The 72,089-nt window shown below is 38.4% G+C and overlaps 1 protein-coding gene across 1 annotated transcript; it reads right to left on the bottom strand.

Annotated features, from left to right (window-relative positions):
* Positions 1-41,229: 41,229 nt before the first annotated feature.
* Positions 41,230-44,208, bottom strand: LOC149202801 (uncharacterized protein At4g28440-like). Its single transcript, XM_089403258.1, has 2 exons — positions 43,629-44,208; positions 41,230-41,755 (listed from the first exon to the last, which is right to left on the bottom strand). Exons 1-2 carry the CDS (start codon positions 43,849-43,851, stop codon positions 41,568-41,570), a joined length of 411 nt encoding a protein of 136 aa, XP_089259384.1. The 5' UTR covers positions 43,852-44,208; the 3' UTR covers positions 41,230-41,567.
* Positions 44,209-72,089: the final 27,881 nt, after the last annotated feature.

The raw sequence follows: 72,089 nt of genomic DNA, 5'->3' as shown, positions 1-72,089 counted from the left end.
TTTGGCATTCCTATCAGGACTCTGTCAATGGTTGGGAGAAATTTCCAGGATGGGAGAGACTTTGGTCGGATCTTGTGCAAGAGGAGATCAGGCGGAATACCAGGGACGAATCTTCATCAAAGGCATCTGATGAAGAAAATTGTTCTTTGGCTGCCAAAGCAAAGAAGGGGAAGGAGAAGGTTTCTCTTTCTGAATCCAGTTCTTCCAATGATGGGAAGAAGGTTGAAAAATCGAAAGTGAGATGCTTTCGTTGTCATGAGTTGGGTCATTATGCTACTAATTGCCCAAAGAAGAAATCCAAGAAGGGATCCGGGGAAGGATCTGAAGGTGAGGCCCTTGCTTCATAGTTTGAGTTGGATTCCACACTCTTCGCATGCATGGTTTCATCCATGGTGGGAAGTGGTTGGTTTCTTGACAGTGGAGCTTCTTTTCACATGACCGGTGACAAGAGCTTGTTCAGTACTTTGGAGGAGAAAGATCTCCAGATACTCATAGTGATGGGTAATGATGAGAAGTATAGTGTCTCAGGTGTAGGCACAGTTATTTTTCAAAGGGAGCATGGAGCTCGCCTTACCTTGACCAATGTCAAGTATGTACCAGGACTGAAGAGAAACTTGGTATCAATCGCGATGCTGGAAGACAAAGGCTATGATGTAGTCTTCAGTAAGGGAAAGGTTTTCCTTAGACACATTATCACTAGACAGGTGAAGCAGATTGGTTCACGAGTCAAGAACCTGTATGCTCTTGAGGTTCAAGATGCATGCAAAGCCTTGAGCAGTGAGGCAACTGATGGAGACTTGGTGGTTGAGAGGGAGCGTATATTACCTCTCAACATGCAGAGCCAAAAGAAGTCTCAGACGATTGTGGAGGAGCCACGATTGGTGCAGCAGCTTCAGGAGGTTGTGGAGCAGCCACAACAAGGGAAGCTAAGAGGAGATTGAGTAGAGACATCTACTCATGCAGAGACCTCCAGTAGGGGGAAACTTCGAGCCAGGTGGGCTGAGGGATCACATGCAGCCATACCTCCAGGTAGGAGGTGGGGCGATATAGAGTGATCGTCCCAAGGAGGAGGGGCAAGATCCTTGAGGTACCCAACCTCTTGGATGAGACCTTGCTACGAGAGCCTCGATGTGGAGTAGCAGGAACTGACTGATTGGGTAGAGACAGATGCGGATGGAGCGGCAGAGAGAGCGACAGTGTAGGGAATCCCAGGACAGCGCATAGCTAGCAGGCTGCAGCAATGCGAGAGGCACAAGTGTTTTGCATAGTGCTAGGTGGCACAGAGAGGTGTGCAATGGTGCGAGATGCATGGAGATGTTGCAGTAGCATAGATGTGTTGGAAATAATACTAAGAGGGGGGGGGTGAATCAGTATTATCAAAACTATAAAACTTTTTCAATGCTCAGAAACATATACGCTACTTCAGTTAAGTGAACCCGCGTGTACACGCTACTGTGTCTAAAGAAACTTGCGTATATCCAGAAATCTTATGATTCAGTTAGCTTAGTCTTCAGTAAATACATCAGATCATTATTAAGCATATTAACAGTAACCAGGTGCAGAATAACAGAACAGAACATCACACAAGAGCCACACACATGAACACAAAGATATAAGGTGGAAACCCAATGTGGGTGAAAACCACCTGCTGCAAGTCATCTCAATCTTCTTCTTAATAAGAAAATCCTTTTACAATGTTTGTACTGGTGCAGTCTTATACCAGTACGGGAGCTACAACCCCCTTTGCTTTTGTACTAGCCGATCCATTTACTAGTACACAGGCTGCTACCTGCTACAATGCTCCAAAGATCTCCCTTAGCTTTTGTACTAGCTTAGATACTAGTACGTAGGTGCTTGCCTACAATCTTCTCTCCTCCAGGTACCACGTTTCATCAATTTTCAGACTGGATACACTGAAGCACAACACATAATCTGTAAGGCCACTTTTCATCCAATTTTCATACTGGACCCATAACTATCATTGAAGCTCAAAACAATCATCAAACTCTGAATCACTGAAACCCTGTTAACAACAGTCACCAGAACACAGAGCAGACACAGAACTCTGTAATAACCATCAGATCCATCTGCAACTTCAAATATCAATGTATACGCTACTTCTATGAATAAAACCCGCGTGTATACGCGCTTTTTCAAAAGACAACCCGCGTACAGATCTAAAAATAATTTCTCATAACTTGCAGCTGTACCAGACATCAATCATACTCATAACAATTATAGAACAATACATGCGTCAGTATGTAGATCTAGAATAAGCATCATAAAGATAGTTCATTTCAAACCATTTGATCCCGATCTCTCCTTAGATCTAGTTCTCCATCAACCGGTGAGATCTCTCCTTAGCTCAGATCAAGCAATGCATCATCAACCCATAACCCTGCATACTGGATCTAATGCTTCATCAGATATTCAAGACCTTTCAGATTTCACTTGCCTAATGATTTCCTTCTCCTTATATAGCCTTAGGCCTTGTTCAATACCAAGAGCCAAAACCATAGAAATCCAATACCATCAACTTCAAAACTAGGGATCAACACGTCCGTCGAGACGCCAAGGTCCAAAACCATAGGCACAACTTCCAAGGAATAACCGCCGTGGACCAAAGATAAGTTTTCCACATACACGCGCTTTTACTGAAGCCAACCTGCGTGTACACGCAACTTGGTATATAGCGAACCTGCGTATACGCGACTTGGTATATAGTGAACCTGCTTGTATACGCGACTTGGGCTTAATGAACCTGCGTGTATGAACTTTCTCTTCTTCTTATAGTCTGATCATCAATTCCTTGCTGTTGTCCTTCTGCACTATGATTTATCATCAATTCCTTGCTGCTGTCCTTCTGCACTATGATTTCTCATCAGTGTGGTTTGCCATCAAGGACAACACTTGTCTCATAATGCCAACAATCTCCCCCTTTGGACTTGATGGCAAAGCTAACTTGTCACACTTAGAACTATCATCTGATTCCTTTGAGCCGTCCTCCATCAGTCACATCTGATATCTCTTCTGAAGATTCATCCAGTTATACATAAGTGAGATATTCTTCTATGAGAGGGTTGCCATCAAGTACAACACATGCATCATAATGCCAACAATCTCCCCCTTTGGACTTGATGGCAACAACACCAAATCACTCTCCCCCTTTGACATCAAGGGCAAAGGGTGGACCAAGATATTCTCTTCCTTTGCTGAATCATTCCACTGTCCATACTCCCCCTGAGTACCTGCTGAAATCTCTGAATAATCTCCCCCTTTGTATATGCCAAGGTGTACCAATCTGTCCATGCTCCCTCTGAGTACATGCTGAATCTCTGTACCGCTGAAGTGTGCTGTTCATGCTCTTCCTGACTGTAGGCAAGATCTACAAAAGATGTTCTTCAAGAAGAACATGACTCTATACATCATAAAAGACCTTCCTATCACCAAAGACTCATACATACATCCATCTCTCAACTAAGTGAGGATATACAAACATTGACTCATCCACCCAACCAAGTGGGGATACATCAAAAGTTTACATATGACAACCAATCATATTGCATCAATCATCCCAGGCATAGTGGGGAAACCAAAATAGGCCGTTACATGACCTTGACACCATGAAAGAGATACCATATATGACATAGAGACAACAGATCTAGACCAAGACTTATGAAAGTCACAAATAACTGATATCGCCAGCATCTTGTCAATCACCATTCAGATCAGCAACCAAGAGATCCTTTTGTTCTTCCTCTGACTTTGTTTCACCTGAAATCAACAACAACTTGTGAACTAGAACCAAAGGCTTCTAAGATAATGCCAACAATGCATCATTGGAAGATTATTTGCTCCCCCTGAACCTGTGCCAGATGATCTCTGTCGGACCCATATCAGACTTTCTGCAACCAACATCTGTCCCTGTTGATTTCCTTCAAAACTCCATATACGCGACTGCATCCACATAAACAAGCGTATATACGCGGATAGGCCTTATAAAACTCGCGTACAACCATTTTCATATCAGCAACCTGTAAATGTCCTGCAGCAAGGTATGTCTGAACATAGATGTCAACTCCTCCTTTTAAACATCATCATGAAATCATTCATATTACATGTGAAACCACCATAGCCATTACATCAACGTCAAGATCTTCATGATCCAAGTATCATTACTTGGGAACATCTGCATCAATCAACATATGTAAGTATCACCTATCATCATATAGATAAGAACTCATCACCATGTCTCCAACAAAGCAACTTTGAGTAGTCATCCATGTATCAGCACTATGTATCTTGAGCTCAAGCTCATTTGACAAAACTTCTTGATATCATCAACAGCAACAATCCTTATCCACAAGAGTGCCTGCATCATAACTGTATGATCTTTATGCATATGAAAACAGCAGTATATGAGTGACCCATCATCAAGTGAGGAAGATGTATATTCAAGCTTTGTACTTCTTCTTGTCCTTATGAAGATCACCATGTAAGCACCATATATGCATCATCAAAGAATCATCCATAAATCTGATCTGAACATCAACTATGTAACCCCAAGAATCATATGAGATTTTATCATAGACAACTCACAACCACATCATAGCAAGATATATCATTTAGCCATATAAGAATCATCACCAAGGATTATTAACCATAATGCCAACAATGAATTACTAAAGGCATATGCTCCCCCTCAACCAGTGCCATCTGTTAGATCTGATCATGCATAAGCATCAAAACATCATCATCCTCAAGTTAGGATCAAAACACTTCTAGACATCATACAAGTAACAAAACATTTCCACACATCCTCAGCGGACTGTAACCAATAGAGCAAATAATAGACTGAATCATATCAGATCCTTTTTCTGATCCTGTTCCCACTGCTTTTCCTCGGACTGACATATACGCGACTTTGCAGTGTCTAACTCGCGTATATATGCGAATTCCCTTTAAGGAACTTGCGTATGAGATTCAGGACACTGAAGTTTTACACTTTCAGCTCCCCCTGAGTCTGATATGTCTGTGCTGTGCTGTGTCTCAGTACATTGTGCTGACTGTACTTCCTTCTTCCTCCATATCTTCAAGTGTGATGAGGTTTTCTCCTTTTGGTGTGATGTCCATCCTTTGTTCCTGCATTCCTTTGCTATATGTCCAATCGTGTTACATGCATAACATCTTACATATTTCATATTCCTCCTGTAGCAATCAGCGGCTTTGTGACCAAACATATTGCAAGCAAAGCAATATCCATTAAAGTACCTTGAATGTGATGATCTTTCTACATGATGGTCTTGAACCCTTCTTCTTCCACATCTAGCTGCAACATGTCCAAGATTATGACATACATAACATTCAACATTATTCATAGGAGGAGTAAACGATTTTCTTTGAGGAGTCTCTTTCCTTGATTGTTGATGGGGTTGACCTTTCATCTCCCTTTTGATCATTTTAGTTTTCTCTTTAGAGTTCCTTGCCTCACCTTGTGAGCTAGATTCACCTTCAACAGATTCATGAAAACCAAGACCAGTCTTGATTGCAGGAGACCTTTGACTACTAAGAATATCATCCAAGGCTTTAGTACTATCTTGAAATCTCAAAAGTTTATCCTTTTCTTCTAATTTACCTTTCAAGATATTTACCTCAACTTGAAGTTGTTCCTCCTTTTCTAGACATTGCTTCTTCATGTCTTCTCCATCTTTTCTTCCTTCTTCCATTTGTTGCCTTAGATTGAGTATCTCCTTTTCTTGTTTTTCATACAGATCCTGTTGAATTTGACGAACTCTGAAGGCACATTCCAACTGTGATTTTAAGCTGATGACTTCGTTGTCTTGTTTTTCAATTGCTTGGTGTAGATCTTCATTCTGCTTCTTGGATTCTTCAAGATCTTCCTTTAGTGAGAGGATCGTAGCTTCAATATTTTCATAGTAGCTGGATCTATCTTTGAGTTTCTTGATGGTTGTGCTTCTTTCGTTGACTTCTTTTCTTAATGATGTCACTTCATGCTGCAATTTTTGACATTGGTCTTCCTTGTCCTTGAGTAGCTTTCTTACCTTGTTTCCTTCTTCTAGTTGGGCCTTTAGTTTGGTAACTTCTTCTTTGAAAGCACATTCCCTTTTGTTCAATAGATCTTGTTGATCTTTAACTTTGTCTGCCAGCCTTCTAAATACTGCCTCTATTTGATACTTTTCTTGCTCACCCATAAAAGCATGTTCAGTAGTTTCACTATCACTTCCATCACTTTCACAAGGAAATATATCAGGAACATCAGAGGATAACACATTCATACCTGATAATGATTCTGAATCTGAATCTGATTCTGAATCTGAAGAATTTCTTATACCTAATCCCCAATCGACTCTCCCACTGTCATAGATCTTCTGAGATGTCTTCTTCTTCTTATGAGCTTTCTTCTTAAGCTTCTTTCCCATTGTTCCACGGATCTCCTTCAAGCGATCAAGCTTCTACCAAAGGACCTGCTCTGATACCAATTGTTGGAAATAATACTGAGAGGGGGGGGGTGAATCAGTATTATCAGAACTATAAAACTTTTTCAATGCTCAGAAACATATACGCTACTTCAGTTAAGTGAACCCGCGTGTACACGCTACTGTGTCTAAAGAAACTTGCGTATATCCAGAAATCTTATGATTCAGTTAGCTTAGTCTTCAGTAAATACATCAGATCATTATTAAGCATATTAACAGTAACCAGGTGCAGAATAACAGAACAGAACATCACACAAGAGCCACACACATGAACACAAAGATATAAGGTGGAAACCCAATGTGGGTGGAAACCCAATGTGGGTGAAAACCACCTGCTGCAAGTCATCTCAATCTTCTTCTTAATAAGAAAATCCTTTTACAATGTTTGTACTGGTGCAGTCTTATACCAGTACGGGAGCTACAACCCCCTTTGCTTTTGTACTAGCCGATCCATTTACTAGTACACAGGCTGCTACCTGCTACAATGCTCCAAAGATCTCCCTTAGCTTTTGTACTAGCTTAGATACTAGTACGTAGGTGCTTGCCTACAATCTTCTCTCCTCCAGGTACCACGTTTCATCAATTTTCAGACTGGATACACTGAAGTACAACACATAATCTGTAAGGCCACTTTTCATCCAATTTTCATACTGGACCCATAACTATCATTGAAGCTCAAAACAATCATCAAACTCTGAATCACTGAAACCCTGTTAACAACAGTCACCAGAACACAGAGCAGACACAGAACTCTGTAATAACCATCAGATCCATCTGCAACTTCAAATATCAATGTATACGCTACTTCTATGAATAAAACCCGCGTGTATACGCGCTTTTTCAAAAGACAACCCGCGTACAGATCTAAAAATAATTTCTCATAACTTGCAGCTGTACCAGACATCAGTCATACTCATAACACTTATAGAACAATACATGCGTCAGTATGTAGATCTAGAATAAGCATCATAAAGATAGTTCATTTCAAACCATTTGATCCCGATCTCTCCTTAGATCTAGTTCTCCATCAACCGGTGAGATCTCTCCTTAGCTCAGATCAAGCAATGCATCATCAACCCATAACCCTGCATACTGGATCTAATGCTTCATCAGATATTCAAGACCTTTCAGATTTCACTTGCCTAATGATTTCCTTCTCCTTATATAGCCTTAGGCCTTGTTCAATACCAAGAGCCAAAACCATAGAAATCCAATACCATCAACTTCAAAACTAGGGATCAACACGTCCGTCGAGACGCCAAGGTCCAAAACCATAGGCACAACTTCCAAGGAATAACCGTCGTGGACCAAAGATAAGTTTTCCACATACACGCGCTTTTACTGAAGCCAACCTGCGTGTACACGCGACTTGGTATATAGCGAACCTGCGTATACGCGACTTGGTATATAGTGAACCTACTTGTATACGCGACTTGGGCTTAATGAACCTGCGTGTATGAACTTTCTCTTCTTCTTATAGTCTGATCATCAATTCCTTGCTGCTATCCTTCTGCACTATGATTTATCATCAATTCCTTGTTGCTGTCCTTCTGCACTATGATTTCTCATCAGTGTGGTTTGCCATCAAGGACAACACTTGTCTCATAATGCCAACAAGATGTCAGAGAGGGAGCACTTGTCAGCAGCAAGTAGAGCTTCAGCATCAGAGTATGTTCCTAGCCCAACGGAGTGGTCAGTTGGGACTGTTTTTGTTCCAAGTGTTGTTGGAGCAAGTGGACCGAGCAAATGTGTTGCATGCAGAACATTCCAAAGGCAGGATAGGGGTTGCAGATAATCCATATCTTTTTGAGAGGGAGTGTTGAAAATGAAACAAGATGATGGAGCTTAGTGGAAAGGAGTCGCCTTCACTAAGTGGGCCCGCAGGCTATTTTTGGCGCAAAGTCTATTTTTAGACATATGGACCATGGTCTATGAGTTGCAGGATGCTATTTGTGGATGATTAGTCATGTTGGTAAAAATAGATGGACTTCTATTTTTAGACATATGGGCGGATTCTATTTTTAGACTGTCAGGCTAAAAATAGAACAGTCGAATATTATTAGCTCATAATAATATTTAGACTATAAACATTATCTTATCCTCTTGGAGCACTTCAGTTCGAGCTACGGATGTGGCACATGCAACTATCAGAAGGAAATACGCTTTTCTTGTGAGTCAGTTGAGCTATTGCATGGTGGACTTCAGTTAGAACTCAAGTGGTTGAGTTTGGTGGAGTTGATTGAGGAGTTGATGGAGTTGTGTTCAGTTTGACTTGGTTAAACTAGTTGTATTTAGTCTAACTGAAAATACACTAGTGATGAGTGATGTGAATTAATTTTTAATTAATTCACTAATTATTAACTCATAAAGCAACTAAAGAATACATCAGTTAACTCATTGCATGGACAGTTAATTGGAGACAGGTGTTAGAGGTTGAGATTGCTATCAGTTGTGATTAAAGTTGTGCATGAGATCTTGCACAATCAGTGGGATTGAGTAATGCCAATGAGGATTGCGTGGTTCAACCAAGGAAATATGAGTTTGCTTCAGCCATTCATCATTATTCTCATGCAGGATTGTGCAGTGGAGGCAGGCAGACAATGGAGGAGATTTGAACCTGTGATTGATTCAGATCTGAGCTAGTTTTGTGTGTAACAAGTGGAGATAGTACTGAGTACTTGTGAGGAGTATTGTACTATGTATTGTTACATGTTCTCAATCATTATAATATACAGATAGTGTGGGGTTTTCAGCTGTATGCTTTCCCTGGGTTACATACTGTGTTAATGTGCGCATGCGATTGATGTTTCATTGTTTTTAATTCCGCAAAATTGATGATCAATGTAGAGGAGGTTATGTATTATGCATGTATTCCACAATAGTGTATAATCGGGATAATCTCTGTGAATAAGTGTCATATTATTCAAAATTTCTACATTAACCTCATATAATCCAATCCACAAAGGAAGAGTGGGCCATGGTGCTTTCTTCTTCCTATGCAATCCTACTGACAACCCTATAGTAAGGTGGTATGAAACTTCTTGCATGATCAATTTTTCAGTGGCATACCTTGGTAGAACATGCAGAGGCTTCTCTTTGCCAAACACTCTGATGAAGGTGCCACTTGGTGAGGCATACCAATCTGTAATGTTTACTATCACCTCCATGGCTTCTCGGGAAATGCAAGGTTGATATTGCTCAAATATAAGCTTGTATAATGGGACAATAAAGTGGTCAGTTAGCATTTCCATCACTCCTCGATAGTTGCAGTCAGAAAGCAGCTTGCAATATATGTTCACGGAAGTCCCTTGAGGTGTCAATGTCCAGATCATGCCAGGGAACTGTTGTTAGGCACATATTGTATCCACTAAGTATGTGGACATGTAAAACCTTGCTTGCTCAATTTTGGGCGGATTCCAACCCTTAGCCACATGGGGCTTCAATTGATGATCTAATAGATCCAACTAGTTGAATGGCCTCCCATCATCCACCAACTGGTCGAGTAAGACTACCCACCCTTCAAGAAAGGATTTTGTGCTCTCTTGACCATATATTCTGCAGGCAAAGATGATCAAGAAATGGTAAGCCTTCCTGAGGAACATCTTGTAAACATGGATGGGTTTCTGCCTAAACTTCGACGGATCTTTCACCCAGCGCTTGAAAATGTCTCTTGCGTTCACATAGATATGGGTGGCATAGAAAAGTGAGTCTATGTGTTTACCCAACTCGGGCAAGTGATACATCTACTGAAATTTCTCTGCCCTAAAGGTGGCAATCTCTCTCGCTGGCACTGTTCAATGTCATAGTCTGTTCATCTGTATGTGAGGCAATCCAGCTGATGATGTCCACACACAGGAACGCGAGATACCTGCATGCAACCTTATATAACCCTGACCGTTGGATGATAAGATAAACCTACCTGTCCTCTAAGTATGCCTTAAAGTCTTATTAAAAAGTGTATTTGACATGCTGCCATGTCAGTGTTGTTCCCTTCTCAATAAATAGCTAAGTATCTACATATACTGGTAAATCAACTGATATTTGCTCAACTGCTTCCCCATTACTTCTCTTGGTGGTTTCCTTTGATTCATCTCTCTTGGATGCCATGTTAAATGTGATTTCTAGAGAGATGCTCAACAATTGGTGTACCTGTGGGACAGAGAGGACACTCATGGCAAGCATATCTCACCTAAAAGAAAAACAACTTCAAGACACAATCAAGCAACAAGGTAGGCTCATGATGGGAAGGATTGCATAGTTTCGACTGACAGGAGTGACTAAATGACTGTGGGAACTGTGCACTATGCAGTCCCAGTAGTCAGTGTGGGATCTTGATGACTAGAACTACGCAATGCGTAGTTCAGTCTAGGTCAAGGCCTGGAAGAGACTGTGCATTGTGCAATCTCAGTGGCCAAGTTGGGAGACTGGATCCTAGGAATGCATAATGCTCAGTTGGAGCCAGCCTAGGCTATTCTCTGCACAATTCTAGAAGCCAAGCCAAAGGCTTGAGTCTCGAGATTGTGCAGAGAAAATTGTGCACAGTGAGATTCGGGAAAAGGGGGACCAAATCTACCAAGGGGAGTGTGAAAAACAAGTGGATATGAAATATGGTGTGAATACGAGTGCATATATGACTAATTTTTTATGTATTCATATGAAACAAGTGCAGCAATTCATTAAACTAAAGGAAAATGAAGCATGTGAAGAGAGTCGTCACAACGGCGACTGTTGGTGCAAAAATAGGAAAACTCGTGCGACACTTGGGAAAGGAAATCTATAACTTGAAACAACACTTTTAAAAGCTAAAACAAGTTAAAACTCCGGCATTCATGCAAGGAAACAAGTGAAACAACACTCCCACAAGCTAAACAACAAAAAGCAATAGAAAAATTAGCAAAAGACGCAAAAAGAAAAACTCACCCAGAAAAGCGTTGGCAATCACACCAAAGGCTCCTTGATCTCCTCGGGAATGATAGAGCTCCAAGATTGAGTGTGAAAATATGCTCTCGCAATGTCAATTAAATATATTTGGTCAAGTTAGGGTTTATGACGTGCATGCCTAAACTCAAGGAAAAAGAAGCACTTGGCAGAGGTTTCTAAAAATAGTTCAAGTGCCTCCTTCAGGTTACTAAAAAAAATCCCTATTTTTAGGGATGATTTTTTTTCTTTTTGCTTTTTTCTTTTTCAATAAAAAAACTACCATGCATTGCCTAGGAAGATTGTGCAATTCTGGGAAGGACTAGGCAACTCTCCGGCTCATCCACTATGCAGTTTCTGAGCACAGTGAGGTATGCGTAGTTTTTGGTCTTAGCGCTAGGCTGCCCCTCCATAACTGTGCATTTACCAATCTCAAGGCTCACTGGATGCTAGGACAACACAATTCCCAATAGCAAGGCTAGTTTCCCTCAAGAATTGTGCAGTTTTCTGAGGCAAGCCCAGAACTGTTGAGGGACCAAGTCAGGAGATCATCTTGTGGGTTAGAAAATCAAATAAGTGAGCAAACACAAGCCAAAATGAAAGGGGTAAGCCTCAATCGAAGAATGGATATCTGGATCAATGCAAGATGAGCTATTGTGGTTTAGAAGGAAGGCTCCAAAATCAAAGCATAGGAAAAATTTTGGAGGGTGGTTGTAGTCGCTACAACATTGGCGACATAGTGGTAGAACTCTAGCTCTCTATATGGACCTTTTCTCATGCAAAGAGATTCTAACTCTTTTTGAAGTATTGTTTAGTTATTTGATTATCATAGCTTCCTCACATAGCTAGAGTTAAATATATAGTCCCTACCATTTTCTTTATCGGAAACACATATACCAAGCCAAGTCCATTTGAGTTGTTTCGATTGGGAATGAGGGGTAAATAGATGCAAAAGAAAAATAGACTATCAGATTTTTAGTTTCATCTCTAGTGTTGCTCCGCTGCCAGCAGGCTTGCATAGTACCTCAGCGGAGTCACATTAGGAACACAAACATTGCTCCGTTGCCAGTGAGCCTGGACAGTACGCCAGTGGAGTTACTTTCTTCACCTCTCTGCATAGGAAGCCTTTCTCTTATTTCGCCCTTTATTTTATTTTTTTCATTTTTTTCATTTTTCAAAGAAATGTGCATAGGCACTTATTTATTTCATGAGGTGGAAGAGGGATCCCAACTTATTGGGCATAGAAGAGGTTGTCCCTTCAGAGAAGGATATTTATATATACCTCTAACATACTTTTTAAGGTTTTCTCCCTCTCCTTACTCTACTTGACTTAGTTTACAAGGGTTAACCGAATATAGAAAACCGATTAGAGTAGGTGGTACTAGTTAAGAGTGCAAGCATCGTGATTTCACCATGACTCTCTCCAAAAGTAATGTATTTTCCATCAAGGCTTCATCGACTAGAAGAAATGAAAGCTTCACATAAAGATATGGAATAGACATATAACCAACTGTTGATAGTTGTACAAGTTCTTCTTGAACTTCACCCTGTTTGTCTAAGAAGCCAAAGTTCAAACATAGTTTCATGCGAAAAATAACCTACATGTACAAAAGAAAACAAAAAAAGGAAAGAAGTAAGACAAGATAAACAAACCAAGAAACAAACAAGAAAATAAAAATTTCTCCTACTCCTATCCTAAGAAGAACATAGGCCAACTCACGTAAAGTGATACTTCCAATGCATCCATCAGTGCATTGGTTGGCCCATGTAGGTGAGAGCACGACCGACAAGAAGGATATACAAGTAAACCAACCAACAAGAAAGATAATACAATGCAAACTAGAATACTCGAAGCTTGAATACATCTACAGAAACGTAAGAACATAAAGCACATGGAAGGCACTTTGTAGATGTGTCATGGTTTCCTAACACATTGGGAGTGAAAGACAAGCATGTACACACTTTTGAACTTGAAAGACAATAAAACATGAAGAAAGATAAAAAGTTCTGTTTTGCAATAGTGCTTTCCATGTACGACTCCTCCAATGCTTGAGCATAGGATCAAGTGATTCTGGTGGAGGATGTGAAAATGATAAGATAGATTTATTTTCAATGTGAACAACGGAGTGACGAGGAGCCTCTAAAGATTCAACAAATTTATGATCCGAAGTGGTACTAACCTCAAGGCTATGAGAACCTGACATAACCATTAGCTCAGGTTGAAGTGCCTCAACAGCTTAAGGAGTTTCCAATTCATCAAAAGATGGATCATCAAAGGTCGATGGCTTAGAAAGATCAACAGTGGACAAATCAAAATTGTGATCGGATGAAAGAATGAAAATATCATGACATCCATGATCAAAAAGTTCAAGATGATGAACAAAGGCATCCTCATGATCTAACAAATCATACAGAGGGGATGATGAAAATCGAGAAATTTCACTCTCTATGTTTCCAGAAAGGTAAGATGAGAGATTGGGCGGTTCAGGAAGATAGATTTGTCCTCTTTGCATTCAAATGAAAAATTGGAATTCCACGTGTTCTGCGACTGATTGGAAATAGAAACATCCAGAAATGAATTTTCATAAGATTGAATATAAATGACAAAATTGTGGAAGATTTTAGGATAAAGTGGACGAGGTGAGGACAAAAGGAGGTCATCCTTCACTGTATATTCTTGTTCATATTCCCACACATACTCATAAAAAATGATATAACAGGTTGGTTTCAACACCAACTCTATCCAGAACTTGATCCTCGTGAACATCACATGTGAGATCTGAGATAGATGAAAACAAAAAACCAAAATCTGGAGGATTAAAGGGACCGAAGGACGGAGGATGAGGAGATAACACTTCAACACACCCATCAAAGTTACAATCCAAATCTATGCAAAAATCCTGAGCAGGTGGGGTAGGAGGAGATAGAGGTAGATCAACAGGTGAATAGTCAACTTCTTCCACCTCGACCAGTGGAGCTAGAGTTGTTTGATGGGAAGGGGACAGAGGATCACTTGGGATAGTAACCTTGTCTATCTCAGGTTTAGAAGTTCTAACACTGAGGTATGTTGGGAGAGGTTCGAAATATTCTAACTCATGTGGATTAAACGTGAACAAGATATCGAAATCTTTCATCCAAGAATTCTCAGTCAAATTTATCTTCAGGAAATTCAAAACAATAGTGAAGAAAATGATCATGAAAATCTTGAAGAGATTCATCAAGTGATTTTCGCAATTTTATATATTTTCTATTAAGGGATTTACAGTTGTAAAGAATGAAAGCACGGTAGGATTCACCAAAAAACTGCTCAAAAGAGTGTATAGAGGTTGCGGGAAATGTATGACACTATTTCTTTATCTGCCCTTCAAACTTGAAAGCAAACAACCCACAGGAAATATCGTCATACGAGACATCATGCCTGTCACAGAAACCAGCAAAAGAAACTGTGTGTCTGAGCAAGGTTATTCCACCCTCACCATTGAACTTAAATTTGGACAAGTCATCTAAAATGCTTGTTGACACTTAAAAATGTGTAGAGTTAGAAAAACATGTCAGGGTTTTTATTTGGGAAGAAGTCATGAAATATGTGCAGAAATTCAAAATAGACTTCAAGGGCTCAGCTTGTCATCTGGCCCTCCTTCTAGCACCAAAAATGTTGACAGTGCTGGACCCACCAACATTCAAGGGATCTCCCCGATATGAAGTCCCAACTAGACCTCACACCGTTTGGAGTAGGAGTCCCAGCAGTGGGTGGTAGTGTAATTCCTTAACCGCGGTAGCGCGTAGAGGAAAGTATGATAACTTTGGGTGAGAGCAAGTGTGTGACCCTGCGGAGAGTCAAGTGTGATGCATGAAGGTTCTAACACATGGAGGGGAAAAGGAAGTGCGCCCCTTAGAAGCCTGTAATAGTACGCATCTTGAAAGGAACACACAAGCGAAATGACATCACAAGCTAAAATGCAGAATAGTCCACAAATTAAAGTGATGAGTTAATCCAACAACACACATTCAACAAGATTCATACAAATGCATACAAAGTAGTTCATAAGCATATGTGTAATTTAAATAACATACATTGCCAATACAACAAGAGTAGTCCTACTATATTAACAACATATGCATGAAAGTGTACTGGCTCTGATTTTATTATTATAAGTGAAATTTCCATCCATACATACACCATTGACAGCCACTAGCCCCAATAGTGGAACATTACAGCCAAGAACATATGCTCCTCCAAAGAAGTATACTCGCTCTACATTATGGAGAAGCCAAGGCTCTTCACAATACTCCCAAGCCTTGTCTAAGCCTCAGCCTAGCCAAAATCTTGGCTCCCAAAAGCCCCTTCTATGAGTTATGAGGTTCTATTAATAGCAAAGAATGGGGCGACCCTTGACATTCCCCTTCATGACTTTGACTTCCCTCATGACTCTTAAACTTCTTCACTAAATGACACATTACATTACATGATGACTTTTCATATTCCAATATTGACGCTTAGAATTTCACTTACAACATATTTAAAAATAATATTACATTTTCCACATGTACCCATATAAGACAAAATAGGCTACAGGAAGTCTAACAAGACAAAACAATATGATTCTGGAGTTTAGGGAAAGTCTAGCTCAACAACCTCCACTTGCTTATTCTCTGTCACATATCGGTGCCAAGCTCAATATTGTGTGATGGTGTCCCCAAACTACTTCACAATGTCTTTCTGGAAGCAGACTCTAGCCTCCATGGCATCCAAGTATATGGTCTTGGAACCTGTATCCAACTCATTCTAAAGCATAACCATCATTGTCTTGACCTTGACAGGACCACTGATGTACTTCTACATGTTGTGTGCATTCGACTCCAATTCTTCCCTTGTGGCCTCTCATCTTTACTACTACAAGTACTCATCGATATTTAATCAGACTTAGTTCTTGGGTTTAGCATCAGTGAGGGAACCAATTGATGGGATTTGGTAATTTCTCACCAAGACATCCAAGCTATTGTAAAACCACGCATATGAGGCCTGTGTGTTGCCGATGAATGAGACAAGTTGTTGGTTGTTCTGAATCAACATTCGGACCTTTTCTTTCTCCAGCTCTCCCTGTGGCTTCATCTTCTTTTCTAGGTCGAGCTTTATGCATGGTCATGTAAATGGACAACTACTTTATGCATTGTGACAAATCCATCATATATCTTCTGCATGGTATCACCAAGTGCTGATACTTCAGCAAGTATCAATGTCCTTATCTACCCAAGGCAGAAAATGCATTTTGCGTTGATGCTCAGAGTTGTTCTGCCTCTTACCTGACAGCCTGCAAGTTCTTTGCTAGTTGCTCATTCTTAGCCATCAGGTACTAAACATTTTAATTTTTTTCTCTTGCATAGGCCAATATGGCTTGGGCAATGGCAGTTGGATGCTTCCTGGTGTCTGACAATATCACCCTTTCCTTGATGCATGCAGGTGATGTGTGATCATCTGGAAAGTACTTCCTCCGCGCATGTACAATCCTCTTCTGGAAATCATCAAGTGATAGATCGTACACATCCATGACCACATCATCATCAAGGAGAACATCATATCCTTTCTCACTCAGGACTGGTTCTAATACTGGAGGTGGTGGTGTTATATACCTAGGGGGGATAATATGGGGTACCCAAAAATATTATAAATCTGATATGATAATATAAGAGAATACAAATAAACCCAGAAATAATATGCAATGATTATTTATTGATCAAACCCTTAAAGAGTGAATGTATGGTGTTGCCCTACCTTAAGGGTTTGATCAATAAAGAATCATTTCATATTATTTCTGGGTTTATTTGCATTGTCTTATATTTTCATATCAGATCCATAATATTTCTGAGATAGATCTATAACAAGTGGTATTAGAGCTATAACAAGTGGAATCAGAGCTATAACAAGTGGTATCAGATCACTTTCTTGGGCACAAAAGTGGAGAAATTTTTTATTTATTTTTTGCAGGATTTCGGGGGCGACGAGTTTGCAAATCAGATCTGTATGTTTTGGTGCAAGATCTGCAAAATCTAATTGCAGATCTAGATTTTTTGTGAAAAAATAGCCGATTTCAAAAAAAAAAATCGGTTGAATCGGAGTCCGGATGAAGGAGATATCGTTGATCTAAAAATCAGTGGGGTTGCAGACAATTTTTCAAGGCAGCGAGTTTGCGGCGCAGATCTGGACGTATTTGTGTAAGATCTGCAAAATCTAATTGTAGATCTAGATTCTTTGTGAAAAAATACTCAATTTCAAAAAAAAAATCAGTCGAATCGGAGTCCGGATGAGGGAGATATCGCTGATTTAAAATCAGCTCTTTTTGCAGAAATTTTTGTGATGGCGGCCCTAGATCAGAATTTGAGGGACTTGTATAAATTTGATGGCTCTCATCCAGCTCAATGGCTAGCACAAATGGAGAAATATTTCAAATTGAATTACATCTATGATGATGAGACTCAGTTGAGTAGGGGAAAAATGTACTTGGACCTTGAAAGATGGCAATGGTGGCAGTGTCATCAAAAATGCCATCCAAGGGTAACTACTTGGGAGATGTTTGCAAAAACTATTCGTGACCACTTTGACCGTAAATCTAATCTTGTGGATAAGCTCACACAGACAGACACACAGCCTAGCAAATATTTTATTTTTACAGGAAAGAAGGAAACCAAGAAACCTAAAGGGTTATTTTCTACTGATGTTTCCTTATTGCAGGTTCATGGATTGATTCAGAAGGAGAAAATCATTGTTTCTATAAATCCTAGTTGCAAGCATAATTTCATCAATGTTAATTTGGCAAACAAATTGCAAGTTCCAGCAAAACAAATTGAAAATACACAGGTTGATGATGAGGATGTTCAAATTTATAAGGATTTGAAGCTTTCTATGGATAAGTATGTGTTGCATGGTGATTTTTATACTTCAGAGATGGATAATATGGATGTTGTTTTGGGATATCCTTGGATGGAATCTGCGGGTACTATCAATATTAATGTGCAGAAGAAATTCCTGAAGCTCTGGTATAAAAAGAAGAAAATTACATTACAGGATATTTCCATTAATAAACAGGTAGAGTCCAAGGAGGCTGAAGAAGAAGATGTTCCAGGGTCTGACATATTAGATGATGAGCCAGTGATGATAGACAATCAAACACAAACGGAGGCTGAAGCAGAAAAGGTTACAGGTGCTAATACATCAGAGGAGGGCTCAGTGGTTGAAATCATATTGGAAAAGAAGACACCACAACAGGCACCACAGCAGGGTGAATTAAAGAAAAAGACACTCTGGGTTAAAACTTCAACATATCATCACCCACATCACCCCGCAAAAAAACAACCAACAAGATGGCAATTAATTAGCCACAAGGACAACAACCCACGTATGACAGATAGCGAGGAGCGAAGATCCACCTACTACACATCAACATAGAAGATCTACCATGGTCAACTTCCATCTCAAGCGAGCGAGGCACCAGCGAGATCGAGGGTTCACCTTTCTCTTGGATGGCTAGATGCACGTGCATGGTACCAGTGGACTACTCTTTTTAGTAGATCTTAGTATTTGTGTTCTTCCCATGTTTCGGGGATGAAACATGCTAAGGGGGGTGGAATGTTATATACCTAGGGGGGATAATATGGGGTACCAAGGGAGGTACCCAAGGTAATAATGTAATAATGGGATGGGCCATAGTAATAAATAAGGTGGTTAACCCATATCATATAAGGGACCACAAGTAGTTAATAATAATGTAATGGGCCCATGGTATTAGTTGATGGTATGAGGGAACCATGGTAATGACCCATGGTATTGTATGTTATGAGGCCTATGTAGAGGCTAGAGACTCCATGTCAAGGAATAGTGTCAAAGATTATTGTATGACCAGACATATGGCTTGTGGAGTGTTCTCCTTCCTTAAGGAGTGAATATATGGTGTTGCCCTACCTTAAGGGTTTGATTAATAAAGAATCATTTCATATTATTTCTGGGTTTATTTGCATTGTCTTATAATTTCATATCAGATCCATAATATTTCTGGGTTAAATCTATAACAAGTGGTATCAGAGCTATAACAAGTGGAATCAGAGCTATAACAGGTGGAGACTAAGATATGACATGTGGTGCTTTTCGCATCAGGTCAGTGTCTTCTCGTTGCAACTCCTGTTCCAACTCCATGTTTTTCACTTCAATTAATTGATCAATATGCTAAGCAATCTCCTAATCCTGCATCTGTTCACCCTCTTCCTTAGTTGCTGGTTGTTTCAAATCATCAACATGTATTGGCGTTGTTTCCTCTATCATCGTGCCTTGCCTTCTTTCTACTTCTTACTTATGCTTCTCTTCTCTTTCTCTCCTCCTCAACTCATGTTCTTCCTTCAGCTTCTTCTATGCCTCCTGCAGCTTTAGTTCTTCTTCCTGCAACCTCTACTTTTCTCTCTTCCTCCACACTGCTCTCTTCATCTGCTCCTCCCTCTTTCCTTCTACCTCCAAATATGCCTTCTCAAGGATAAGATCTTCCTTCATTTTGCAGTGTTTCTCTCCCTCTACATCCTCAACGATCTTCCTCTTTCCCTTGTCATGCACTAGATTGTTGCCTTCTGTTGTTGTTGTTGTTGCTTCGACGGTTGCTTCTATCTATAGATCAGCCTTCCAAGTTCTTGCTATATTGAACGACTCATTGAGTCTGGAGGCATTGTAGCAATACCTCCAAGGGTCCTCCTCTGGCCAATGAAATGTCTCGTGGATCCACAGAAAGTAAACTCTCATACAGTGGTCCTTGCAAATACCATGGGGATCATACGAATTAAATTCCTTTGTGTTGAACTCGAATTTCACTATGTCCTTAGCCTCAACATATGCATCTTTCAAGCTCTTAATCTTGTATAATCTAATCAACAAAGGAAGAGCGGGCCATGGCGCTTTCTTCTTCCTATGCAGTCCTGTTGAAAAAACTGTAGCGAGGTGGTATGATACTTATTGCATGATCAGTTTTTCAATGGCATACCTTGGTAGGACATTCAGAGGTTTCTCTCCACCAAACACTCTGATGAAGATGCCACCTAGTGAGGCATACCAATCTGCAATGTTTACTATCGCTTCCATTGTTTCTTAGGACATGCAAGGTGGATCTTGCTCAATTATAAGGTTGTATAATGGGATAATAAAGTGATCATCTAGCCTTGCCATCACTCCTCGATACTGCTGTCAGAAAGCAGCTTGTAATAGATGTTCACGGTAATCTCTTGTGGTGTCCATGTCCAGCTCATACTAGGGAACTTCTCTTGGGCACAGATTGCATCTAGTAAGTATGCAGACACGTAAAACCTTGCTTGCTCATTTTTGGGCAGATTTTAAGCCTTAGCCACATGGGACTTCAATTGATGAGCCAATAGATCCGACCAATTGAATGGCCTCCCATCATTCACCAGTTGGTCCAGTAAGACTACCCACCCTTCAGGAAAGGTTTATGTGCTCTCTTAACCATATATTCAACAAGAAAAAGATGATCAAGAACTGGTAAACCTTCCTGAGGGACTTTGTCTTGTAAACATGGGTGGGTGTTTGTCTAAACTTTGACGGTTCTTTCACCCAACTCTTGACAATGTCTCTTATGTTCACATAGCTATGGGTGGCATAGAAAAGTGAGTCCATGTGCTTCACCAGCTTCGGAAAGTGATACATCTGCTAAAAGTTCTTTGCCCCGAAGGTGGCAAACTCTCTCTTGCTAGCACTGCTCAATGTCATAGTTTGTTCATCCGTATGTGAGACAATCTAGCCGATGATGTCCACAAGCAGGAAGGCGGGATACATGCATGAAACATTGTATAACCCTGACCGTTGGATGCTAAGATAAACCTACCAATCCTCTAAGTCTGCCTTAAAGTCCTCTGCAAAATTGTCTTTGATTTGCTGCCATGTCATTGTTGTTCCCTTCTCAATAAATAGTTGAGTATATGCATATACTGGTAAATCAACTGATATCTTCTCAACTGCTTCCCGAGCACTGCTCTCGGTGCTTTCCTTTGATGCAACTCTCTTGGATGCCATGTTAACTATGACTACTAGAGAGATGCTCAACAACTATTGTACCTGTGGGACAGAGAGGACACTCATGGCAAGAAAATGTCAGCTAAAAGAAAAACAACTTCAAGACAAGATCAAGCAGCAAGCCAGGCTCATGATGGGAAGGATTGTGTAGTTTTGACCAACAGGGGTGCCTAACATACTGTTGGAACTACACACTATGCAGTCCCAATTGTTAGTGTGGGAGCTTGATGACTGGAGTTGCGCAATGCACAGTTCAATCTAGGCCAAGGCCTGGGAGAGACTACACATTGTGCAGTCTCAGTGGCCAAGCTGGGAGACTGGCTCTTGGAATTGCATAATGTGCAGTTCCCAGGCTATGCTCTGCGCAATTCCAGAAGCTAATCCAAAGACTCGAGTCTCCAGATTGCACAGAGCAAGTTGTGCACAGCGATATCTTGGCAAGCGGGCCTAGATCTACCCAACAAGAGTATGAAACACAAGTGGATACGAAAGATGGGGTGAAGATGAGTGCAGATCTGACTAATTTTTTATGCATGGATGTAAAACAAGTGCAACAATTGATTTAACTTTAGGAAAATAAAGCATGTGAAGAGATTCATCGCAACGGCGACCGTTGGTGCAAAAATAGGTTAAAATGCCAGCAGTGGTGCAAAGAAACAATTGAAACAACACTCGCACAAGATAAAAAAAACAAAAATCGATAGAAAAAGTGGCAAAAGACGCAAAAAGAAAAACTCACTCGGAAAAGTGATGACGATTGCACCAAAGGCTCCTTGATCTCCTCGGGAATTCTAGAGCTCGAAGATCAAGTGTGCAAATGAGCTCTAGCATCATCGATTAAATATATTTGGTCAAGTTATGGTTTATGACACACATGCCTAAAATCAAGGAAAATGTGACACTTAGAAGTAGTTTCTAAAAATAGTGCAAGTTCCTCCTTCGGGTTACTAAAATTAGATCCCAATTTTTAGGGATTTTGTTTGCTTTTTCCTTTTTCGGGAAAAATTGCCCTACATTGCCTCGGAAGATTGTGCAGGTATGGGAAGGACTGGGAAACTCTGCGGCTCATGCACTGCACATTTTTTTAGCGCAATGAGGTATGCACAATTTTTGGTCTCAATGTTGGTCTTCCCCTCCATAACTGCGCATTTCCAGAGCTTAAGGCTCACTAGCAGTTAGGACTACGCAATTCCCAACAGTAAGGCCAGTTGCCCTTAAGAATTGCACAGTTTCTGAGGCAAGCCCATAACTGTTGAGGGACCAAGTCAGGAGATCGACTTGTGGGTTAGAAAATCAACTAAGTGAGCAAACACAAGCCAAAATTAAAAGGGTAAGTCTCAGTCGAAGCATGGGTACCTAGATCAGTGCAAGATGAGCTATTGTGGTTTAGAATGAAGGCTCCAAAATCGAAGCATAGGGAAAATTTTGGAAGGTGGTTGTAGCCGCTAAAACACCTCCATAAAACGGATATATTGCTCAATGGTTGTACACTTTGACATCATTACAAGTGTTGCAAAATTGAGCAATTCCATTGTTTGGTTACGAAAAAAATTATATGGTAAGATCCAAGTCCGAGAGAAAAATGTGAGACCAATTGGTCTTGTATAAAGAACAAAATCTTAGATATCATGGTGATTTATAAATGAAAAATGATACAATATTTATACGAAAAATATTATCATTTCTTCATCCAATAAAGAATTTAACATTAGGCCTTGGGTGTAATGTATAATTTGATCATTGCCATGTTCCATATTTTTATGCCAATTTGGGCATGCACTAATTTTAAGTAAAATTAATCATTTTATTATGTGCAACTACGTTGATCACTAAGTCAACTTTAACTAGAAATTCTATCATATGCTCAAATTCACTCAATTGTTTGTTAGTGAAAACATGATAGAGTTGTTCTTGTGGAGCCACAACTTGTTGTTGGTTCGCATAGGTGTGAGGCCTAGCATAGTTCTAGGGGCTCAATGCATAATGCTATAAAAAAGGTGCTATAGAATATATCCTTCTTGGTCCTTGGCACGATTCTTTTCTTGATATAGAAAATGGAAAACTAACAAAAGTCTTCACGCGTCATTGCTTAAAGAAGAAAAAGGAGAACGCAAAAGATTTAATTTAGAGTTGCCTCAAACTCTCTTTTCAATAGATTCTAAGGGTAAATGAAAGAATATATATTAATACAATGCTTATAAATAACACCAAAAACAAATACATCTAAAAGAAATCAAAATCCAAAAGAAAAGAATTTCTAGTATAATGTTAAAAGGACATTACAGGAAAGAAATTTCGATTAAAATGCAAATGCAAAATCAAAGGTATGAATTTCCACTATAATGTTAAAGGACATTACAAGAAAAAAAATTCCCAAAATATATTACTGATTTAAATAAGAAAAGGGTAAAGTTAATGTGAATTCATGCAATAGCAAAAATAAGTCTTTAATATTTACATACAAAAAGAATGCCTGGTCTATTACATTTAACTTTTTAGTTAATATTTTTTTAGCAATAATATAATATAAAGAATGTACTAGCAAGAATGTTGATGGCAAAACAGAATTGTAGGCACGAAGGAGACATTATATAGTCTTGGAGGACAAATTGAATTATCTTATACATGAAACTTGGGTCTAGCCTCCAACAACTAGACGAAACTATATGGTTTCCTCAAGGGAATAATTTTGGCTAAATCCTTCTCCCTCAGTACTTGGTTATAGTGGGGGACTAAAACATTATTATCAAACATCTCAACTCGGGTACATTCCCTTCTTATATCGAGCTAAATACATTAGACAAGAGAATTTTGGCCAGGACCAAAACAATATTATCAAACATCTCAACTTGGGTACATTCCCTTCTCATATTGAGCTAAATACATTAGGCAAGGGAATTTTGGCCCACTTATCTTTTATTCCCAGGGTAAAGGCAAAACATGTGCTTAGAAAACTAAATTCCTTAGTGGATTCCCTTGTCAATCATGCGGTTTTTCTCGCACCTGGAACTCCGCTGGTCAACAGATGCATGACAGAGGCTCATATTCCCTAAGACTACCTCATGCATTTATCAATGTTTAATATAACTATTAATCAACCTACAAGAAAGAGTCACTCTGAGAGAAACCGATGTGTCTCTCAGGGAGCATGGATGTTACTCTGATTTAACTCCCCACAAGATGCCTACACTCTCCTTCAACAAAATAACAACTCTCAATGCACACAAATGAGGCTTCAGGTGCCATTTCAGGCTATATTTACACAATGGGAGTGGTACACAATCTCGATACAGCCATTCTCTCCTCACTCTCCAAAGAACGAAATACCCCAAGATGTATGAAGGTTGCAAGGGATCATGCAGAGTCATTTTGGATCAGGGCTATTATTATTTGGAAGTGCCACAATGCCCACCTCTTCCAAGGATGGTTCTTTACCTGCAATGTTCGTGGAGGTGGTGGTTTTCTTGCCGTATTGCACTCTTAGAACGTTGATGATTTATGTGTCCCTCCTCTACAGAGTTTTTGTGCCTCATTTAGGAGGTCGTGACATTTAGGTCCAAGCTTCATCCTCCAATTTTGCACAATCTGTGGCACCAAGTCTCCTAGACCTAAACCAGGTAGCACTAGCTGATGATATAATTGTTCTCAATGATTAGTTATGATGTGTGTTGACGACAAGACTACAGGTAAAGTTGCAAGGATGCTAATTTGTATAAGTTATGTAAAGAGGTGCATGAAACAATAGTAGAAGTTTTGAATATGAATTCATTCGAACAATTAGTTGGCATCATAGAGTATACTCTCAACGATGATTGCAAGAATGTTGATGATCGTAGGTTAACTTGTATAGGTCATGTAAAAGAGGTGCATGAAGCAGTATTGAAAGTTATAAAATGAATTCATTGAAGCAATTACTTGGCATATTAGACATGGGTATGTAAATTCATATTCCATTAATATATTGAGGGAACATATCTTCTCAACAACCAAGGGTTATAACTGCTAGTAAAATGGACACCCATGAAGGATGTAACATGGGCAAACAATATAGACTTATTTTGCAAGGGAGGGAGAAACAAGAGTTGTGAGCAAATGGATTGCAGTGCAATGCAAATCTTGACACGTAGCAAAGGGCAGGATTTCATTGATTTTATAAATAATTACTCAAAAACCATATGGTTGGTCTTTGCCAATTGGCCTGTGGTGGAATGGTAAGTAGGAGTCACTTACTACTTCTCAAAGTTTAAATCTTGTAGTTTGCATTATTAAACAGTTGGTTGAAGACACGGAATGTAAGGTAAAACAAGAACTTGATAAGCAAATTGCAGAATGCATCATATGAGCTATAACCATCCTTCAAAGCACAATTTAATGCAATGTTTCACTGTGCAAAAGCCCTGCATAAGTTTCTCTATGCAGAATACCCAGCAAAAGATAGTACATCAATTGTAATGGAAGTAGAGCAAGCAAAAGGAAGGGGCCTGTGGCAATGCCAATTAAAGACTTTTAGAAAGACATGAAGTTGTAATGATGTATTAGATTATAGTAATCTCACCATGTTTCCTAAGTAACTTAAATAGTATAAGGAAACTCGAATAGCTCTTTCTTAATAAATATCACAAAAGTAGTCTAATAGCTGATAAGTGGTCTACAATAAGAATTGTACAATCAGCACTCCTTAGATCATAGATAATGACTATAGAGGCCAATGACCTACACTAGCTTGTGTTTTAAAATTGTGTGATCCAATTGTATGACTATAAGATTAAATATCAATTTAGGTGTGAAGGAAATGTTAAGAGGGGATTAACCCCAACAGGGGCTTAATGTCAATATAATAAATAATGTGGTGTTATGTTACTCTTAAATTATTTTTATATTATTAAAGTTCAAAATCCATACATTTTGGAGTATCATTTTCTACTCTTCTCTTTCTATTATTTTTCAAATCCTGCTTGATTCTTGTGAAGGATGTTGGCCCTGATAAAACAATTACAGTTGATTTGTTAAATAACAAAATACATATTTATATCCCTAAAGAAAAAAGAATGACAATGAAAATTAGATAGCAATATCATCTCACTTGGTTCATCCTTCAAATTTATTTAAAAAACAAATCATCTAATGGAACTGCATTCCATCCACTGGTATTGATTGATTCGTCCAATAGAAGTTCATTCCATCCACTGGTATTGACACAACCTGGACAAAAAAACACCCTACCATAGATGCCATGGAATCATAAATCTATTTTTGTAAGCGCGGAATATGTAGCAAGTTTTCCAAAACCCTCCAAAATGCTTGGTGAAAAATGTATCAAAAACATATAAAAGAGGTAACAATTATTTTTTAACTTTGTGGTCTAGCATGTATAAATCACTCTGAATAATTAGCAATACAACCATATGCTTAGACAAAGACCCTCGAAACTGAAGATGTATGTCAAGCCAAACAAAGGACAACTATATGCTTAGACAAAGACCATCGAAACTGAAGATGTATGTCAAGCCAAACAGTGGACAAAGGCTTCGCGGTGGATAGAGTGATATCTAAATATAGATACAGATATAGTGAAATTACATAAGAACCTGTCTCTCGAGAATCACAAACAGAAAGCCGGAATCCAAAATCCCGATATGACATGACTATTCAAGTTTTCTTACCAGGAAAAAAGTTAGGGATCAAGAAATACAAGAAACTAGGAAAGATAATGAAGTGTAAGCATATTCTATTTAGTCAATGTTTTGATCCCAACAAATACAAGCCTATCTGTAAGGTCCTCGGGTTAGTCGGGCGCGGTTAGGCGAGCGGACGCGGTTGGGCGCGGGCGAGCAGAGCCGCACGACGGTCGAAGAGCGGGGGCACGCGGGCGAGCGGGCGCACAGGCAGGCGCACAGGCGCACAGGCGGGCACGCGGGCGGGCGCACGAGTTGAGCTGCACGCGACTGGTGCACGGGCATGTGGGCGGGCGCGCGAGCTAGGCTGCACGTGGGCAGGGCGCGGGCGTGATCTACACGACAATGCGACGAAACGACGAGTTACATGCGACGAAACAAGTTCACAAAGGAATTGCGGGTGGATGTTTATACAACCGAATGAGCGTGGAACGATGGACTAAGGGCCGACTTACATGATGGTTAGGCCGACCTTCAGTTGGGCGTTTGGGCGTTGATTGAAGGGCATGTAAACATGGATTTGGTGGTCGGCTGGGCAAGCCACCACCCCCACTACAATGCGTATATATTGTGACATGTTTGGAGCATTCAAGGATCATTCTTCACACACTTCGCAAGGACTCAAGAAGGAAGTGCGCAGGTAGAGAAGGGGAATGCGCATAGCTCATGCGCACTTCTCAAGGAAGGTTGCTCACTTGGTTAGCATTCTTGGAGTTGGTCGAAGGTTGGGCAAGGTGTGCCTGGGTATGTTCTAAAGTGCAGATTTGTGTAAGGCTTGAGGAGGGGGTCTTGGTGTCTCGGGTGAGCACCCTCCCACCGTGCAAGGTGTGCACAAATGTTGTAAAAGGTTGTTTTGCCTTTGTTGTAAATTTGGCTAAGTATAGACTTGGATTTTGCCAAGAATACTTGTGAAGCTTGTATTATTGAAGAAAGACTGATTAATATATATATTGTTGGGCAGACTCATTGTTCAGGGAGTTTCCCCTCCCTTTATACTGTGCAATTGTTGTTCTCTTTTATAATTGCTGACGATAATGAATGAGTATGGGTGTTCATTAGTATAAAGGCTAAACATAATATTGCTTGGTTGCGAAACACAAACTAAGGAAAAGTGAATTAGGCGTAATCCATGAACATTAGTATTGGTGAAAAGAAAGTGTTCGGTGGTGCCACACCTCGCTATAAGCGGTTGGAAGACTACCGCAGGTGTAGGGGCATGACAGGTGGTATCAAAGCTGATATCCTGGTTGAAGCTGCTACACAACTTCACCGAAGTGAAGTTGGTATCAAAGCTTTGGTTTGAAGCTGGTGAGCAGGGTTGCTCGTGACAGTGGAAAGGGTACTTGCAGGTGAAGGAAGCCGTTTCACACAAGTGGAACAAGGGTTGGTTCAGGTTGCAGGCTACTTGGTGAAGCTGTTGGATGGTCGAAACTAGATTGCAAAAGAAGAAGAAGTTGTTAGAGATGGTGGCTGAATCTCAGGCTGGGTCTAGTCATGGACAAGATGCTACTCTAGCACTTATGGAAAAGATGTTGTTAAGGATGGAGGTTATGGAAACTTCCTGGGATAAGAAGATGGACTTGTTCGCTAAGGAGCAAGAGGCCAACTCAAAGATGAAGGAAGAGTTTGATGAACTCCGGACACAGCATGAGTACACTGATCTTATGTGTACACAACTTGAAATAAGGGTCAAGGAGGTTGAAGAAGCAAGGGATCAGGGTCTTGCAGAGATCGTGAACTTGAAGAAATCTCTTGACAAAGCCAAGGATGAGATCGCAGTGTTGAAGAAGGCCGTGAGGCATAACTCAAGTGGAGGAGTGCCTCATGTGAAAGTCAAGGAACCAGAATCTTATGATGGCACAAGGAATGCGAAGACTCTTGGCAACTTTCTATGGGACATGGAGCAATACTTGGAACGGTTGGGTCTATCTGATGATGAGACAAAGGTCAAGGTAGCTGCTCAGTTCTTAACAAAGGATGCTAAGATGTGGTGGCGAAGGAGGATGGACCAGATTGCCAATGGCAGTGCTGATGACATTACTTCGTGGGATGACATGAAGAAGGCTTTGCAGACCCATTTTAGTCCTCAAGATGAGACATGGGAAGCAAGGATGAAGATTAAGTACATAAAGCAGATCGGGAGCCTACAAGCATATCAGCGAGAGTTTGCAAGTGCAGCTCTGGAACTTCCTGACATGGCGGAGAGGGACAAGGTGTTCAACTTCATTATTGGGTTGAAGCCTTGGGCACGCAATGAAGTGAAGAGGCAGAAGATTAGGACACTTGAGGAAGCTTTTGCTGCTGTTGACAGGTTGGTGGAGCATTATGATGAGACTTCTGATGACAAGAAGAAGAAGTTTGATAAGCCGAAGGATAAGAAGAAGGATGATGCTTCGAAATCGGATGATAGTTCGAAGACGAAGAAAGCCTTGAAGTGTTGGATATGCGCTGGACCACACACGATGAAGAATTGTCCTTCTAGACCGAAGGTGGCTGCTATTGCACAATCTGATGCGAAGAATGAAGGTGCTTCTGTAGGGATGATGCAGATACTTGGTGCTTCTGCTACTACAGAGGTGGTCTCTAGGAGGGATCCTGAGAGGAACAGATTCGAGTATGTTCGAATGAAGGTTGGAGGTGCTAATGTACTCACTATGGTGGATAGTGGGGCTTCTCACAACTTCATGAGCGAAGATACTACGAGAAGAATTGGGCTGAAATTTGTACCAGCAAAGGCACAGATGAAGAGACAGTGAATTCTCCTCCTATTGAAATTCTTGGTATAGCTGAAAGGGTGGACACTACACTTGGTGAATGGACAGGGAAGGTTGACTTCACTACAGTGCGGATTGATGACTATGACGCTGTATTGGGGATGGAATTCATGAAACAATTTGATGCTATGATTGTTCCACATTTGAAGAAGCTCTACATTTATGATGGAAGGGAAGATGTACCCATTGGTGTGCCAACCATTAGAGTGACAAGACCTGATTGTAAATTGGGAGTGATGCAAATGGAGGATGAGAAGAGAATGGGAAACATGAGTAAGCGGTTGTCTACTGTTGAGGCAAAGCTTACCGAGCAGTCATTGGTCATCAGGTCACTTTCAGATAGCATCTTGGACTTGTCAAGAAGGCTAGAGTTGGTTGAGGATGATGATGATGATGATGATGATGAGGAGGTATATGTGAGGCCGGATGTCCAGAAGGAAGACCGGGTTACTTATCTACAAAGGATGGAGATTGAGGATCCTGATAGATGGATCGAGTTGATTAGTGAGGGAGAGCCTTCAGGCTCTACTCCCTCTACATCTTCTTAGATGGATGAGGAGATGGGGCTCATTGTTAGCTGCTCATGGCAGTGAGTCCTTAAGCATGTTGAGCATGTATGATTGATGGTGCAGGGATGGCTTGGCATCAAGCATCATGACATGTTGCAGATGAGATGGATGGAGTTTCCATGGACCTGAGCATGGGTTGCACTTATGAAGATAGATTCTTAATGAGTCAAGAATGTGGCAGGTTGTTTTGAGAAACGACTGATGGTGATGGAAGAATGTGCATTCTTGTGGTTTGGGCATATGGTTGGATTAGCTACCCAACTAGCTTGAGTCATGAGGTGATCTAGTGTACAGAATGATGTTGCTACTGGGATGAGATGTTGGCACATGATGGACATGTGTTAGCTCTTGTTGTGTATCATGACAGAGGTTCACATGATGACACATGATGAGGTCGACACGAGATGTTGCAGTGGGGATTGTGGTAGAGGGGTTGATAATCATGGATCGAGATGATATCTGATGGAGGACATACCGATGAGGTGTATACCTTGGTATGGAGTACTTGGTGACAGTTGGTCACTAAGGTGAGACATGATGGAGATGGAGTTCTACATATGTTGCAGGGATGTTTGCCGTATGTGGAGGAGTTGGCATCATGGATATTGATGATCTTGGTAGATGGATACCGGGGTGGTATGTTGTCGAGGACGACAACGATTTCAGGTGGAGGAGGATGTAAGGTCCTCGAGTTAGCCGGGCGCGGTTGGGCGAGCGGACGCGGTTGGGCGCGGGCGAGCCGGGCCGCACGACGGTCGAAGAGCGCGGGCGCACAGGCGGGCGAGCGGGTGCACAGGCAAGCACGCGAGCGGGCGCACAAGTTGAGCTGCACGCGACCGGCGCGCCGGCGTGCGGGCGGGCGCGCGAGCTGGGCTGCACGCGGGCAGGGTGCGGACGCAGTCTACACGACAATGCGACAAAACGACGAGTTACATGCAACGAAACAAGTTCACAAAGGAATTGCGGGTGGATGTTTATACAACCGAATGAGCGTGGAACGGTGGACTAAGGGCCGACTTACATGATGGTTAGGCCGACCTTCAGTTGGGCGTTTGGGCGTTGATTGAAGGGCGTGTAAACATGGATTTGGTGGTCGGCTGGGCAAGCCACCACCCCCACTACAATGCGTATATATTGTGACATGTTTGGAGCGTTCAAGGATCATTCTTCACACACTTCGCAAGGACTCAAGAAGGAAGTGCGCAGGTAGAGAAGGGGAATGCGCATAGCTCATGCGCACTTCTCAAAGAAGGTTGCTCACTTGGTTAGCATTCTTGGAGTTGGTCGAAGGTTGGGCAAGGTGTGCCCGGGTATGTTCTAAAGCGCAGATTTGTGTAAGGCTTGAGGAGGGGGTCTTGGTGTCTCGGGTGAGCACCCTCCCACCGTGCAAGGTGTGCACAGATGTTGTAAAACGCTGTTTTGCCTTTGTTGTAAATTTGGCTAAGTATAGACTTGGATTTTGCCAAGAATACTTGTGAAGCTTGTATTATTGAAGAAAAACTAATCAATATATATATTGTTGGGCAGATTCATTGTTCAGGGAGTTGCCCCTCCCTTTATACTGTGCAATTGTTGTTCTCTTTTATAATTGTTGATGATAATGAATGAGTATGGGTGTTCATTAGTATAAAGGCTAAACATAATATTGCTTGGTTGCGAAACACAAACTAAGTAAGGAAAAGTGAATTAGGCGTAGTCCATGAACATTAGTATTGGTGAAAAGAAAGTGTTCGGTGGTGCCGCACCTCGCTATAAGCGGTTGGAAGACTATCGCAGGTGTAGGGGCGTGACACTAACTGTTGTCTACAAAACTGCCACTTCAGGGATTCTAATGACACTTTCGGAAACTCAATAGGATATGTAATCAAACCTAAGTCACGTGGTATAATGACATGGAGGACACAGAAATACAAGTGTCCAACACGGCACACAGCAACCCTGGAAACAGAGGGTGAAGGGCACATTATCTATCTATCCATATATATATATATATATGACACAACGACATGAGGATACAGAAATACAAGTGTACAACACGGCACACAACAGCCCTGGAAACAGAGGGCGGAGGGCACATTTTATATGGTAATGTAGCCTGAAAAGGGTAAGGTGGTAGGAATAAAAATATGTATGCTGTCTGGTAAGTGATTTTATCTGACAGACCCTAATTAGTATATCAACAGTTTCTATGCAAAAGAGGTCTTCCAACTACTTCAGAAAGGAGCATCCATCAATCCACTGACCACCTATTCACCTTGATTAATCAATGGATCTGCTTTGGTCTTTGACCAATATGTCCTTACCCTACTACATGCCAATCTTGATTTCCGGCATGTCTTATGTCATTATTTATATGCTGCAGTATACTAGAATGAGAAAGATTTGAGAACAAATGCCAAGACTTCCTGTTTAAAGTCGAAAGAAGTCTTGTTCTAGGCCACTTATATTTGGATTAATTTATTATATTCAACAAACAAATATCTTTGACAAGCATCTTACTGCTTGACTAATAGTAAATGGCGAAGTATGTACCAAGTTCCATAAGTTGAAAACCTTTGATCCCTTATGTGCTTCATAGAGTGCAGGCGTGATGTTAAAATGGGATATGAATCTTCTGGCCACCGAATACAGGGATCATTATGGTCAGTTTGGTTGTATTTATAGTCCTGTTAAAAGCATCATGTTATATGACTTGAGTTATACACTTTAGTTTATGAAGAATGAGCACATTGTACTACAGAACTGTGATACAATGCTATTTTAAAGCATTATATGATAAAATTCATATTTCAAGTAAGTTTCTGGAAAGACATATCCAAATCGCAGGACATGCTGAGAGTACATGTTGGATATGTATTTGGCACAGTCCTGTGAACAAGACACGTGCCAAACACGTCCTCACAAATCAATGTCCAACATGTCAGATGCGTGACATGTAACCCATATGGAGGTGTCAAACTTAGAGTCAAACATATAAAGCATGAAACGATTCAAGGATAAATATATAAGAGTGGGGACCACGAGTAACTTGTTTTGCAGCAAGTGGAAAGCATGCATAGTTAAACATATGAAAAAGCAGAAAGTACAGCAGTGGATATGGTAATGGACAAATCAAAATTTAACAAATCTGCAACTGTACAAGAAAAATGACAGTTTTTGCAATAGGAAAATAAGAAAACAGTTTTTTTCAGAAGTTAATTTATGCACAATGTAGTCATAACATCTTTAAAATGACATATGCAGGGCACAACTCTAGTTTTATATTGCAGAGAAGACTCAAATTCTTGCTTCTAAATGCAGTATAGTGACATTTGGCAGCAGTTTTTAAAAATAGTGCAAGTTCCTCTTTTGGGTTACTAAAAATGGATCCTTATTTTTTAGGAATGTTTTTTTTCTTTTTTGGGAAAAACTGCCCTGCATTGCCTGGGAAGATTGCACAGTTCTCGGAAGGACTGGGAAACTCTCCGGCTCATGCACTGCACAATTTTTTAGGACAGTGAGGTGTGCACATTTTCTGGTCTCAGTGTTGGTATACCCCTCCATAACTGTACATTTCCATAGCTCAAGTCTCACTGGCAGTCACGACTACGCAATTCCCAACAGCAAGGCCAGTTGCCCTCAAGAATTGCATTGTTCTCTGAAGCAAAGCCCATAACTGTTGAGGGACCAAGTCAGCAGATAGACTTGTGGGTTAGAAAATCGACTAAGTGAGCAAACACAAGCCAAAATGAAAATGTTAAAGTCTCAGTCGAAGCATGGATACCTAAATTAGTGCAAGATGAGCTATTGTGGTTTAGAATGAAGGCTCCAAAATCAAAGCATAGGGAAAATTTTGGAAGGTGTTTGTAGCTGTTAAAACACCTCCATAAAAAGGATATATTACTCCATGGTTGTACACTTTAACATCATTACAAGTATTGCAAAATTGAGCAATTCCATTGTTTGGTTATGAAAAATAAATATATGGTAAGATCCAAGTCTGGCAGAAAAATGTGAAACCAATTGACCTTGTATAATGTGAATAAAGAACAAAATCTTAGATATCATGGTGATTTATAAATGAAAAATGATACAATATTCATACAAAAAATATTATCATTACTTCATCTAACAAAGAATTTAACATTGGGCCTTGGGTGCAATGTATAATTTGATCATTGCCATGTTCCATATTTTTATATTAATTTGGGCGTGCACTCAAAAGGAGAACACAAGATTTAATTTAGAGTTGCCTCAAACTCTCTTTTCAATAGATTGTAAGGGTAAATGACAGAATATATATGAATACAATGCTTATAAATAATAACAAAAACAAATACATCTAAAAGAAATCAAAATGCAAAAGAAAAGAATTTCTAGTATAATGTTAAAAGGACATTACAGGAAAGAAATTTCAAATACAATGGAGATGCAAAATCAAAGGTATGAATTTCCACTATAATGTTAAAGGACATTACAAGGAAAAAAATTCTCAAAATATATTACTGAATTAAATAGGAAAAGGGTAAAGTTAATGTAAATTCATGCAATAGAAAAAATAGGTATTTAATATTTACATACAAAAAGAATGCATGATCTATTACATTAACTTTTTAGTTAATATTTTTTTTGCAATAAGTATAATTTAGTAATAATATAATATAAGGAATGTACTAGCAAGATTGTTGATGGCAAAACAGGTTTGTAGGCATGAAGGAGACATTATATAGTCTTGGAGGACAAATTGAATTATCTTATACATGAAACTTGGGTCTAGCCTCCAACAACTAGATGAAACTATATGGTCTCCTCAAGAGAATAATTTTGGTTAAATCCTTCTCCCTCAGGGCTTGGTTATAGTGGGGGACTAAAACAATATTATCAAACATCTCAACTCAGGTACATTCCCTTCATATATCGAGCTAAATACATTAGACAAGAGAACTTTAGCCAAGACTAAAACAATATTATCAAACATCTCAACTTGGGTACAATCCCTTCTTATATTGAGCTAAATACATTAGGCAAGAGAAATTTGGCCTACTTATCTTTTATCCCCAGGGTAAAGGCAAAACATGTGCTTAGAAAACTTAATTCCTTAGTGGATTCTCTTGCCAATCATGCGGTTTCTCTCACGCCTGGAACTCTGATGGTCAACAAATGCATGACAAAGGCTCCTATTCCCTAAGACTACCTCATGCACTTATCAATGTTTAATATAGCTATTAGTCACCCTACAAACAAGAGTCACACCCAAAGCAACCGATGCGCCAGGGAGCATGGATGTAATTCTGATTTAACTCCCCACAAGATGCCTGCACTCTCCTTCAACAAAAGAACGACTCTCAATGCACACGAATGAGGCTTCAGGTGCCATTTCAGGCTATATTTACACAATGGGAGCGGTACACAATCTCAATACAGTGATACAGTCATTCTCTCCTCACTCTCCAAAGAACGAAAGCCCCCAAGATGGATGAAGGTTGCAAGGGATCATGCAAAGTCATTTTGGATCAGGGTTATTATTATTTGGAAGTGCCACAATGCCCACCTCTTCCCAGGATGGTTCTTTACCTGCAATGTTTGCGGAGTGGTGGTTTTCTCGCCATCATGCACTCTTAGGACACTGCTGATTTATGTATCCCTCTATAGAGTTTTTGTGCCTCATTTAGGAGGTCATGACATTTAGGTCCAAGCTTCATCCTCCAATTGTGCATAATCTGTGGCACAATCTGTGGCACCAAGACTCCTAGACCTAAACCAGGTAGCACTAGCTGATGATATAATTGTTCTCAATGATTAGCTATGATGTGTGTTGACGACAAGACTATAAGTAAAGTTGCAAGGATGCTAATCTGTATAAGTTATGTAAAGAGGTGCATGAAACAATAGTAGAAGTTATGAATATGCATTCATTGGAACAATTAGTTGGCATCATAGAGTATACTCTCAACGATGATTGCAAGAATGTTGATGATAGTAGGTTAACTTGTATAGGTCATGTAAAAGAGGTGCATGAAGCAATATTGAAAGTTATAAAATGAATTCATTGAAACAGCTACTTGGCATATCAGACATTGGTATGTAAATTCATATTCCATTAATATAATGAGGGAACATATCTTCTCAACAACCAAGGGTTATAACTGCTATTAAAATGGACACCCATGAAGGATGTAACATGGGCCAACAATATAGACTTATTTTGCAAGGGAGGGAGAAACAAGAGCTGTGAGCAAATGGATTGCAGTGCAATGCAAATCCTTACACATAGCGAAGGGCAGGATTTCATTAACTTTATAAATAATTACTCAAAAACCATATGGTTGGTCTGTGGTGGAATGGTAAGTAGGAGTCACTTACTACTTCTCAAAGTTTAATTTAGTAGTTTGCATTATTAAACAGTTGGTTGAAGACGCGGAATGTAAGGTAAAACAAGAACTTGATAAGCAAATTGCAGAATGCATCATATGAGCTATAACCATCCTTCAAAGCACAATTTAATGCAATGGTTCACTGTGCAAAAGACCTGCATAATTTTCTCTATGCAGAACACCCAGCAAAAGACAGTACATCAATTGTAACGGAAGTAGAGCAAGCAAAAGGAAAGGGCATGTGGCAATGCCAATTAAAGACTATTAGAAAGACATGAAGTTGTAATGATGTATTAGATTATAGTAATCTCACCATGTTTCCTAAATAACTTAAATAGTATAAGGAAACTCGAATTGCTCTTTCTTGATAAATATCACAAAAGTAGTCTAATAGCTGGTAAGTGGTCTACAATAAGAATTGTACAATCAGCACTCATTGGATCATAGATAATGACTATAGAGGCCAATGACCTACCCTAGCTTGTGTTTTAAAATTGTGTGATCCAATTGTATGAACTATGAGATTAAATACCAATTTAGGTGTGAAGGAAATGTTAAGAGGGGATTAACCCGAACAGGGCCTCAATGTCAATATAATAAATAATGCGGTGTTATGTTACTCTTAGATTATTTTAATTTTTATATTATTTAAACTCAAAATCCATACATTTTTTAGTATCATATTCTACTATTCTCTTTCTATTATTTTTCAAATCCTGCTTGATTCTTGTGAAGGATGTTGGCCCTGATAAGACAATTACAGTTTGATTTGTTAAATAACAAAATACATATTTATATCCCTAAAGAAAAAAGAATGACGATGAAAATTAGATGGCAATATCATCTCACTTGGTTCATCCTTCAAATTTATTAAAAAAAATCATCTAATGGAAGTGCATTCCATCCACTGGGATTGATTGATTCATCGATTCATCTAATGGAAGTGCATTCCATCCACTGGTATTGACACAACCCGGACAAAAAAAACACCCTACCACAGATGCGATGAATCATTAATCTATTTTTGTAAGCGCCTAATATGCAGAAATGTTTCCAAAACCCTCCAAAATGCTTTGTGAAAAATGTATCAAAAAACATATAAAAGAGGTAACAATTATTTTTTAACTTTGTGGTCTAGCATGTATAAATCACTCTGAATAATTAGCAATACAACCATATGCTTAGACAAAGACCCTCGAAACTGAAGATGTATGTCAAGCCAAACAAAGGACAACTATATGCTTAGACAAAGACCATCAAAACTAAAGATGTATGTCAAGCCAAACAGTGGACAAAGGCTTGGCGGTGGATAGAGTGATATCTAAATATAGATAAAGATATAGTGAACCTACATAAGAACCTGTCTCTCGAGAATCACAAACAGAAAGCCGAAATCCAAAATCCCGATATGACATGACTATTCAAGTTTTCTTACCCAGAAAAAAGGTAGGATCAACAGTTGAAAAATTCAAGAAACTAGGAAAGATAATGAAGTGTGAGCATATTCTATTTAGTCAATGTTTTGACCCCAACAAATACAAGCCTAACTGCTGTCTACAAAACTGCCGCTTCAGGGATTCTGATGACACTTTCGGAAACTCAATAGGATATGTAATCAAACCTAAGTCACCTGATATAATGACATGGAGGACACAGAAATACAAGAGTCCAACACGGCACACAGCAACCCTCGAAATAGAGAATGGAGGGCACATTATCTATCTATCCATATATATATGACACGACATGAGGATACAGAAATACAAGTGTCCAACACGGCACACAACAGCCCTGGAAACAGAGGGCGGAGGGCACAGTTTATATGATAATGTAGCCTGAAAAGGGTAAGGTGCTAGGAATACAAATATGTATGCTGTCTGGTAAGTGATTTTATCTGACAGACCCTAATTAGTATATCAACAATTTCCATGCAAAAGAGGTCTTCCAACTACTTTAGAAAGGAGCATCCATCAATCCACTGACCACCTACTCACCTTGATTAATCAATGGATCTGCATTGGTCTTTGACCAATATGTCCTTACCCTACTACATGCCAATCTTGATTTCCGGCATGTCTTATGTCATTATTTATATGCTGCAGTATACTAGAATGAGAAAGATTTGAGAACAAATGCAAAGACTTCCTGCTTAAAGTCTAAATAAGTCTTGTTCTAGGCAACTCATATTTGGATTAATTTATTATATTCAACCAACAAAAATCTTTGACAAGTATCTTACTGCTTGACTAATAGTAAATGGTGAAGTATGTACTAAGGTCCATAAGTTGAAAACCTTTGATCCCTTAAACACATTATGTGCTTCATAGAGTGCAGGCGTGATGTTAAAATGGGATATGAATCTTCTGGCCACCGAATACATGGATCATTATGGTCAGTTTTGGTTGTATTTATAGTCCTGTTAAAAGCATCATCTTATATGACTTAATAAGTTAATATACACTTTAGTTTATGAAGAATGAGCACATTGTACTACAGAACTGTGATACAATGCTATTTTAAAGCATTATATGATAAAATTCATATTTCCAGTAAGTTTTTGGAAAGACATATCCAAATCGCAGGACATGCTGACAGTACATGTTGGATATGTATTTGGCACAGTCCTGTCAACAGGACACGTGCCAAACACATGTCCTCACAAATCAATGTCCAACATGTCAGATGTGTGACATGTAATCCATATGGATGTGTCAAACTTAGAGTCAAACATATAAAGCATGAAACGATTTAAGGATAAATATATAAGAGTGGGGACCACGAGTAACTTGTTTTGCAGCAAGTGGAAAGCATGCATAGTTAAACATATGAAAAAGCAGAAAGTACAGCAGTGGATATGGTAATGGACAAATCAAAATTAAACAAACCTGCAACTGTACAAGAAAAATGACCGTTTTTGCAATAGAAAAATAAGAAAACAGTTTTTTCCAGAAGTTAATTTATCCACAATGTAGTCATAACATCTTTAAAGTAATATATGCAGGGCACAACTCTAGTTTATATATTGCAGAGAAGACTCAAATTCTCGCTTCTAAATGCACTGTAGCAAGTTAGCAACATAGTATTAGGTAGAAGGCAAACCTTCAGTGTACACACAAGCTCCCAGTCCCATTAAGACAGATTAAAGAAAAAATTTAGCTAGTTGATAACAAAAATTGTAAGGTATACAATTATACATTTAGATACTTGATTAAAGGATTGGTCTGTTAATAGCCTCAAGGGATAGCTCAGTTGGTCGAGTTCCTGTAGCTAAGTACCTCGCCTATCGGGAGGTCACGGGGTCAAATCTCCTCAATGCCCTTGGGGTTAGGCCTTGCTAGTTTGGTCAGCAGGTAGATCCCTTCGGGTTGATCTACCTGGATTTTCCCGTGGATGTAGCGGTCACTTAGTGATCGTGAACCACCCTTAAAAAAATGGATTGGTCTGTTAAAAGATTGTTTCAAACATTAGCTCGCAAGAAAAGTTTTGTGGGAACAATTGCATATTTGAAACAACCTCATGAAAAAAATCAACAAGAGGCATAAAAATTGCCATAAAGGATTAACATGAGCACAAAAACTTACCTCAAACTTTAGGCATTAAACACTGGCTTACCTCCTTCCAGTCAATTCTTTTACTCTGGCTACTGATATGCTGTACTCTATGGACAGTCCAAAAACACAGAAACTGTGATGTTCTCTGATCCTAATAAGATATAAATTCGGCTTAAATCTCTATGGTATGTTAGATGAATAGCTGCAATGCAAGGCTTGCTGTTCAAGAGACACTGAGCCTTTTTTCAAAAACAAATATATTATACAAAATGTAGATCAAACAACAGTCGATGCAAACTAAATTTTCACATACGCCGTAATTGCAGATGAATGCAAATTTTGCATTCGTAACATTTCCAAAAGCTAATGGCTATGGCTGGAATATGACAAGAGTTTGAAATGAATAAGATAACGGTAGGTCACTCCCCTACCTTGTGCTCAAGGTCTCAGTAAAATCCAATTTATTTACTTTTTGTATGTATTGCAGTCATGTTTATTACAACCAAACAAGGTAGAGCTATTCTACTCTTTTTCCCTAAACTTGTAAAAACATACAATTTGCAATACACGGTCCTAATTCACAGGAAAGCAGTGACCCTATATCATGCATCACAAAACTTAAAATTTGTATCTATATACCATGCACTTGATAAAACTTACCAGGGTATAGAGACCCATTTCATTTAGTATCCTAGGTTTTTCAAAAAAAGTAAAACATAGAAGCTATAAATATTAAAAACCACAACCGATGTTAGGAAACAAAGCAAATCCCCTAACCATGCAATCCTTAAAAGAGAAAATAGGTCAGAGTGCCCATAAAATTATAACAGTAATGAACATTTGGCTGAATGAAATTAACAGCCAGTACATTTATTGATTAAATCTCAAATTGAACCCAAAGGACATTACATGAGGATAGAATGGGCTTTGTAGCCCACAGTGAGTTCAAAAGCATAAGACAGGTTACCAACTCAAAGTTTGAACATTTGCACAAAAATGTAGCAGTACCAACTATAAACTTTAGAAGATATATAAAAAAGCGGACTGATTACATTTGCCAGTTTCCCTCTTAGACAAAATACCAGAACTAGGCAATGTTAACCTTGTAATATTGGAAAATTGAAACAAGTCTGAAGCCGATTGACTAGACTAACAACAGTTGGATGCATTTTCAATCAACAACACTGATTAATTCAAATTCTATCAGCGATAAATTATTGTCTTCTTTAACTTCAAAATCAGCTGGTTCCGTTGGTTCAATGCGTCCTGATCTGTCAACTACCAGCCTCATTGAACCTTTAAACATGTCAACTTTGGCATTTCGGAGAATTACAGTTGCTCCAGTCTTCATCAGGTCAACTGAATGAAAAGGAGGCATAGTAGTAATTTAGTACAATTAAAATTAGTTTTATAACACCATTATAAGAAAACTATAAGGATCTGACCAAAATAACATATGACAATGTGAGCTAAGCAAAGAACAGTTACATATTAGTACAATTAAAAAGCAGACACATTAGTACAATTAAAATTAGATTTTGTAACAAGATTCAAAGAAAACTATAAGGATCTAATAAAAAAATATATGGCGATGTTAGCTAAACAAAGAATAGTGATATATACATAGGTTTCATCAATCTCTGAATCCAGAATTAAGAGATAGTCCATGTATTAAAATGCTTGCAGTTAAGAATCAATATCACATTTCTGTCTTGGATATTCCTGAATGTCCTAAAAAAAAACTCATATTTATTGTTTCATCAGACACCAAACATACATTTACTACCCGATCTAATCAAAAAATATATGGCAATGTTAGCTAAACAAAGAATAGTGATATATACATAGGTTTCATCAATCTCTGAATCCAGAATTAAGAGATAGCCCATGTATTAAAATGCTTGCAGTTAAGAATCAATATAGCATTTCTGTCTTGGATATTCCTGAATGTCCTAAAAAAAAACTCATATTTACTGTTTCATCAGATACCAAACATGCATTTACTACCCAACATCTAAAAACTCCTGACAACCTCAGGAATTTTTTATAGTATTCCTCTAGGCATATTTATGCGTATAACTACTGCTCTCTTGGTTGATCCCCTTTCCCCTCCCCCTTCTCTATCTCACAGATAAAGCAATCTTCTCTTCCCTTCCAGTGTAACTAATCTTTTCAACTTCCACTTGGTTCCAAATCTTGTTCTTTTGTTGAATTTACGGCATGAGACAATCAAGTGCTTAACTTAGGATAAATAACTTGTAGCAGCATTGCCCAGGAACCTTCTAAGTTGACCACATTCCTTTCTATTGTTTTCTTGATTTGTTGTGAACCTACAAGATAGGGAACGCGAGGAGAAGTAGCTTGAAATTCTAAGAAGGTGCCTTGAAAAAAATCTATTTTTAATATAAAAGCTCATGCTATTTATGGATGAATTAGACAAAAAAATACCTCAGTGACAAAGACAGAATCAAAAATTGAATTAAATGACCCAAAATGCAAGTGCTTAGAAAAAATTGATAATGTGCAAAGATATCCTTGCACATACAATCTTGCAAAAATTGATAATGGCTACTTCTTTAAAAAGGCTTAGCTAACAAACATAAGCTATGTAGAGTGTTATCCACATACAGTACTATATAAGCAAAGACATGAAACATAAATTTTTGAGAATGTGATTTTACTATATCCTAATAGAAAGACATTAATCTACACCTCTCTTCGTTTCCCTAGCCTCTCGATTGTGGCTGAGTCAACTGTGAGTTTCTTAACTGATTGATCATTTTGATTGTTGAAGTTCACCACAAACTGGTCATAACAATTTCACTCATAGTGCTCCTAGTAACCCGGAGAATTTTCCAACTTACCATGCCCAGAAGGATCCATTATAGTTAGAAAGGGGCAGGGAAAAATACTAAGATCCCATTAGTATATCTCCTTGACCCTACTTGCCCTAGCATGGTCATAACAATTTCACTCATAGTGATCCTAGTAACCCGGGGAATTTTCCGAATCACCATGTCCAGAGAGATCTATTAAAATTATTCAGAAAGGGGCAGGGTAAAATACTAAAAGCCCATTAGTCCATCTCTGTGACCCTATTTGTATCAGTTTTATTCCGGCCAATTCGTACTGGATTTAGGGTTAGTTAAGGTTGCAAGTTTCACTGGCAATAAACAGAAAGCTTATAATTGGTTAGAACTAAAAGGTTCTGATGCTTTTAAAAAGAATTTACCTTGATCGCCCCGGGCAGTAAAAACAATCATGGCAGTTTCATCCCCCGCAAGGCATTCCGCAAGACGCATCTGGCGACCCTGAGGCCCATCGCTTCGACCCTTCTGGAAAACCACCTTTGAATTTACCACTTTCACCTTTAGTGTATGCCCATATGTGCCTGGCCGCAGCTGCTCAACTTTGATGAATTCTGGTTTTTGAAGCCCTGCATTTGCCTCAGCCATTGTTCTTCCTGGTTTAACTTTACCAACTCAGAAAAGCAGATCTCAAAACCCGCTCTCTTACAAACTAGAAAAATAATATAACACAACCAAATCAGCGTGAAGGATACTATATATATTTTTCTATATCTGGAATTCCAGATCTTCCATGCTCCCAGCACAAGTCAAGCAGAAAACCCCTAAAACGACAGTAAACTTAAAAAACCAGACAGCCCACGCTAGATTTAGCATTGGCAGAAGCAAGTAGATGGATAAATTCCCGTGGTTAACAACATGAAGATATATGCCTCAGGGCTATCAAATTATGTAGAATAATATTAAACGAATTCCCTACCTTGAAATATGTCCTAATGTCAAGGATAAATTTGGGCTCGAAGTAAATTATTGGGACCACATAGGAAATAAGAAATTGGATAGGAAATTAATCTAAGTGGCCGAAGTAAATTATTGGGACCACATAGGAAATAAGAAATTGGATAGGAAATTAATCTAAGTGGCCGAAATTAATATTCATGGGTAGTCGGGTAGAATTCAGGGGCAGATTTCTGGTCAGAATCTTGCAAAAAAAAATTATAATTTTAGAATATTAGAGTGTTTGAATTGTTTTTATAGTGGAAATGGATTTTTTATTATAAAAATGATTGGACATTCAAAATCTTGAAATTTGAGAGATGTACTATCAAGAATTTTTTGGGGCGCTCAAAATCTTGACAGTGGTACCATCAAGAATCTTTAGGGCACCCAAAATTTTGAAATTTGACACTTGTAACTCATATTTTCAAAAATTTCCACCATTTTATTTTAATTTTTTGAATTTTCTTGACAGTGGTACCATCAAGAATCTTTAGGGCACCCAAAATTTTGAAATTTGACACTTGTAACTCATATTTTCAAAAATTTCCACCATTTTATTTTAATTTTTTGAATTTCCATTATTTTCCAGATTAATATCACTATGTGATATAGACTTTCATGAATTTGATATAGTGAATTGGTATAGTTGGATTGGATCTATATTAATTTTGACAAGTTCAAATGGAGCTAATTCAATTTCATATACATGAGAAATTATTTTTTTTAATTAATAAAATAAAACATGTATTTAATTATGGTGAAAACATATGTGATATGAGGGTTTTTTTAAATACAAAGTTTTATAATTTATTTATAAAAAATAATTATGTAAGTTTATTAGATTGTTTTTTTAAGAGTTAGTTTTATTAGTTAATATTAATTATTTAGTTAGTTATGTGTTAATATATATTTAATTTAAATTTTTTTGGGAAGACATTAATTTTGGAGTTGTTTTTAATGTGATTTTTTGGAAGATTTTATGGTGGGTTTTTCCAGCCTAATTTCTCTAAAATCTGGCAAGAATTTATTGAAATCACAAGCTTGATGGGTAATCTTGTGCAATGGAAGTGCCCTAGGGTTTTTCAAGGTGCGAAATCCATATATAAAGTCAAAAATCTAGTTTAAATAACAAAAATCAGGATTTCACCTCAAATTTTTCTACCGGATTCTGACACCAAAAAGTCCAAAAAGTCGCACTAAAGACAACTTCATTTTTATTAACAAGTTTATTAGGGATGTCATCTACAAATCTGTGTATATCTTTTGGTTTTCCTTGCAAAGTATTCCTTGGAAAAAAAGGTCTATTGGGTTGTGGTTTACTGGTTGAAATAGAAAGTCCCCTTGTCTAAACTTAAAATTCAAATTCTGATGAACATGAACATTACATTATAAGTTAACCAAGTTTAAGGAGATTTGTATTATAAATATCTAGGGTGGTAGGTATGAGAGGGGTTATTTATAGCCCTAGGGGGGCAATAATTTATACCTATGCATAGAGTCTTGGAGTCATGACCACAACATGGTGAAAGCTTATGCATTATTTCAATGCTTACAACTAGTTATTAGTTTGTGTACCAGAAAACCAACCGTGATTGGAGACTCAAGCATTCTCTTTCAACCAACTTCCACCTAGCCTTCATTTTGGATTGGATACATTCATGGCCCATTTGAAATAGTGGAATGGTTTTATATTATTTGGAAGCACAACTTTGTGGCCAATTCACAAGCTAACCTAGCAACTAGGACAAAAGGTGGGACATTAATTATCAATGAAAAGGTTTATGTTCATCCTATCCCTTAATATGAAATCCAGTCTACTCAACAATGAATCATTATGGCATATGGTTGGGTACATCTCAATCTTCTCCAACATAGCAAGGACAAGATTGATAAGACCCAACCATTATTGCAACATGCTTTTAGCAACCTACCTTGATCTCTAATGAATGCCTTGCTTTAGTTAATAGTCATTGCAAGTATTGTTATTTATATGTCTTTGTTAGGGATTGAAGTGTCTAGGCATAGAAAACTATGGTACCTTGAAATGGGCCCTCTTACAACAGAGTTAATTGAACCCTACCATGCAATTAGGCTCAGATTTCCATCTTTGAAGGAGGTGAATTCCATGTCAATTATGTGTTTTATTCTTGAATTGGGCAGCTTAGCCCATGATTTAGTATTTGGGTTTAGTTTAGGTGTTGGCTCTTATGGGCACGAATTGGATATCGTACATTATGTTTTGTTCCATTGATACATGCCCCTCCTTCTTGAATTTGAACATCCTGAATTGGTGAACCATTGTTCAAGGAAAATGGATTATAGGAGATGCAAGAAACACCCCTCTCTACGTAGGCATGAGGAATGTTATAAAAGAATTGGACACCTCCTTCTAATCGTTCCTTAACAAATTGGATCAACAAAAAACTAGTTTTAATCTTAAGATGGAAATTGCCATGATTATATTACCCCATCAAAAGAGGCAAATAGTTGCACTAGAATTAATTACTTAATAATTATATGCCACCCCTGGAAATGGGCTATAGCAAAGCATCAAGAGGAAGCACATTCCATAGCATCTCCATCAATCTCGCATCAGACTTAGTTGAGTGACCAAGACAAACATTCTGAATTATGCACAGCAAAAGAACTTTCTTCATCAACAACCAATAAGCATTAGGGATGACAATGATGGAGACAAAAATGTAGTGGGATCCCTTCCTCCCCTTTGAATCATGTCCATATATGTTATTGTACAGTTTTTATGCTTTTGAAATTTATAACTATTCTCTAATAATAGAATTGTTAGTCTCAAAACATTTTGGAAATTGTTTAAAGTTTTAAATGAGAACTATGGATGGCCCTTCCAAAGGAAAATTAGTGTGTCCCTTGAATCTTACAACTGTGAGAAGAAGCCTATCTTGTATTTTGCTACCATGAACCTAGGCTATAACTATTTCTTGTAATATAAATTTACCAATGTGTATAAAAAAAAGATTCATGTTATGAATCTTGAGAACATATTAGTGTATGACATTCATGTATTGCAACATAAGAAGCCATATTTATCTTATGCATGGTTGGGAAATACGTTATGTATAAAAAATGAAGTTACCTTTTTGAGTCACCTAAAATCGTACATTTTGGCAAAACACTTTATTTTTGTATTCATTATGAAAATTCCAAAACTGAAATCCTATTGCAACAACGGGAAATCATTCTTCTAATTGTTAATTAATTTTAACAATTTATTTGCTACAACAAATACTGAATAAATCACACTGCAACCTTCACAAATAAAATATTGCGAAAATAATAGTGTTGGAAACTGAGAAAATACTAGCACGCACAAAAAAAATGACACAATTCTTTTTAGATAAAAGTCCCCAGAAAAACCCAATGTGGGAAAATCAGTGTAGCAGATGAGGGTTTTATTTTATTATGCAATAGCGAAATCTGAGTATAATCTATGGATGCCTAACTAGAAATCCAAACAAGAAGAAAATCTGGGCAAAATTATCTGAAGGAATTACCCTTCCTCCACAAGCAATCCTGACACCACTTCTTTTCAGAAACTCGTCCTCCTGGAACCTCTGTGTCAACCTCTACATTGTTCTGCGTAAACGCTATGATATCTAGCCTCTGAAATGCCTTTGATGAAGTCGTTTTGCTTGTCTCTGCTGAGGAAATCGCATCTCTGACACTCTGGACCCTCTTCTCGACCTTTGGAACTGAAAACACATTTCTCTCTAGAAAAATCAAACTACTTTTGACGCAACTACACAGCCCTCTACACTGCCTCACTAGGAATAACTCAGCCCCTTGTTGCTACCTCTTCGGATATGGAAAATCTCATTTGGATTCACTTTCTCTTCCCCTCATTGACCCTGCTTCAATCTATGGTACTCCGGCAACTTCTGCTACTCTCTGGAAATTGATTTGACAAGAAAATCAAACTACATAAGTGTCTTCTCCAAGTTCCCATCGACTTCCTCTTATAATCTATTGTTGGAGCACCAAAGACCAAGACTAAAACTTAATCAATGGTTAGGATCATCTCGGAGTCAATTCGTGTGATTTTCTAGATGATTCTCACCTTATCTCAGTTAATATTGATTAATTAACCATATTCCCTAAGTTTAGACTTAGGAAATATTTAAAAATTGGATAATAATCTAATTGAGATACTTTAGGTGGAATTTCCATAAACAATTTCTAGGTTTTGGAGATCTCATGTATTCTATCCTCTCCACCAATTTTTGTGGCTAGAACACATTTGATGTTATAGAAACTAACATTCATGTGTAGGTATCAAACATAATGATCCAAGTGGATCTTCAGACACAATGGCATGGAAAAACTCAAAATTCAAAGTGGCAGAAAAGCAAGTATCTTGACATTAGATCGAAGTGCTCATCGCCCTGATTCCAACGGTGTGAATGGCACTCCAATCCGAGTCGGATGATGAAGTTATCACCAAAAAGACTCTACCTTTGTTCCTTTGGAAAATGAGGCATTTTCTCTAAAAAATGGACTTAAAGCCTTTAAAAGGAAAATCGCAATCGGAGAAGTCAAAAGGTGGGCTTAAGGCAAGGGCAGCGAACCCCGATTAGCGATCTCCGACTAATCGCAATCAGGGGCAAGCGATGGTCGATATCGGGACTTAAGACATGCAATTAGCGATTGCAATCGGCGATCGGAGGAGCGATCGGATCCGCAGATCGGCATTGGCGACCGGCGAAGAACCCTGGGCCACAACGATTGCGATATGCTGACAAAGCCGATAGCGATATGCCGATATCGGCGATCGGCAATCGGCGATCCCCGCGACAGGGCCATTGAACAAAGTGATAGCGATTTGCGATAAAGGGCCGGACCCGATGGGTTTATAAGCCTGATTGGATATATTTGAAGTCTGGTTAAAAGTCTTTCAGTTAGATTTTCTTATGTTTCTATGTATTATCGCTTGGAACGAAAAAGAGCTATTTTAAAGGTTTTGTTGCGCCTGTCGATCCTTCCATTCAACGGCTTCTATTATAATCAATCTGACCTTCGATTTAAGTGCGCCTATAACCAAAAGCAATGATATAAAGCCCAATGCACACAGAAAGTGTAGGGGGAAGGATTTTGGCACGCAATTCGTGGCAGGAACAACACAGGAGGGTTGATAGTTCATTTTGTCTTAATTGGGCAAATTTTATATGGTTTCTGCCCCTCTCGACGCCACGGATGCAGTGGTGCTATCCATTTCTCCATCTGAGTTCTCCATTTCTCAGCCATTTTCCAGAATGGAGGTATAAGCCTCCTTTTATGTAACTGATGTTTGTATTCTCTTCTTTTCATGCCATTTAATGAATGAAGGCCTCCCCATTGATCGAGCAGGGCCTAGAGACGTAGTCTGAGTTGGACGAACTCCGTTATCAAGTCTTGTTGTCTTATTTTCATGCTTTATGTGTTTCTTCTTCTTCTCTCATGTGCACATTAAATTTCTATGTTAAGCTACAATTTCTACATGTGATTCTTTTGATACATCTATAAGCAAAAGATCCCTGGATCAAGTGGTATCAGAGCAGGTCTTTTTAGATGTGAATTGCATGTTTGTATGCTAACAAGAAACAGGCTCCGAAGAGGTGAAGGGGAATTAGAGCCTTTCGATCCCGAAGCGGGGCGTGCACATCAAAGGAGAGACATGGCATAAGACGAGGCTCGTCTTGAAGAGGAAGTAAACTTTCACAAGACCTTATATACAATGGCAGATCGTGTTGAGAAGCTGTTCTCAAGACTTGAAAAACTTGAAAGTGCAGAGAAAGAAACTCCAGAAGGGCGAGGTTCAGTGCATGGAGATGATGGAGGAGATCCACCTCCTTCTCCTTCCATGAGTGAAAGTTCTTCTTCCTCCCATCACCATCATCATAGGAATTCAAGGGATGCACACAAGAAACCTTTCTTTAAATTAGATGTCAAATTTGATCTTCCCATGTTTAATGGTGAAAGCAATGCAGAGAAGCTTAATAATTGGATTAGGTAAATTGAGATCTAATGTAGGATTCAGCAGATCGTGGAGGATGAGGCAAAGATTCAGCTGGCCTCTCTACGGCTAAGCAACACCGCTCTCGTCTGGTGGGAGAGCAGATTGCAAAGCAGTAAGAATGTGGGTAACCTTCTTTCCTCATGGCCTGATTTCATTTCTGCGTTAAAGGAACAATTTTATCCCTTGGGTTACAACTAGAAAGCATCAATGAATTGGCAGTATTTAAGGACAAGGCAAAGGTCAGGATGTTCAAAGTTTACAGAGGAGTTTAAAAAGCAAGCACTTAACTTGGGTATTTCACTTGATACACCTGAAGTAGTAACTAAGTATATTGGATCATTACATAGGTACATCAGGGATTCATTATTATTGTTTGAACCTACTACCATTAACTCGGCCAGTGTAAAGGCCATTCATCTGGAAAACAGGGGAACACATGGACAAGATGACCACTCAAAGGGAGTCGCGGAAGCCAAGAGAAGGGGAGCAAAGCCCTGTTGCACACATTATGAGAGAGAGGGGCATGACAAAGAGAATTGTTGGAAGTTGCACCTTGAGCTGAGACCTAAGAGGAATGACAGAAAGGGGAAGCAGAAGGTCGTCGCCACTGTGCAGCAAAGCCTAGATTCTGAGTCAGAGGAAGACGAGAAGGTCACAGCTACAGGATTTGCACGGGGTAGGCCCATTGACTTGGGGTCTGACTCTAGCGATGAGATGAAGTTTGCAGCCTTTGGGATCGCGGCAGGAGGACCCATAGAGTTGGGGTCTGATTCCGACAATGAATCAAGGATTTCCACTGACATAACACTCCCCGCAGCAGGACGCCAAGAACTCTAGGAGATCAACCACCATGCCCAAGTAGAGAATGCGGAGCTAAGGAGGCTTCTACAGGAGGCAAGGGAAGAAAACCAAATATTATTATGCCAGTTGCAAGCCAAGGACGCGGCCTTGGAAAAGCTGCAACATAGCCATCTGGAGGTAAAAAGTGATTCTTCGATTTCATATGATTTTCATGATGATGAGTTTGCTGCCTTTGAAAAACATACTACAGGGATTGGATCCAAACTAATGAAGGAAATGGGATATCAAGGAAAGGGCCTCGGCATCAAAGGCCAAGGCATCATAAACCCCATCAAAGTCCAGGAATTGTCGCGCCATGCAGGACTTGGATACACCAGAAAGGAGCTAGGGGAAAGCTCCAATATAGCCAGTAACCAACCAACGACAGACGATGAAATTCCTTCCTCACAGTCCAGTGATAGCAAAGGCTCCATGAACACTTATCGAAGGAACACCAGGGGAAAGCACCCCAAGGCAGCCCTGAAAGTCTGGAGGAGAAAGAATCATTGTAGTCATTGCAACCAAGAGGGGCACCAACAAACCTCGTGTCTGATACTCCACGCTCTGGAAACATTGCTAGAGGAGACGAAAGGTGAACATGTTCAATAGATAAATCCACCCCATTCACGGTGGTCTGCTTTATTAAGTTGGTTTTTTTATGGCCACCATTGTAAATCATTCGTTGCAAGGAAATGTAATAATGATGGTGTGTGTCCCATCACTTCAAAGATGCAACGATGATATTTTGGCCTTTCCTTATTAGTATTTGAGGCATTAATTACTTTTTATGTAATCTATGAACTCTTGGCAAAGAGGGGTTGTTGAGTCATGTGTGGTGTGCATGATTGCAAAAGATATACTAGTTTTGTGTGCAGGATATTGAAAGTGTGGATTGAGACAGCGTGCTAAGTGTAAAAGCTTTTGGTGGTCTAAAAGCTCCTCAATGGGGAGGATTGATCCAGGTGGATCTTTAGACACAATGGCATGGAAAAGCTCAAAATTCAAAGTGGTAGAAAAGCAATTATCTTGACATCAGATCGAAGTGCTCGTCGCCCTGATTCCAACAGTGTGAATGACACTCCAATCTGAGTCCGATGATGAAGTTATCACCAAAAAGACTCTACCTTTATTCCTTTGGAAAATGAGGAATTTTATCTAAAAAATGGACTTAAAGCCTTTAAAAGGAAAATCGCAATCAGAGAATTCAAAAGGTGGGCTTAAGGCAAGGGCAGCGGAACCCTCGATTAGTGATCTCCGACTAATCACAATCGGGGGAAAGCGATGGCCGATATCGGGACTTAAGACATGCAATTAGCGATTGCAATCGGCGATCAAAGGAGTGATCAAATCGGCGATCGGCGAAGAACCCTGGGCCGCAGTGATTGTGATATGCTGACAAGCCCGATAGCGATACGCTGATATCAGCGATATCGGAAATCGGCGATCCCCGCGACAGGGCCATTAAACAGCGTGATAGTGATTTGCGATAAAGGGCTGGACCTGATGGGTTTATAAGCCCGATTTCATATATTTGAAGTCCAGTTAAAAGGCTTTCGGTCGGATTTTCTTATGTTTCTATGTATTATCGCTTGGAACGAAAAAGAGCTATTTTAAAGGTTTTGTTGCGCCCGCCGATCCTTCCATTCAACGACTTCTATTATAATCAATCCGACCTCTGATTTAAGCATGTCTGTAACCAAAAGCAATGATATAAAGCCCAATGTATGCAGAAAGTGCAAGGGGGAGGATTTTGGCACGCAGTTTGTGGCAGGAGCAGTGCAGGAGGGTCGATAGTTCATTTTGTCTGAATTGGGAAAATTTTATATGGTTTCTGCCCCTCTCGACACCATAGACGCAGTGGTGCTATCCATTTCTCCATCTGAGTTTTCCATTTCTTATCCATTTTCCAGAATGGAGGTATAAGCCTTCTTTTATGTAACTGAGGTTTGTATTCTCTTCTTTTCATGCCATTTGATGAATGAAGGCCTCCCCATTGATCGAGCAGGGCCCAGAGACATAGTCTGATTTGGACGAACTTCGTTATCAAGTCTTGTTGTCTTCTTTTCATGCTTTACGTGTTTCTTCTTCTTCTCTCATGTGCACATTAAATTTCTATGTCAAGCTGCAATTTCTACATGTGATTCTTTTGATACATCTATAAGCAAAAGATCCCTGGATCACATAAAGAACATAGCTTTACCAAAATGGCATGTAAATACTTTATTTTTGATCTCCAAAATGCATTGGATAGATAATGCATAAGATGTTAATGTGTGGTTATCATGATGAGAATCAAGCTATTTGAGCTGAAATAAATGGTCTCATGTATAAATAATGTAAATATGCTTATATGAATTCTCAGTGTAAAGTTGGGCCAATGATCATCTAATGAATGTCTAAGCATGTAGATGTTATAAATGTAATTATATGGATCATATGGTAGGCTCTACCATAGTGCACTCAAGCTATGTAAATTTTAATGTTAGAATCTAATATATAATGGTTCAATATGGCGATTAAAAGCATGAGAAGGGTTATCATTCTACAAGAGGGGAAAGGAAAGGAGGGTCATGGGAGAGCAATCCTCTATTGATAATGCTAGCCTAAGATTTCACCTCTATCATGTGCCTCAAACGAGACCATATACCTCCACTGACTTAAAAATGCCAATAATGAATGCCTATATAGGTTTGTGAGGAAGTCTTCCTCAGATAGTTGTGGAAGAATGGGAAAAGTACAATCTCTTTGGGAAAATGTTAAAGGTATTTCATTCTCTTATCACATAGGGGTAAATTATTATATTTTTCATAACTCTCACTATTCTCATGTTGCACTCTCCATTGGCACTATTGATTCTCTATATCTAAAATTAACTAGAAAAAGGAACACTAAGAAGGGGTATTTGAAAATATTGGATGAGAGAAAGGTAGGATGTAGATGAGCGTATATGTGGGGTAGGTTAGAGAGCCTTCACCCATTAATTATTGTTACTCGTTGATTTGTTGAGAGTACAAAATGTATGTTTGTAGGTTATTAATAGAAATCATTCTCATGTGTTATGTAGGGCACTAGAATAGAGTTTCTATGCTTGTTTGATGGCTTAATGAGATGGCTTGAGAGTTATATAGTAAGCAAATTTTATGAACCATGAGCGCACTAGGATTGTGTTGAGTGGGTTAAAAATTATGTATTCTTTCACCATGAGGAGCTCATAGTCTAGCTTTGGGATGTCATATGTGCTTGATGCATCTAGTTTGATGGGAAAATACTCATATTATCTAGTTTCTTGAATCATCACTAGTCAAAATATACATGTTCTATATTTGTTTATATCTCTATAATTAAATTGCATTTTTACGTATGGAATTGTATGCATCATGCATGTTATGTATGTGATATGTTGAATTTCGAACACATGTATTTGTTGTAATGAATTATTCTAATCATGTTTGAAAAACAAGGTATGTCCACATGGGTCAAAGATGATAAAGTAAATACTCAAACACAAATCAAAGATCGATACATCAATGTTTACATGGTTAAAACCCTCAAAGGGAAATAATCCATGATCTTGGCCAAATTGATAACATAAGATAATTGATTAATGCAAAAATAATTTACATGAGCATGTTCACATGAATGATGAACAAATGGCCCTCCATGCTCTTTAAAAAGAGATCAATGACTAACTATGTGTTAATCCATAGATCAAGTTTCATTAATATTGAGAAGATTTTGGAACTGTTACACCATTCATGTGTGAGACATGGTTGTGACTGAAGTACACAAGCATATTTTAATTTAACATTACATTAGTCCAAACTGAAATGCCAAGCTCCTAGTGTCAAAATATCATGTTGTCCCCTTTTTAGAAAAAACTTGGGATAGGATTACAAAATTAACAAATTGATAAAAGGATAAGGAAGGAAGAATTAAGGTCAATACCCCCTTAATAATAACTTCTTAAACTCCTAACATAGATCAAAGCTTTAAGAACTTTGCTTTCATGAGGGGATTTTTGAAAATATAAATGAATCGAACCTCCATACTGAAATACAACACATCAATAGTGCGCTCTTGAAGAAGCTTCCAAATGAACCACATGTGTAACTCAACATATTTGTTGCATTGATTCTACATTTGATCCTTAGTGGCTTGAATGGAACTTTGACTAATGTACTAGAGAGTGATCGAAAATTGCTACTAAAAACCAAATTTTAAAATGATATGTGTAAGGTAGAGAGCTTGTTTACTGCTTGCTCCCATTTTGGAAGAATTTTTTTGGCTCAAAGACTCTTTAACGGTTTCGCATGTTCTCACATATAAAGGGAGAGTAAACAACTGTCAAAAGCTGGTTTGGAGATGGTGCAAGGCTTATGGGGGATGGAGGAATAGAGGGAAGGAAACACTTATGTTTTTATTTTTATCACGGGCCCTATATAGATCAAAATGTCTAAGAATAAGGCCATTAATTTTCAGTTGAACAATTTTCTTTTAATAATTTGCATTTTAAGATATTAGTCTACTAGACAATATAACACTACAAGGTGAAAACAACTAATTTTTTCACTAAAATTTTGATGTAATCTTTACAAATTTATGTAGATGGCTCTTACTAAGCAAATACTAGAAAATATGTAGTTATCAAAGCACACAAAAGACACATCTAGAACAATATGCAATACACATAGGGTGTGTATATACAAAATGTAATTTTGAATCATTTTTACAAATGAAATAAAAATTACATTTTATTTTTTTCGATGAAAAAAAAGCTTGAGAGCTTGTTGAATTACACAAATTATTGTGTGATGCTACGCTTCTTTAGATGAAAGAAAAAGGGAACCTTATTTCTTGCAAGTCCAAGTGGTATTTGCAAAACTAAGGTTGAAAACATAACTTGTAGTAGACTTCCATCATTGGGTCATCGACACATCCATAATATAAAACTACTAAATTGCCATAAATTGTATTGTTTTCCAAAGTAAATTGTACCTTACATATACCAAAGTATCTTGTTTTCTACTTTCCAATGGATTACGTGGGCTTATTGCATATACTAGGTCAAGAGACCAACAACAAAGGGGACTATCAATGCAAAGTGGCATTCACTTTAATTGAGGTGTAAGTGGTGTAAAGTTTTACTCCATACTAAAATGGAGATGAGGTTGGCTTACACTCATCCATGTAAAAGTGGTGAAAAATATCACATGCATAATTAGATTGGGAAAGATAAATATATTTCCAAGTTTGCACAACTCAGATGTTAAGAAAATAACGCAAGTTCCCTAAGTCCATCACTTCAAATGTATTCTTAATGCTTGATTTAAGAGGGTTTAGAAGTTTGGGTCTCTACTAGTTATTATAAGGTCATCATCATAATTTACAAGTACGAGAATATGTTCACCTACTTGTTTTGTATAGACATTTGGGTCACTAGTAGCATCTAGAAAACCTACAATCAAGAAGGAATGGTATGTTCCTTGATGCTAAAGATGAAAAATATATAAAATATCCAAGAATATGATAGAAATGTTCCTTTGATCCATTAAATCCAAAGCCCTTAAGGTAGGATAAGACCATAAAATAATCATTTTATGGAAATAGAAATTCATATTCACTTGCACCTTTGAGGCAACAATCTTCAAATGAGCATTGTTCAAATAAAATAACCATTCTTGACATCTTGTAAGGAGGACCACATCACTATCTACAATTACTTAACAAACTCTAGCCCTAAAGTTGTTATCTTCCCATAAATTAAAACTTTTGATATATCATTCCTCACAAGCCCCCTCTAAATCGTATCAACTAGATATATCTCTTCTATATTCCTTTCTAGTATATCTCCAAATTTTAACCTTTGGATTGTCTTACATGTTTCTTATAGTTTTGTACTATGTTATCTAGAAGTAGTAGTTGTGTATGAACTATTACAAGATTTGAATACCATTGGCATGCCTTTGAGATTTCTTTAACTTCCAGTGGCCACTTCTTCAGATAATCTTCATACTCCATATAAAATTCAAGAAAAAATCTAAGAAGGGATTCTTCCACATAACTCTTACATAAGCATTAATATGCCTCAGTGATGGGGAAATATATCCATGTTAAATACAATACTCCATTGCAAATAGGAGAGCTAGGTTTTTAAAATAGAAATGAAAGAAGCTTACATTCAATGGAGATTCTTCATGTAATAAGGGGTTTGAAGATATGATTTTAAAATAGCTTCCATAATATTGATCAAAATAACTATTATGGCTCTATTTTAAAAATAGCATGGCCACTCTACTTCTAAAACCATTATTCATGTTATCATCTACTTTATATACAAAGAGATAATTGCATTGTAAGAATTCATGTGAGGATTTTGAGGCTCCAACTTGAAGTAGGTGTAACTTTTGTGATAGTTCTCACAATATCTATTATGATCCTAGTCTAGAAAGGATACATGTTAAGAAACAGAGGAAGCATAATACAAGGGACAATAACTTAGTGAAAAAAGTTTTAAGCCATATTCAACACATATATTCATCCAAGATATTAATTTATAATAGATGTATTTAACCACCTCTAGATCTAGATCTCATTGACAACTCATCAATGGATAACAACAACACCTCAATCAATAGATATGGATGAAAACACATAAGATGGTGATCTTGGACTTTTGGATTGTCTAGGGACTCATAATATAACAATATTTCTATTTTTCATCTAATAGCAATGATCTTGTTGCAACATGGTTCATAAACATAGAGATAGATGCATTGTAAGAATCTCCCACAAGGTCTTTTAGTCTCCATTGTCTTGAATGAGTGTAGCTTCTAAAATATTTCTAAGAACCACTATTATAACACCAATATGAAGATTGAATGGCCTCTATGCTTCAAATGAGAACGATGTTATTTCCCTTTAGTTAATTGGTCAAGAAAATTGTGCTTGGACAATCCGCAAAAGGGGAAAAAATCCCTTTAACCCAAGAAATGTCAAAGTAGGCTCTTTGATATAAATTCTTATATTCCTTAATGTTGAGATGAGTAATAAAAAATATATCCAATAATATGATATACATTCCCCTTTACTTCATTATGTCTTTATTAAATTCAAAACTCTTAGGATGGGGTAACATTACACAATAATTTCCTTATGAAACAATAAACTCATGTTCACTTGCCTCTTCATAAACTCATGTTCACTTGCTCCGATATGATAATAGTTCTTAACGTCCCATAAGGGATACTCCATCCTTATTTAACCTAACGAATCTTAACATTAATCCTAACAACTTTTGGCTTTTACATTTTTTTAATGAAAGGGCCATATTACATTTATTTCATAATAAGCACCCGGTGGACCTTATTTAATAATAATTAACATAGTGGACCCAATATAAATTACATTAAATGGACACCATGCCTATACTATTAACTCTAATGGGCCCTTAAACCCCCATTACATCTCTAGGAAGGATCCAACGTTTATATCCCCTTTTTAAAATCATTTCCATCTATACAAAGAATGAAGTTAACCATGAAATGAGTACATGATCTTAGGTCCCATGTACATGGGTACATGTTGGATCTTGACTCATGACACATGAAATTGATGACTGGTTGAGTATTTTGTTAAATCTTTTCACCATCACCATATGCATCTAAATATCTTTCCACTAAGATACAAGGACCACCCATAGCCAAAAGATCATCCATGTACCTACAAAACTAGGTTGGTTGTGGATCTAGAGGGAACACTATAAACTAAAAACTAGAAGAGATAACATATTGATGACTTCTCCCTTTTACGGTCATTTCATATGGATTAGTAGATTCATTAAAGATAAGTTATAAGATTTATTTTCCTATGAGTGTCAACTTTCCATATATCATTCCTCACAAACCTCTTCTAAATCATACTATCCAAGTACGTTTCTTTTATACACCTCTTCAATATGTCTCCAAAGTTCCAATTTTGGATTGTTTCACATGTTTCCTATAGTTTGTTTACTTGGTTGTCTAGAAGTAGTAGTTGTATACAAGCTACTTCAAGGTTTGAATAATTTAGTGCGCCTTAGAATTTTCTTCAAGTAAATACTTCCCTTGACATTCATTACACTCTATAGCAAATTCAAGAAAATTTTCAAGAGGGGTTTCTTCCACTTAAATTCATATAAACCTTGATATGTCTTACTTATAAGGGCTAATACATTCGTGTTAAATGTAATAGTCCAATGTAAGTAGGGGATCAAGTATTTTAAAATAGAAATTAGAGAATCTTACATACAATGGAACTCCTTTCTATAGTTAAGGTTTTGACATAGCTATTTTAAAATGTCTATAACTTCCTTAATACTGATCAAAATCACTATTATGATCCCAATCTAGAAATGGAATGACCACTCTTCTTTTAATGGAACGAGACCTATTACAATATGGTTCATACACAAAAAAGATGGCCATTCCAGAAGAAGTTCCTATGAGGGTTTTGAGGTTCCAACTTGAAAGGGTGTAACTGGAAATGGCACATACACTCTTCTTTAAATGGCACTAGACTTGTAATCTAGTTCATAAATATACACTTATTTTCATCACAAGAATTTCCTACGAGGGTGTTGAGGCCCCAACTTGAAGTGGGTGTTATTTCTGCAATATTTCTTAGAATCTCTATAATGCTAATATAGAAACAAAACATCCACTCTACTTTAAATGGCATTATTGTTGTGCTTTTATTAATAGGCTAAGATAAAAACTTGCACCAAGAAAATCTACAAAAATAAATAAATAAATAAAATCACCTTAACCCAAGAAATCCCAAGAAGTGTTACAATACCATTTTTTATGTTCCTTAATGGTTTTTTTTACAGAAATGGGTAGTGGATATATTAGAAACTTGGCCTTAATGCCAAAGAGCGGATTACAAAAGGTGAGTCTAATTCCAGAAGTGTCGTACAACCTTGCAAGACCGTGACATTTATGTTTAGCTCACATCTCTTTTTAGCTGCTACTATGCGGTCAATTTCCGAGATTTTCCCAAGATTGTGGATACAAACAAACTGATTTAACAGAAGGCAATAAAACATGACAACTTTCTAAATTAAGGAATTGGTTCCCATATTTCCTGTTCGCCTTTGAGCAGGGCTCCAGCCGTAAGAAGAGCTGCTTTGTTAGCTTCGGTGTCCGCCTCCTTATTATTGGCTCTCAACACGTGATAGAAATTCAAATTCTGGAAAGAGTCTCCAAGGTCTGTAATTCTGTGAATCAGCCTTGCTAACCTTAGGTCCATTGGCTTAGAATGAGTCACCATAGTGTTAATGATAACCTGAGAATCTCCAATAACATTAGCCTCCCTGATGTTCAGCATCTTCAGAATCTTGAGACCTTGGAAAAGAGCCAAAGCCTCAGCTTGAATGCTGGAAGCGATGCCCAAACCCCAGGCGAAACTGTGGATCCTAAAGCCTGCTGGATTCAAAATGACTCCTCCAACTCCAGCTCTTCCAGGATTTCCCTTTGCAGCCCCATCAAAAAATAAAAAGTGTCTCTGATGGTTTGCAATCCATCCTTGGAACTCTTCTGCTGTAGCCCTAATTTGCCAAATTTTTGGGAGGGAGATACTCTTTGCAATTTTTTGGAACTGAAGATCGAGAGAGGAACCCCAATTTATATCTTGTTGGCTGAGACTTAAGTCATCTTTATGGTCTCTCAGGCACTCTTTTAACTGGCATTTAATTTTAACTACCACTAGCTTGGCGTCCTGTTCGCAGTTTCTGAAAATCCTTCTGTTTCGCTCAAGCCAAACCTGCCAACAGATAATTTTAGGGAGAAAAGACCAAGCAGCTCTGATAATTTTGTTTTTTGGAGGAGGACCAGGATACCTTTGCAGCCATTTATCAAAAAAATCAGGAATGAAGGAAGGCAAGGCGAAGCTGGAACTCAAAGGTTCCAACAGCTCAATCCAAATCTGCAATGTGAAGGAACATTCAAGCATCAGATGAGAAACACTTTCCTGGTTTACCTTGCAAAGTCTGCACCTTGAAGGGCCATGGAAACCTCGCTTCTGAAGATTATCGTCTGTCAAAATTTTGGAGTGACATAACAACCAATTGAAGAAGTCGATTTTTGGTAAGGAGGGATAATGCCATATCCCTTTCCACGGCTCTGGATTCGTGGCCGCATGGGGGCACTCACACAGCTTGGTGTATCCTTGAGCAATGAAATAACCACCAGCCTGCACACCCCAACCTCTTGAATCCCTACTTCGCATTCACGTTGGAGCCAATCCGTGAAGCTTGGAGAGCAGGACCTCTCGTTCCATAGACAAATCTGGGGGCATTTCAAGGTTCCAGCCAACCCAACGTGAATCCTGCCAGACTGAAATGTCCCATAGGGAACGCAATCCAGCGTCGTTCATCCATCTGCGCATCGCTTGGAGAGAGCGACAGTCTCCCAGCGGCTCATTGTTCATAATTCTGTCTGTCCAAAGGTTGATCCTTTTTCCATTGCCGGGAATCCAGTAGGCATGAGTGTTAATAAGCGGACAAGCTTTGTTGCAGAGCTTCAGAAAGGGTGAATTAGGGAGTGGTAGAGGGTGATCTAGACAGTGGGAGCGCTGGCCTTTGAAGTATTTTTTCCAAAGAGCTAATTGTGCCCAACCAGGGTTAGGTGCAATAATTCTCCAGATGAGCTTAGCTCCCATTGCAATATTATGATATCCAAGATTTTTGAAGTTCAAGCCTCCTTCCAAGAGCGGTTTGGAGATGGATTCCCAGTTGACTAACAGAATCTTATTCTCATTTTTCTTGCCCCCTTCCAATTTTTTTTTCGAATGATCTCCTCCATTTTTCTGAGGATGCCAGTGGGAGCGAGAAGGACAGAAAACTGAAATAAGGGAAGACTGTTAAGGACTGATTTTATGAGAACAGATTTACCAGCAATGTTAAGCCAAGAAAAGCCCCAGGCAAGCAACTTGTTCTTGAATTTCTCCAATTGAGGGAGCCAATCTCTGTTGAAGGCTCTTTTAAGAAATACAGGTAGGCCTAAGTACTTGAAGGAAGTCCAGTTTGAGGAGGCTGCGAAACCAAAGGTTCTGGAAATGGAATTGAGCAAGCTGGAAGTGGTGTTCCAGCAATAGATATGGCATTTGCCATTATTTAGTCTGCTTCCCAAAACCAAACAAAATTCGTCCAGAACTCCTTTAAATCTGGAGGCTATAAGCACAGAGGCAGCGCCCAATAACAAGGTGTCATCCGCAAAGAGAGCATGATTTATGTTTTTAACACCTCTTGCTATACAAAGCCTAGGAATTTCCTGATCCATTGTTTTTTTGTCTAAATAAAAACTGAGGACAGAGGCTTGAAGAACAAATAGAAGGGGTGCGAGAGCGCACCCTTGCTTGATCCCTCTTGTGGCTTTGAAAAAGTCAGCAGCTTTGCCATTTACTAATGGAGCAATCCAAGGCTCCGAAATGCAGGCCTGAATCCAATTTATAAATTTCTCACCAAATCCAAGCTTATGTAAGACTTTCAGCAGAAAACTATGCTTAACTCTATCAAAAGCATTTGCTAAATCAAGTTTGACAACCATACCTTTTTCATTGCGACTCAGGCTTGAGTGAATTGCCTCTTGGACCAGAATGAAATTGTCCACTATCTGTCTACCTTGAATGAATCCTCCTTGGCTTTCCGGAATGACTTTGGGGAGGATGAGCTTGAGTCTATTAGCGATGACTTTGGTAATCAGTTTGTAGCCAATATTACATAGCGAAATCGGGCGAAACTTGTTGAAGGTGTTGGCTCCTTTCTCTTTGGGGATGAGAGCAAGAAAAGCAGAGTTCGTGCTGCCTCTGATTTTATGGCAAGCTTGGGACTTAATAACCATTTTGTATAGATCTTTCTCCACAATCGACCAGTAAGATTGGAGAAATCTGGCTGATAAGCCATCCGGCCCAGGGGCTTCGTTTGGGTCCATGGCAAAGAGGGCATTCTTGACTTCGTTCCTGGTGACTTTAGCTTCAAGAAGGTGGTTCATTTCAACAATGATCAGGGAGGGGACCACGTCCATCATATCAGAGTTTTGATCCTAATTTATATCTTCACTATATAGGTTTTTAAAGTGAAGGGAGACAACATTTTTTATTCTTGTATTGTCTTTGTGAATGATGGAGCCATCTTTGATTTTGGAAATGGAGTTGGAACATTTCCTTGCCTAACCTTGTTTGTGGAAGAAGGAAAAGTTCCTATCACCTGCTTTGAGCCTGCAAGACTTAAGTCTCTAGTACTCTTCCTCAGCTAGACAAGCCTTGTGATAGTTTTGCTGGAGCTGGGCTTCTTTTTGTCTAGAATCTCTTTTGTTATGTCAGTTGTTTCAGCATGGAGATGATGATTTTCCAGAGTGCATTGGAGTTTTTTCCTTTCATTGGCTGGATTGGGCAGAGATTTGGCCCAGCTTTTCAAAGCCCTTTTCACTCTTCTGAGCTTCTCCTCCCAGACGAAAAAGGGGGAGCCTTTGACCGACTGCATCCAGATGCCCTTAACTAATTGCATGAAGTCTGATTCCTTAGCCCAGAGTGGGCTAAATCTGAAGGGAATTGGTCCGAGGTCAAGCTGAAACACCAGTTCCAGCTTGATGGGTTTATGATCAGAAGTGCTGCATGGGAGAATATGAACTCTAGCCTCTAATCCAAGCAGAAGAAAAGAACTTTGAAGTAAGAATCTGTCCAATCTGGCAGCAATGTGGCCAGGACCAATTCTTTTATTAGACCAAGTATACTTACCAGAGATTGGCTTGATGTCCAGCAGATCCCAGTCCTGCATAAGGTCCTCTGCCCATTCCCTTGCCGGATCTCGAACAATGCTACCTCCTCTCTTGTCTGTTGATAAGAGAGTGAGGTTTAGATCTCCTACAATGATGGTATTCTCTAGATTAACGAGAACTGCTTGGTTTCTTATGGATTCCCAATAGGCCTTTTTTCCCCAACATTCACAGGGATGTACACGTTGAATAGCAGCCAGTGAGTGTTGAGGGTCTCAGAAATGACTGAAAATTTGCTAGCATTCCAAAGAGTGCCCAACCCACTAGAAGCCCCACGGGTAGAAATTGCTTTTGCCTCACATTTGTTCCAGAGTTTCTTACTAGCCTGAAGGAAGACAAAGTCTTCCAGTTTGGTCTCCTGGATGAGGAGTATGTCAGGAGCTTCTGTTCTTATTAAACTTCTGATGGCTTCTTCTTTGATTCTGCTCCCCATACCTCTACAGTTCCAGGAGACTATCTTCATCATTTGTATTTCTAGTTGGCTCCCTTGGAGCCTTGGGGCTGGTTTCTTGCCATCTTTGTTTTTGATGCTAACAGCTTCTCAAGGGTTGGCTGGCTACCTTGGAGCTTATCTTTGAAAGTTTCCTATTCTCTTTTTTCCCAATCTGTTTTGCGGCCTCTTGTGGATCTCCTTATCGAAGCTTGGGATTCTCCTATTTCCCCTTCTTCCTCCGAGCCATCCGATTCATGCTCATCTTCCTCTACTTCGACAGTATTTCCTTTGGAACTCTCAACAAGGCTTGCCCCCTTGGGAGAAGAGGGGGTACCTTTAGAGGGAGGGGTTGATTTTTGGATGTCTGGATCCTGTGTTTCCTCTATTTGCGAGCTTAGAGGGGCGAATTTATTTTCTTGATCCATTCTGGAAGGGGGTTGCTGAGGAGGGGCCTGGTGGGGACCTCTTCCGTTAGGACCAACCTACTTTTGAGTTTTCCTAGCGCGCTTGACCTGGTTCCAGCCTTCTTCTTTACCCTTGACTGGTTCCACATTGGTTGGGCATCCTCTGGCGAAGTGACCATAGACATGGCACTTTCGGCATTTGAAAGGCAACTGCTCATAATCTAGCTTCTGCAAATGAGTCCAGTTTCCTACTTTGATTTTGATGGCTTCTGGGAGACCCACCTCTAGATCTACTTCTACGCAGATACGTGCACAGTCATATTGATCTTTGTTGTTTGCCCGATCTATGAATTTCCCAAGGGCATTTCCGATGTGCTTCAATGAGTCCCAGTTCCAGCAATGCACTGGGAGGTTAGGGAGTCTGACCCACACAGGGACAGCCATGGGAACATCGACTGCAGGGTCAAAATCTGGCATCCATCTATTGAGATACAGGCCCCGGGGACGCATGAAGTAGGGGCCATTCTAAAAGATCAGGTCCTTGTCGTCCTTTGAGCTGAATTCAAAGAGGAAGAACCCTCGTCCTAAGAAGTAGGAGGTGACGCTGCTCTTGATCAGAGGAGCCTAGTTCTTGTTGACCCAGGTCTCAGTGGTCTTAGGAGAAGGCCATAGACCGGTGAACTGGCCAATGAGAGCCCGCTCAGCCAAGGAGAGGGCAACTTGAATTGGAGTCTTTGGCGGCAGAGAAATTTCCGGAATGTCTTCAAGCCTCTTGACAAACTTGGCTGCTTCACTCTTTTTCTTCTGTGGCAATCCGACCAAGAGCCGAGAGAAGGCTTCGGCAGAAGAAGGAGGAGGGGGGGTGGGGGGGAGAGGGCCTGCCTAGGGCGAGCCCAGGACCTCCATGGGGGCGAGCCCGGGACCTCCATGGGGGCGAGCTCGACTTACTAGCCCCGCCCAGTAGTAGACGAGCGCACAGAGACGCAGGAATTCAAGAGGGGAACGTGGGAGCGGTGCAGGAGGGCAGAGGGCCCGAAGCTACGAGCCGCAAAGGAGAGGGATCAAGGGCACAGAGGCACCAAAGCGCAAGCTAGGGCTTCATGGCAACACTCCAGGTCTATAAGTTTGTTCTTTATGTTCCTTAATGTTGAAGATGAATAATAAACAATATATCTAAGAATATGATAGAAATCCCCTCTTTACTTCATCAAATCCAAACCCTTAAAGTAGGGTAGCACCATACAAGAAACCATTTCTAGAAGGAGAGACTCTAATTCACTTGCCTCTTTGAGGGGGAAACCTCGAAATGAGCAATGCCCCAATAAAATACAAATACTTGAAATATCATAAAGAGAGCTCTATCATTATTTATAACTACCCAAAAAAACCTAACCCTAACTGTTATTGGCCTCTACATTGAAGAATGTTCCATATTAAATTTATTGCATGATAATTGCTTCGTGGGTCTTATTTAATAATAACTAACTTATTGCCCCTAGTCCACATTACATTATTAGCCACCATGCATTTATTATTATTAACTGGAAGAGTCCCTTGTGCCTCCATTATATCATTAATGAGGAAACCACTAGTATTGATCTATTTTTTCATTCATCTAGGGCCACATAGGGAGTTCTTGAGGCAACAAACAAGATTGGAGTCACTTCATACAAATCCATGAGGTTGTTCCATATAAATTTCGTTACAAATCCCCATGAAAGAAGGTGGATTTGGAATCTATTTGATCAACCTCCCACTGATGTGAGACATAAATGGAAAGGATAAGACAAATGGAATCTATATTGACAATTAGGACAAAGGTTTCATTGTATTAAATACCATTTTTATAAATATCCTTTGGAAATTAATCGGCCCTTGTGTTTGTCAACACTAGCATCTATTGCATACTTAGTATTGTAGATCCATTTACATTTGACAAATTTTCACCCTTTCCAAAGAGCGCCTAGATACCAGGTATCATTAACCATTAAGGACAGAATTATTGATTCATAAGATGTTGATAAGTTTCTGTTATGTTTATTGATCACAAGTCTCTAGAACTGGAGCTAAAATAAGATAGGTTATTTGGAAATATGAATACACTCAGATTTGATTAGAAGGATCATTGATTAGATCACTAATTGCTTCCCTTATTGTACAAACTCATCAAGAAAGAAATGGAGTTGGTGTAGGTTCAAGTTCAATAGACTCATTTGAATGATGAGAATGAGCAGGAAAATTGTTTTCATCCTCACTATCATTATCTCAAAAAGAACTATAATCCATAATTAAAGAAAAAATAGTAGAAGTAAAATTAGTTGGTATAGATGAAGTAAAAGGAGAAGGCACGTGCACCAATTATGAATCGCACATTGAAGATGCTATAAAAGTCAAATAAGTCATATAGGTTGAAAGACGTTCATCAAAATTAACATATCTTCTAACAATGAATTCTATTATATTAGGCACAAGAAGTTTATAATATTTTTCATCCTTGAAAAACCACAGTACTTCTCATTTTTTGGCTATAAGGATTATGCACTTGTTTTTTAGTGACAAACATGCAAAAATGGCTTACATCTATTTTTATGTTGCTCCATGTTACTTAAGATATGAGATTTTTTAAAGATTTAGTAGGAATGTAGTTATCAATGTCATTTGAATAATTAAGAGCTTCTCCAAAAACAAGGATTGAATTCCTTATATTGATGGATCATATAATTATCCATCTTCTTTAAGGTGTGATTATTTTCTTAGCATCACCATTTTGCTACAAAGTGTATGGAATAATGATTTACATTTGGATGCCTTAGATGGTATGGTAAGTACTAAAATTTGTGTTGAGACATTCACCCCATTATGTGTTATTAGCTTATGAAGTTTATGTTTAAATTGTTTCCTACAAGGGTCTTAAAGGCTAAAGACGTAACAATTTTCTCTTAAATTTCTAGAAATAAACCCAAGTGCATAAAAAGAAGTGATCAATTAAGGTTAAGTAATTGTTAAGATGAGAGAAAGAAGTATAAGGAAGTGGACCACATAAATTACTATGCACAAATTGTAAGGTAGCTTAGGTGTGTCAAGAGGCATGCTTGTCAAACCTATCCTAATGTTGTTTTCCGATAATAGAACCTACACAAACAGGTCATCCTTGCAAGAAACGAGAGAAATATAAATGACCATATTATGTTAAATAGTTTTTGCAATGAGTGGTATTCCAATGGGACAAACTAGTGATGCCAAAGTCTTTTCATATAATTTCTATGAGCATTTTAAATTGAAGGAAGAGAAGTTGACCCAAAGTTGTCAACCTTGTATAACCTAGTAATATCATCTTCTATTCCTAGTGATACAATATGTTGATGATCTTTTAAATTCTTTCTTGTAACCTGGCAAGGAAAAATCAAAATGAGTAATTATATAGGTAATGTTGTGTCCAAATTTATATCTAACTACCTAAGTTTTTTGTCATAGAGGGTTTCTTTGGATAGGTCTCTTCCTTCTTAAATATATCGCAATTGGAATATTGATTTAGCGCAGGTCTCTATTTTTAAAGAAAAAATCCTTGATACCAACCTTTCAAGGAATCAAGGGATTGTGTATCTTTACATGTTCAGGCATAGGGGTTGTACCCAACTTGGCCACTACAACAACTTTGGAAGGATTTTAGGGGTTTATAGTATTAGCCTCATCCATTGAATGAAACTTCATATTACTATTCTCCTTTTCTCTGTGAGGTATATCATACAAATCTACTAGCAACTCATCTTCATATATACTTTGATAAGGCTCTTGTACTTTCCCTTGGTACTTTTCATTTCACACCACATCATGGAGTTATGCTTTATAAACTCCTCATCATCTATAATTTCTTACCTCTTCTAAGTAGGCAACATTGGAAGCTTCCTATAAGGTTTCAATGGAAGTTCTTCTTGATTTCTATAAAAGGTATAGTACTTTGGGGTCTCCACAGGATTCCCCATACACACCAACTCTTCAAATTTATTCCCTTTGTGTCAGGCCTCCTTAGTCAAAATGACCAACACTTCAACATATGAATTCTTATTTGTCAGCCTCTCAATTTGACCTTTCCTCGTGATTATAGTCAACATTTCTATGATTTAATTTAGCCTTAGTATTTGGCATAACATGTTGTGGGTTGTACTTCTAAGGCTCCCTCTCAAATTTATAGGACTCCAAAATCAAGTTGAATTGTGAATATCTAGTCCTCGTCATGAGTGATTAGTTGGAAAACAAAATTAGGGTAGGACAATAATTTTTTTCACTTCTTCTCAATGAAATGTGCCTTGTCCTCTACAACTAGTTACCTCACAAAGTCAAGGAAAAAAACATGGAATCATTAACATAGGAAATTTGAAAGGGCTCTCCTCAAAACAAAAAATCTTCAAACGAATGTAGTATTCATAGGTGCTAGTACGTATATCTCTTTTGAAGATTAAACAAAAATTCCCCTTTACACTTCAAAAATTCTTCAGGGATGTTACCTTAGATTAGGATTAAATGCAACCCTCATCACTTTATTAATAAAATCCATATTCCTTCATATCCTACTTGCAATAATATGAAAACAAGTAAATTGTGTGGTAAAAGGATTCATCTCCCTTGCTCTTGTCATATTATGCTTGATTGATGATTGTAGTTGTTGGTTGAGAACTATTTGACAATATAGTTTCCTAACTTTAATACAATCATGTTAATTTAATGTTGAATGCATCATAAACTAGGATTCCTTTTCAAGAATTTTCTTCTTCACTTTCCTTGCATTATGTAGTTGGATTTATTTTTATGAAAAATATCTCTAACTTGTTAAAGGTGCTTGTGCAACCCCATCTTGATATTGAGGATAAGAACATTGCATCATCATAAGACTAATGTAAATACATGTGTGTAATAGTGATGAGTGTGAAAATAAGTGCATGCATGCATAAGATGACACCAGCAAGAAGATGATGTACCTTGGTGACATCAAGTTGTGTTTGATAATGTAATGGCACATTTCAATGATTAGCACATTATGCACATAGATTAATGGATGCCAAGTTCTGATGACAACACATAAAAGCTTCTAACTACAAATCAAACAAAGCGGCATAATGAATTAGAAAGGGTAATATCAATAAATTTTAAAGTCAACATACTTGACATCTTGTCATGACTAACATTGTAATGCGATATTAACACCTAATGCGATATTAACACCTCATGCAATGTTTTGTTAGATGATTGAGTGGTTTCACACCTAGTGCTTCAAAAGGTAAGAATGTGGTAAAATTTCAAGGCTATAAGAGAGAATACATCATGAAAATTTCAAAAATAAACCCTTAAACACCAAATATATCCAAGACATTCACCATGACCAACAAAAGAATATAGAGTGAAGAACCCTTGAACTAGGTAACACCATCAAATGCTCCTTATGAAAGGAATCACTCCACTAGCCATGCTTGTTACAAGACAATCTAATTAAACACACATCCAATACATTAATATCGATGTGTATTGATACTTTCACATGAGTATATCTAGGGATCTTATGCCCAATGCCCCTTATTATTATAAATTTCCTTTTAATTAGAATGTGGACCTGTTCAATTATTATCGCCAATCTACATTCAATATCACCTTAGGTACCTCCATAGGTACTTGTTGTAGCTAAACAACAATTCCATTATTTTTATAAGTTTCCGTAAAAAAACTAACGAGTCCCCTACTAAAGTTTTTCTTATTTTTCTTTATTTTAGGTCATATTTGATTTTCAATTCTTGTTAGATGTTGATTTAGATTTGTTATAAACTGAAAAGAATAAATTTTTGCTTCATTAAGATTTAACATTAATCTCCAATAAATTCATAGATATATAAGCAAATACCTCAAATGTTCAAATTTCTAAACAAAATCAATTAATCCTAAAATGATTGATATATGCCAAAATATCATCAAGCTAAATATCTACTCTTAGACATTTTTGGATTATATCAAGTATCCATGAGTGTCTTAAGTCTTTTTCTTTTGGAAAAGACCAAATATCATACTTGAATGGATTTTTGCACATACAAGACAAAAATGATTTTTTAGATCTCTTTCAAACCATATCTGAATTTAGGAGAAAGTGACGTGTACCACACATGAACATCCCAAATGGCCAGATCCTAGATTACTTTTTCCCCACTGTTTTATACATTTTATCTAGATCTAAAAGTTTGTATTAACATATTACATTATTAACACCTAGATGCTAGATATTCAGATATGTTCCTTATAAATAAAATAAAATTTAAACTTAAAAGTGTGTTATAAAATTTAAATATTATGATGGGCTTGAATATTGAAGAATTGAATTTAGAGTTAAGACAAAGCACTAAGTAAATTCTACATGCATACTGTAACATCCAATAATCCATAACCCAAATGACACACAATTGTTTTTATTATTATTAATTTATGTATAATTTTGTTTTGTTTTTATATGAACAACTAGTTTATATTAATTACCAGCCTAGATCCATTTTAACTTCGGGTCTACCAAGCCTCGAGAGAGATCAAATCTCTTTTCACTTTAAAAGAGGTTTTCATCTTAAGAGATTTGATCCATGTTGACACTTGGTAGATCCAAAGATAAGATGGATCTAGGCTCATTTAATTTCACCCTTTAAATAGGCTATATTTCACATGAATACCGTGGGTTCTCATAAACTTGGAGCTCAAAAACCACCCATATTAATTTATAAAAATTAATAAAAATATTAATTTATTTTTATTGGGTCGAGAGGTGCTCTCCAACTTAGTATGGTAGAGATGTTAGTATGGTAAAGATGTTGTAATGTCCTGTAAACATTTTGACTCGGTCAAAATAAAAATAAAAATAACTTTAAACTAAAATAATAAAAACAAAAATTCTACATTATTATTATTATTAAGTTTTGTTAGGTAGTTAATGCAAACTTGACTTGGTTAAGTTAGCAGTGGTTTTTGAGCCCTAGGTCTATGAGGACCCATTGTAAAACCTCTTTTAGAGTGAAAATATATTTTGATCTCTCTCGACACTTGGTAGATCGATAGTTAAGATGGATCTAGGTTGGTTATTTTTATTTTTATTTTTTAATTTATTTTGACCATGGTAAAATGTTTACACTACATTACATTACAACATCTCTACCATACTAGGCTGAAGAGCGCCTCTTAGCACAATCAATGCCAAGTTATGCATATTCAAGGTCTTCCATTGTATACACATAACATAAATTGAACTATGATTAACTCGAAAATAACAATACAAAATACTTTAACAATATTACACTTAATTTATTATAACTTTATTTTATACGTATCTTGAAACATATAACACCTAATAT

This window comes from Pinus tabuliformis, chromosome 2_1 (assembly GCF_031772625.1).
Source record: "Pinus tabuliformis cultivar Carrire ecotype Pingquan chromosome 2_1, CPIR1, whole genome shotgun sequence".
In the NCBI taxonomy this organism is placed as follows: Eukaryota; Viridiplantae; Streptophyta; class Pinopsida; order Pinales; family Pinaceae; genus Pinus; species Pinus tabuliformis.
This window is presented reverse-complemented; position numbering and strand designations above follow the sequence as displayed.

Excerpts from the sequence above, each read along its gene's own strand:
- LOC149202801 (XM_089403258.1), bottom strand. The coding sequence starts at position 43,851 with ATGGCTGAGGCAAATGCAGGGCTTCAAAAACCAGAATTCATCAAAGTT. Across the intron at positions 41,756-43,628 it reads TACTGCCCGGGGCGATCAAG|TTGACCTGATGAAGACTGGA; the intron begins GTAAATTCTTTT and ends CTTTTCATTCAG.